The sequence below is a fragment of the Lathamus discolor genome, chromosome 4, assembly GCF_037157495.1.
Source record: "Lathamus discolor isolate bLatDis1 chromosome 4, bLatDis1.hap1, whole genome shotgun sequence".
Taxonomy (NCBI): Eukaryota; Metazoa; Chordata; class Aves; order Psittaciformes; family Psittacidae; genus Lathamus; species Lathamus discolor.
The window spans coordinates 14,092,645-14,164,733 of record NC_088887.1 but is presented as its reverse complement, the minus strand read 5'-3'; positions in this window follow the sequence as shown (position 1 = coordinate 14,164,733).

Genomic DNA, 72,089 nt, shown 5'->3' with positions numbered 1-72,089 from the left:
CTCGGTGGATAAAGGAGTGGCTGGATGGCCGCACACAAAGAGTTGTGGTCAATGGCTCAATGTCCGCTGGAGACCAGTAATGAGTGGTGTCCCTCAGGGATTGCTGTTGGGACAGGTCTTGTTCAACATCTTTGTCAGTGACATGGACAGTGGGATTGAGTGCGCCCTCAGTAAGTTTGCCAATGACACCAAGCTGTGTGGTTCGGTTGATACGCTGGAGGGAAGGGATGCCATCCAGAGGGACCTTGACATGCTTGTGAGGTGGACTGATGCCAAACTTAGGAAGTTTAACCATGCCAAGTGCAAGGTCGTACACCTGGATCGGCGCAATCCCAGGCACAGCTACAGGTTGGGCAGAGAAGAGATTCAGAGCAGCCCTGTGGAGAAGGACTTGGGGGTGTTGGTCAATGAGAAACTGAACATGGACCAGCAGTGTGTGCTCGCAGCCCAGAAAGCCAACCATATCCTGGGCTGCATCCAAAGGATCATGAGCAGCAGGTCGAAGAAGGTGATCCTGCCCCTCTGCTCTTGTGAGACCTCACTTGGAGAACTGTGTGCAGTTCTGGTGTCCTCAACATAAAAAGGACATGGAACAAGTCCAGAGGAGGCCGTGAGGATGATCAGGTGACTGGAGCACCTCCTGTATGAAGATGATAGGCTGAGGAAGTTGGGGCTGCTCAGCCTAGAGAAGAGAAGGCTGCGTGGAGACCTCGTAGCAACCTTTCAGTATCTGAAGGGGACCTGTAAGAATGTTGGGGAGAGCCTCCTCATTAGGGACTGTAGTGATAAGACAAGGGGTAACAGGTTAAAATTTAAACAGGAGAAGTTTAGATTGAATATAAGTAAGAAATTATTTACTGTAAAGGTGGTGAGGCACTGGAATGGGTTACCCAGGGAAGTTGTAAATGCTCCATCCCTGGCAGTGTTCAAGGCCATTCTGAACAGAGCCTTGAGTGACGTAGCTGAGTGTGAGGTGTCCCAGCCCATTGCAAGGGGGTTGGAACTTGATGATCTTAAGGTCCTTTCCATCCCTAACTATTCTATGATCCTATTCTATGATTCTGATTTCCAAATTGTACTGACATTAGCAAAGTATTTGAAAACAAGTTTTTGCAATTTCTACCTAGGTTTTTTTCTGAATGAAACATAATCTGTTGTAATTTTATGCATATCAAGCAAAACAAATTCAAGTTAAAAATTACAGTATCTACCATTTTTAAGAAATTGAATGGTTTAAAATACTTTCCTTAAAAATACTTTCAGGATTGAATTATACAAGCTGCTTTTTGACCTGCGGCAGCCTTGGCCTTGTGCCATCCATGCCTCTGTGTGTCCCACATGTCTATGTCCCCTCTGCTAGCTGAAAATTTCAGGTCCTGGGTTTCTAAGTAGCCACAGGGTGCAACAGGCAAAAGATTAGCACCCAAAGCCACCCCCAAGTGTGTTTTATTCTATTAATTGTGGATTGATAGGACATGCAGTCTTTGCAATGAGGGCAAAGCTCTCAAAGATCCTAAGCTGGAACTATGGCCTGGGAGTCATAGGTATTTATACACCGCTGGGTTCCAAAAGGAATTAAATCCTAAATAAAATTTAACACCACTTTTTTTTTTCTTTCTTCCCCCCCTTCATCCCTTAGGTATAACAGGCTTGATTCTCCTTTTCAACAGAAGTACTTGACTAACTGCTGTTTAGCCTCATCAGCCAGCTAAACCTGAACCAGGAAACATAAAGAGAATATTTTATACAAATGTTTCCCTGGTAATGGAGTTTCTTTGAAGCTATTTACATTAAATAAATCTTTTGTTTCAAGTACTGAATATAAAGAGCTGGTCTTCAACTAAGTAATATATCAGTAAAATAAAATCTGTTTTCTTGGTAGCTTCATTATTTTCAATTGAAATAAGGGTAATGACAAAATGCATAGCTTTAAGCTCACTTTAATTAATACACAATGAGAAAGAGAAATTTGTCATGTCTTTTTCTGGGGCCAGGCTACCAGTTCCGTATTTGATTCTTTTTTCCCTTTACCTGGCAAAAGATCAATCTAAGCTGGTGGGACTTTCACTATTACTGACTAAGCTGCCAAAAAGGAAGCAATGTCATTTCACATCAATAGGTCAGTAACAATTTCTGTATGGAAAACCAGATTTCCAATCCACTGAATTACCCCAGGAGAGTTCACCAACCAGATGTCACTTTTCTTCAAGTTGCCACAAATGTCAATGAACAGTCCTTAATCCAAAGCATTTAATCGATTTCAAAATCACTATTGATATTGGATTTCTCTTTTCATAATAAAGACATTTGTCATAAAAAGAGACTTATATTGCCTAGGTAACTAACTTTATTGCTATATTAGAATCTGTGTCCTTGGTGACCCCAACAGTTTGTGAAGACTTTTTTGCAAAACTCCTTTTTATTCTTTATTTTGTTAACATTGCGAATGCAGAGAAGAAGATACAGGCACATACAGTAATTATGTAGCATTTCATCCTGCTATTGATCTGTGCTCAAAACTTCCATTGATATGCAGCATCAGGCACATCTTTGCCAGATGGGATTTTTGCAGACTAACCCTTTGAAATTGCACAGCACTATGTAATGGCAACACTTACTACTTTAATCGAAAAAAGTAATAGTGAAATTTCATTGTAAGCTCAGATTTGTTGATCAAATCTTCAGCAGGACAGTCTGGGAGAGAACGATGCAGGATCCCTGTGCACCATTACACACAACACCCTCTGCCCATTCTAATGCAGCTGGGAGGATTACGGAGCAGTGTCTACCCACATGGCATTGGTCTGACTCGCCAAAACAAAAGAATATTCTATTTTGGTGCGTGTTTACTTTGTCTGCCTGTCAGGCTGTCAAACAGCAACCATCTGTGACTATAAGGAAAACCAGTTCTCTGATCAAAGCACTGAAATACAGTGAGCAGAGAAGCAGTAATATAAAAATGATGATTATGAAGGTCCCCATAATCTAACATGAACCACCTGTGAATTTCCTGGGTTGAAATGAGAGCAGGAATAGTTCAGCAGGTGCCTTTAAGGTGAGACCAGCACAGCTGAAAAAAAATAATTGGTCCCTTTGAGTTCACATGACTTCAGTCTTTTTAAGCAGTGTTGTCTTTTTCAGCAGGCCCCACTATAGGTACCAAGCTTAACCTTTTTCTATGTGGTATTGGTCTGTTGTGGTGACTGTGATCCTGTATTGCCTTTGGCACTATTTTCTATGAGATCTCAAAGCTGCCAGGACATAAGAGCATTTCACCTTCCCATGTGTTTCTGCTGTGTCCAGAACATAGTTTCTGATGAAACAAGATGTGTTTCTCACTTCTTTCAAAGTGATACCCTTTCAAGACTCCCTTTTAGAGTCCTTTGCTTCCTCAGCACCTATAATGGCAATAAAAAACCCAGTAACTTATTTCAGTACATTATAATTAGCTTAAGTATAAACAGCTTACCATAACAAAGGAAAATGTACATCCCACTGATGTTCTCGAGCTTGGTGAAGAGAGAAAGAGGCACTCCAGGGTGCAGTTCCCTTCCATATGATCCCTTTTGACTGCAATGCAGTTGTTTACATCATCTGCACAGTACGCAACAGGAAAACTGCAGACTCTGAAATCCTCCAGTGCGCTGTTCTGCCCCTAGGGAACAGCCAGGCCACAGGAAAACCAAACAATAAACAACAGTCCCAAGGCCAGGATCACCTTCTGCTTAGGCAGGACAAATGACTTGCACTTCAGAGTCTCTGGCAATCTGAGTGAATTAATTCCTCCTTCCTAGCACTTACACAATCGCATCCCTAGCATGACAACAGTTTTTGGTCTACCAATGACCTATATGGCACCACTGCATTAGTACCACGTTTATCAGAGAGTCATTTCTGTGTCCGTGTATTTAATAATAATTAAAATGCCATTTGTTTCATAATATTTTTTCAGCAGAGGACCTGCGAGTTCCTCTGGTTAACTATATTCATACCAGTATTTATACCAGTTTTGCCATACTTAAAGATATATAGTGTCTGTGCAATGGGGGAAGCACAAATAAGGCAGGTGTTCAGATCGGAGGAGACCCAAATATATTAAAACCACACAGTTCAATGAAGTCTCAGAAGCATGAATTTGGAAATAGCATGTCATACATCACCACGGAATTAGCTTTGTAACTCCTAGACTCAGCCTACCTCATACAGAAACAGTCCTGCACGTTCAGTTTTGAGGGTGGTTGAGGTTTCTCTACCACCTCTGCTTGAACACAAAATCCCCCTCTTCAGGCTAAAATAGTACCAGTGCTTTGAAAATCATGGAACAGTGTTTCAAACCCTATTTAGCATTTTTCTCAGCCATAACCAGCTGCTTTCAAGCTTGCAGGACTAAGCACAACATCACTGACACCAGCAGAATGAGATCCATTCACAGCCAGTAATGATGCTTGGTTCAATAAATAAACTGGAATCGGCTAATAAATACTATGTGACTTTATGCTTTATTTACTCCATATTGTTATATTTAATACCAGAAGCAACCAACAATTCTTTATTTTTTTTTTAATTGCATGTGTAAGCCAAACAATAACATTTCTGGTGTGAAAGTACAACCTGGCTAATGCTTTTCCCCAGACAAAATAAACAAAATGAAACAAACTCCTGCACACATTTATGACCAAAAGTAAATGTCACTCTGAAAAGAATAATATATGGAGAATAAACAAACTATGAGACATGAGGGGTTTCCTGAGCCAGAGAGCCTGGAAAAGTAACACTGGCCTCTAAACTGCAATCTTAGACCTCCTCTAGTATCATCATACCTGGTTTCTAATTTTCAGTTGCACAGGCAGAAGTGTTTTCCTGGTTTTCCCTTTTTCCTTCAAAACTGAGAGCCTATGCTACAGACAGCCCCAGGATCATGATTTTTCAGAGATTGCATTGTCTTGTGTATTTAAAAAAGTGTTCACTCTAAAGCCAAGATTAAGGTCTCACACAGGGCAGGATTCTGAGGATTCAGTAGCTGAATATTACTCTGGGCTGGTTTTGTGCTGCTGCTAAGATTTTAGTTGCCATGAAGACAGAAGGTTTTTCTAGTCAGGACACACATCTGAAAAAGGAAAAAAAGAGCATGGGGGAAACTGAACTTTTGAAATGGGATTGCTAGGTTATGAAGAAAATTGACTTGGTTCCAACCACATGATATTATGCATAGTGTATTTATTATGTTAATACATTTATTATTAGTAAATGCCTTTAAGGTTCATTTTTACAAATCTTAAAAATCTTCTTTTCATCTTTCTGAATACCTTTTTAGCCAGCACGGATCAAGTCTGCGTTCAACAGTGACATGGCAACAGAGGCTAAAAGCTTTGCAATAAGAAACAGCCTGAGTTAACAAATGGCATTAAAACTCATGCAACTGGAGAGTGCTCCCAAACTCACACCACAATACGAAAATTGAATGCTACACTTTTAAGAGCCCAAGTCATTGCCAACAGTGGCTCTGCTTTGAAGTGTAAACCTCACATGGCAAGGCAAGCACCACCCTGAAGACTCTGTAACACTGAGAGGTCAACTGGTCAGCATGATGATAAAGGACATGTAGTAACTCAGAAATACACCACAGTATTTTAGAAACAGAATTGTGCATCTTTTTCTCAATACTGTATTTTATTGTTCCACTGCTGGTAATGGAAAGGCAATTAAGACCAAAATAATCAAGGGATCACCTTAATATTATTGAGGTAACATCACTGTTTCCAGTTACTCTTCTCTGAGGAAATATGGGGGACAGAGAGAGGGGATTTGCTTGCCCAGGCTTTCCTTGCCAAACCAGTACAGTCCAATACAGTCCTGATAGGGGAGTAACTGCTTGCAAAGCATAGTACAGCCCTCCTGGCCCAGTACAGTTATGCTGGAATAGTAGATCAGCATATACAAAACTGCAGACTGAAAAAGGGCCAAGCTGACTTTCCTGATGTGCTGTCCTGCATACTCCTGCACTGCAAGCTGCAGTTACAGCCCTGTAGTCTAAATGCCAGCATGTACCAACATTGTCTTTGTTGTACCCCACTAATTAAGTTTCTCTCTTTTTTTTTCCATGTATATTTTTTCACTCCACTTTCAAGTTACACTCAGGATATTTCTCTTTGCTGAGTTTTGGGAGGGCTGTGAGGCACATACCTATGTGACACCAAGTGCTCAAGAAATTTAGAGTGGAGAGCTCAATCAAGGACCAGTACTAGAACACAGCAATAGCCTGCATGAGCCTTAAGGCCACTGCTTCCTCATTTTTCAACATCAAAGGATCCTGGGTTTTGCCATCCCAGGTAAAACGTTTTGTGGAGGAGCATTAACTGTAACTCCATCTAAATCCAAGCTGCACCCGAAAAAAGTCCCAGCAGCAACAAAAGGCATAGGACAGGATTTTGCACTAGAAGCAGAGGAAGGGTGATGAGTAGTTTCTCAGAAAGCAGATATTTAAGTTAATGTGCTATGGTTGTACACTTAACACTTTGGGGTAAGTGAGGCAAAACAGAAACAGAAGACATAATTTGAAATCAACAGATTTCTGAAGTCTAGTGAGGCAGGTTTATATCTCAGTATCACTCTCAGATTATACTGCAACATACAGAAAGAAATACTAAGATGCAATTTGTACTTGGAGTGTAAGTGCGTAGTTGTGAGAAATGTTCACTGTACTAAAATTAATAGGAAACACTAAGAGCCGTATCTCATATGGCATGCACAAAATAGGATTTACAAATAATATTGATTATAACACTTTCATCAATATTTGTACCTTTTTTTGTTGGCTCCAGCCTTTACTTCTCTAAGAACCTATCTTCTGTTACTGTCCCACTGCAGCTTTTAAGTTTTACAAACCCTTATATACTTTGGTCTTTGAACATTATTGTGCATCTGCTGTCAGATTCCTTCTATCCAGTATATGCAGGTGCAGTATTGTTCATCCTCATACAACATTGCAGCACCTCTGAAAACCATTAGTGTAATGCTACGGAGAAAAAAAAAACTGATTAAAAATACAGAAAATTTGCTTTTGCTTTTTAATTAAACAGAGTTTAGCTAGTCAGTGATTAATGTGTATAAGATGTTATTAGTTGTGTGAGAATATGTTTAGACTTACTATTTAATACGTGTGTGCTCATCCTATTCTAATTTCCAAATTACAAAGCAGAAGACTTCTGCTGCTGGTCATTGATTATTTACTAGTTAAGTGAAACACTGATTCATTAGGTTACATAGGTGCAACTTCAGTGGCCAGTTTGTCTGTGTAAATGAATTTTATGTTTTGACATTATTGCATATTTTGCCTTCATATCCACAGCTAAAAGAAAGGCAGGAAAGGGCCCCAACATCTCCTTGCTCTGGAGCATACAGACAGATTGAGAAATGTATCATCTGCACATATTACTGCAGCAGCCTTCCCTTTGTTGTCAAACTCAACTCGGATTCATTCCAAAATATCTGAGTCTAAACCTAATTTCTGGCCGGACCTGCAGGATCAAATATGTCTCCTTGGCATTCATTTGCTGTGAGAAAGCCTCAAAAGGACAATGAATGACAGCCAAACTGATTATTATCAGTCTCAGTGAGTGAAGGTCAGCAAGTGTAACATCTGCCTTACTGGTGCTTGCCTACATATTTATGTGCAACTTTCTGCTCATTCAGAGGTCACAACAACTCACAGAATGAACAAGATCCCACTGGAACCTTCTTCTTCCATAGGCACACAAGCCATGTTTTTTTACTCATTCAGTAGCATTGATTTTTTTTTAAATTTGACTGAAAGAGCTACACGGGTCAAATGACCTCGTATGATTATTATTTTGTTTAAAATTTGATGATACAAAGATAGGGAGAAGGAGAATGGCAAGCATGGTATAGGAGTATTTCTTCTAACTTTTACAGCACATACTGATTCACTGAGACAAGAAAAATTACTATCATTTCCATAGTGCCTTTCCCATGACACAAAAAAAGAGGGAGGGAAGAGGGTAAAAAATGCTGCCTCAAGCATTTTGGATCATGATGTCATATAAATTAACATAGCTCTGTCATGGACTAGCACTGAATACCTGTCCCATATGCTTATAAAAAACAAATCTTCAAAATGACAGTTATAAACTGTACACTTGAATAAGTAATTCCTACAACAAATCTTAAACAATGTTGAAAGTGCACTGCTTCCTCTGCCATGATCTAGGAGAATGATCTAGTCCCACCCTGAAGGACTTAACCAAAATTCTTTTGGACTGCAATTTTGAAAGTTTTACCGCATATTGCACTACCTGCATGAGTCCACACCCAAATTTTACAACTTGCAAATAATTTTGTGTTCAGAGATATCAAATACAAACAAGTTTCAGAACACATTTCACGGAGGTTTCACTCTTTGCTCTGGAAATTTGGAAACATAGGATGCAGTAGGCATGAAATAATTTATAACAAAAAGAAAAAGAAATTAAACTGGGAATTTTTTCAGCTAATGCACATTATGTTTTATATTTTGATTATTTTAGTTTCAAAGACTCTTTTCATAGTTTGGGACAATAATGAAGTTCACTGAAGAATATTCCCTTTAATAAACTATATGAAGTCGTCCAGTGCACTGGTACATTCAACACCTCATGTAAATTCGTTTTCATGATTCCACAGCCCAGACACAGACTTCCACAGAGCAAGCAGTGGAGCTGAAGTGGCCAAGTTAGTACAGTTTTGCATTAGGTACCTTTTCAGCTGTGTATTTCCTCAGCACCCCAACAGTGTCAAGCAGCCTTTCAACACCATGAAAGATGACTGTTGTTGAAACCAGGAAAGGCTACAGACTTATCCAGACACGCAGTCTTTCTAATAGCCTTTCTCTTTCTTGAGTTGTCACCACATGTTCTCATTCCATTGCATGCTTTCTCAATATTATTACTAAACAGCAAACTTACTTAGGGTAAAATTTTGCTCATCAGCAGAAGAGGTAAAATACTGTAGGCTCTTGAGGAAGACTCCCAAAGACGTAGCACAAAATCATGTGTTTGTTAACCAAAACTGAGCTTGTAACAGCTAGAAATTTTTAACACTGAAATTTGACATAGTGAAAAACACAGGAGTACATATAAGTGCAATTAGAGTATTATAAAAAACAGACTGAAAAACATAAGCAAAAGAATACATTAGTAGTTGTATAAGGTATCTCCAGTAGATAGTTTGGCAAAATCAAAGAGATGGGTGTATTTTAATTTGAGATGTGCCTGAGGCAAAACCAAAAAAGTTAAGCTCTCTTTCCCAGTCAAATTTTACATTCTTGCAAGAAGTTGGTATTTTCTATTTTTGCATTACATTAGCTAAACACAACAGAACCAAGATGAGACACAGCGATAAGGTCACATCTCCATTTGCTATAGACAGGGCACAAAAAGCATAGCAAGAAATATTCCATGCAGTCAGAGGGGGGAAACCAAAATGTTTTTTCTTACTTACCGAACGTAATTTCACACATATCCCATGCAGCTTGTGAGTGCTCTGGCTGAGAATTAAACTTATTCATTAAAGAGGGGTAGCCTTCCACTCACATGGTCCTTCATGCACTCCACAAAGTTTAATGAAAAGAATACTTCCCAGGGAAGATATTTTTGTTCTTCATTTATAGTAAATTACATAAATGGCATGTTCCTTTAATCTTTAGCCTTCAAATAAATTAATGAGCAGTTTTAACAAATTAGTAAATACTAAGTGCTTGTTATTAATGATTATTCTCTTGTCATTGTCCTGGATTATATCAAGCCCTTATTAGAGAAAAAAAAAAACAACAAAACTAATGAAATTCATGATTAATAGTTGTATTTATTATGGTAAATTCTAATTAGTCTATAGATAGCATGCTGCACTGTTGTAACTGCTTATATAAACAGAGCACGAGAGAAAGATGTATAACATAAATAAAGAATGCAATTGCAGGAGACATCATGGCTCCACAATTTTTCAGGAATGCTCTTTGCAGCAAGGATTACCCAGCTGGTAAAGCAACAAAAGACGAAAGAGTGAGTACATCAGAGGAAAAAAGAGGAAGAAGGAAAGCAAAATGCTTTAAAGTAGAGCTGAAGAATACGGTTGGGTGAAAGGCAGGAAGGAGAAACGATTGTAAGAAGCAGAAAAATTTTACACAAAAGAAGATAAGTACCCAAACATGTTGACTACTCTGCCTTCTACTTGACACCTGCATCTCTGTAGCTGAGTAACTACACTTCTGTCTGATGAACTCTGCTAGCTCCTATCCCAGATACTGTGGGGTTTTCGTAAAAAGTCCACATGAGACATAAGTATGCTGAAGGGAAGATCTTAAGACCACCCATTTTTTCAGTCATATCTGAAATAGGGAAAACGTAGCTTTGGCTTGATTCTCCTTCATTCACTTTCCTGTGTGCAAAAGAATATTCTAGTGTAGGTTGGCAGCTGACCTGCTAGAGCCCAAAGACAGTCTTCAGCATAATCACAGGCGCAGATAGCAGAGCTGGTCAGAGAGTTGACTGAACATCTTTACTGAAAAATTAATTATACAAAAAATGTCTTCTCCACCAATTCTTACAGTGAAAAAAAAAATCATTTCCAACATGCCTTTTAAAAGATAATGATTTTATTTAAGTGATAATCCATTGGAAAAAAAAGCAGTTTATCCATTTTCACATAAATCTTCATCTTTCAGTACTGCTGAAATGTGTGACTTCCGAGTAACGAGTAAAGGAGTGGAAGATACGCTCTTGAGCAATGGTCCATTGAAAAATTGAAAAGTAGATGAGTTCACTACTCTGCTAAATGAGAAAGCACTCTCCCTGACTGCCCAAGAGAAATTGGAAGAGTCATAATCATTTGCCAACTTTCAAAAAACAGTTCACTTCCGTTATTTGAAATTAAATTATTAAGTACTTCTTTCCAGGATCATAACTTCAGGGACCAATCTCTATATACGTGTTAGCACTGCATAAAGCCTCTTTTCCTTTAAAACAAGCAAGCTAAGCATATTTATTTGGCCATGCATTCCTAGGACTGGAAACTTCATCTCAAAATTCTTTTATGATTTTTTTTATATACTTTTTATACTCCAGACATTATCTTCTGTCACTGAAATTCGTGGGGAGCACAACCTGCTGCCTGGTGTAGGCAGTCAGATAGGAAGTCTTGTTCTTTCAAATCTTTTGGACCAGGTATGTCTGTCCACATGATGTTTGCCAAGTGAAACACTGGGTCTTACTTAAGTGCAATTTTTGTTCTAATCCACAAGACCCTCACATGCTTAAGCTTAAACATTTCAGAGGAGCTGGGGAGGTTACTGGAAGTATATGTTTACCTGTTTAGTCATGACCAGCATAGGAGATGGTTTGGGGATGGGGACACATATCAGATATAAATGTATGGTGTATGCTTTTAGAAAATGTGCTTGGTTTTCAGGTTCATTTCAGAAATACAGTCTGACTTTGCTCTTAAGTTAACGTGGGAAAAAATAGACTTTTACTTTCAGCTAAATAATATATAAGAAAAAATTCTCTAAGCTAAGCAATATAAAATCTTTAGTTGAGTCATTTACATGTAATGCATGAGATCAAATGATTTACTTTTTTTATGGTTAATTACAACTTTTGAAGGAAACAAAAAAGCCTTCATATTGTGTGTCTGCTAATAATTACCAGTAATGTGATTAAATTCATGTTTAATGCTTATCTAAATTAGCTCATTAGCTTGTATGGATGTTTGAAAACCTCCAAAGACTGAAAAATATTCATCTTTCATTATAGTCCTGACACTGATCTCTCAGACTGTGGCTACCATATTCATTACTTTCTGTATAGATAGAACTGTACGGAATATCACTTGTTTCAAACCAGTTATTATGCAGATCCCAAAATCTTCTTGCTTACCACTCCCCAGTTACAATGAAATCTTGTTTGGCTTAAATAATCATTTTGGAGCCATTTACATTGTGAATGAATATTACAGATTTTGTATAGTAAGGAACTATATTTTTTTTACTCATCAGAGTAACATGAAATAATAAGCATCAATCAGAAGAATAATTTCAGTTTCCCTGCAACTAAATTCCTGTGCCTCAATACTTCTTTCTGGAGTATATGTTACTAGACGAAAATATCAGACTAGTCCAAGTTATTCTTGTTTATGTTGCCTGTTATACTTAGAAGCTTCTTATCATGGAACTATTTCAGTGACATTAGTCAGAGAGGTAAGTGCATCTGATAAAAACTACTTAACCTTGTTGCTATTCCTTCCCTTGACAGAGAGTGTATGAAAACAGTAAAAGACAAATATTTTCTGAATTAATAGGTATTTAAAAATTAATGTAAAAACCAGCTTATATCTTTTACTACAGCAGATGCATAATTACATCTAAATATATCATAATTACCTATCAATACATTATAAAACTCTTTCTACAAAGATGTGCAATTATATATCTACATAACTTTTAAATTATTAGATATACAAAATGTATTAATTTTCTTTCATCTTTCTTTTACTATAACAATATTTTTTTACTCTGCATGACTCTTCGAAGATAATCTGAATTCTATTCTCAACTTTCAGGAGACCAAAATTTAATCTGTATATGAAATCCAGCCTTTAGACCAAAAACTCCTTAAGTTTCCTTAAAGCACTTGTTTAAATCACAGCTTTATTATCATACACTATTGTCAACATATTCTAATATTCTTATTTTAAAAATAAATTTAATATCATGCATTTATAACTCCATTTCTTGAAATGTGGAGTTCTGTATTAAAAAAAAAAAAAAAAAAGGCAAGCAAATTCATGGCATTCATTAAAACCACAAATTAAGATATCATTAAGTAGATTCCTGCTGGCAAAGCATTGTGACAAATTAATAGAGGAAACCTTTTTGCTCTAACTTCTCCATAGTCAGGAGAACATTAACTGTATTAATAGTGCTACTTTAAAAATCCTAGCTGTAAAAATTTTTCATCATTCAGAACTGCTGACACATCAGCTGGTTATTAGGTAAGCCTCCAGACCTTTAGATGCATATTGTATTTGTTCATTCTTCTCTCTAGCTATTTCTAATACTCATTTCATGATCAAATTTAGTAACCAATTGTCAAATCCATGTTACTGTAAAATAGCTAAATTTCTTCCTCTTTACTACCATTACTTCCCTCATTTCAAATTTTTTTCTTCAGAATAGACAACGCAGGTTGCATTTTATTCAAGAGCATGAATCATTTCAGTCAAAAAAAGCCTGTAGTTAAGCAAAAGAGCTTCTGTTGTCTAGAAGCCATTATCCTTCCAGTCATTACAATTCAAACCTGATCCATATAACTATGAAGAAAAAAAAAGGAATAAATCAACCAATATTACTCCATCTGACTGAGGCAATTTGTCTTCAATATCTGTAGATTTCAAAGCAAGGATCATTCCCCATCTATGATAAACCTCTTTCCCAAGTGGTTATCAAAGCCAAGGCTTCCTATCCTTGCTGTGTAGGTCACTAGCGCTTCAGGTAATTGAGAATGCCTCACCTCTGGCAATCAGCAGCAGTACCTTACGCTGCTTTGAAACACTTCAATTTAGGTGCAGTGGTTATTTCAAGAATTAGTCAAATTCACACCAGTATCATCTTGCTCCCTTCCTTCAATGTAGAATTTTATAAAATAGAAGGACTAGAATCTTGTACTTTCCTGGGAAGGATAATTTCTATTTTTCTCAGTAAAACATTCTCGGGCATTATGACATTCATGGGACTTAAAACTTTCCCTGAGGATTAAAGTCCATCTGTGTTTTATTTCCAGGTTCAATTTTCATTGCAAGCAGCTAGGTTATGCCTTCTTTTTACTATTTTTACAAAGTAATCATTCATAAATTAGAATGAGTGCATATATGTTGTCCTTCAAATAAAGTATTCCAAGTCATTCCATTTGTACAGTTATGCAGCCAGGAAAAAGCATAAGTAAAAATAATGCATTCTAAACAGGATGTAAAGTATACTGCTCCAACGCAAGCTGACATTTGCATTTGAATGGAATCACAGAATCATAGAATAGTTTGGGTTGTAAGGGACTTTTAAAAATCATCATGTCCAACCCCCCTGCAATGAGCAGCGTCATCTTCCACTAGATCAGCTCTGTCTCTCTCCAGCCTGACCTTGAATGTTTCCAGGGATGAGGCACCTACCAACCCTCTGGGCAACCTGTTCCATTGTTTCACCACCCTCGTAAAAATGTCTTCCTTATATCTACTGTGTCTAAATCTACTCTCTTTTAGTTTAAAACCACTACCCCTTATTCTATGACAACAGGCCCTGCTAAAAAGTTTTTCCTCTATCTTGTTGCAAGAAACCCAGCTGATGCTGTTGTTTGCCCAGGCCCTGCTTGTGCATGGGCCTAAACACACTGCGACAGCAAGTCTCTGTGGGGATCCAGATTACCAGTTTATCCATTCACAGCAGTTGACGTCTCTGGAAACTAGAAGCTTCCCTGCCTTCTTGGCCTGCTTTCAATCTTGCCCCAAATCCCATTTCTTAGCTTGAATCTTCCCATCAGCTTCTGGGGACAGGGATTCAGGTACCAAAGAAAGCATGATGACATGTACAACTTTAGTGTTAGAAAAGTCAACAGAATGTTTTGTAGGTTGAAGAAAAATTTCAGCTACAGCCACATACCTGATTTTTCATTGATCAACCATAGCACTTTTTCGAAAGTATTGTTTGTCTTCTCATTGGCTGAAGTGTATATATTATGGTGCCAGCTAGACTTTTCCTTGGTCTATGTGAGGAGAGAAAACTGGCCATTACATATATTTGGAAGCCTACTTGGATTAAGCATGGCACACAGGTTCAGTGTATGTTGTGAAATACCAGGGAAATGCATGGAGGCACAGCTTAATGTTACAGTAGAAAAAAATAAATTCTTTCCATTAATTTTGGAAAGTTCATATCAAAAATAAAAAAAGATTTTAATTTGAAATGCTTTTTTTCCTAAGAACAATATACATGAAATTATAAATACAATTTGAAGAAATCTTTAAACTGTGAGAAATGTGAATCCTAATTTCTTGCTCTCTCTGAAAACAAAACACCTTTTGAAAAAAGTTTCGGTATAGACTATAATTTCACTATTCAAAGCCATCAATGATTTTTACCTTTAAACATAGCATATCTTCAAAAGTATCAATATTTTCTGTAAAAGTATTCATTTTATACACTGGTAATATGAAATTGGCTGGTTTGACTTACTTCCTTATTTATAAAATCCTATAGTTCAACTGCCTAAACAGGATTGTAAGGAAATACGTTTTAGAGGCTGACTCCTCTAGATTTCTGTCAGTGCTCATGTAAGGAACATTTGTACTGAACTGCCAGAAAATAATCAAAAGAATATTTCCTGCTGTTACCAGCAAGAATATCCATCTTACCACCAGACTGGAGCCTGGAGTTTACCTATTGAATGGAATATTCTGTTCTCATTTTTAAAGCTTAATCACCTACTATTGACTTTCACCACAAAACTAGATCTTAGGCTCATCTTTCACTAATGAATATGCAGTGATTCATATATATTGTTTTTCTCTATGTGCAGTAAGTACATACTTGTTAATAGCAGAGAAAGGTTTAAATAATTTTTAAATATTACTGAAAGTAACATTTCCATCTGGGATTTTTTTCTTAATCTGTCAGAACACCAATATGTTAAACATTAAGTTACTACTATTTTATTGCAGGATATAATTATATATTTTATACAAACAGGCAGTTTTGGGGGAAAACATGAATTTTTAATCTAACTCACAGGCAAGTAAATGCTAAGAAAAGGGTTGGATCATATATTAAAGAATATATAGAACTTGTAGGAGAACAACTTAATTTTGGATCATTACATAGGTATCATGTAAACATTTTTCTAAACTTCATATGAAAAGTTAAGGAAGATATATGTTTTTCTGGAAAATGGATTTCGGTACAACTGACAAAATCATTAAGAAAAATGTTTGCTGTATTAACTGCTTCCATTTCTGCAAAGATGGTTCTAGAAAGAAACGAGAGAATTCAGAAATGTCACACTATATCTATATAGCTACTGGCTATTTGGCTCTGATCTGGCATGCATTAACAGATCCGAAAGATGTGCAGCTATTCATTTGCAATTCAAAATGTCTGTATAACAATATTACTCTATAAGAAATACAATCTATTATAATAAACCATCGTTCAGTAGTGACTTAGATGGTTTAGGAGTGTTGATTAATGAAATCTTCTGTTTACCCCCCCTGCCCCCTCAGATTGTAATAATTAATCATTTACAGAAATTGTAAGAGATTCTGTGTGTAGATCTTCCATCCCTTCTTTAGCAGTAACAGGAATCAATGTTTGCATTTACTCGTTATCAGGGGTGGGACATGTATCAGCAATTCCAGTACCTTAGCACAATTCATTAATATATCTATAGGAGTAACATCCTGCACAACAAGCAAATGAATAATAGAGGTACCAAACAAAAAACGAAACCAGTCTGCTATGGTAGCTTTAGGAATAATCACAGTCTGCTTTGACTCTTTGGATCTCAGTACTTTGCCAATATGTGCACAGGTTTTCTTTTTGATTTGCAAAATAAGTATTGGGATGTTCAGCTGAGAAAGAGCACTTGCTTCATTGTGCTGTACACCCCAGGATATTCAAAATACACGCATGTATAAAAGCGTGCAGGCAAGCTCTGCCTAGCTATGTATCTGAAATACACACACAAGTAGGGGTTTTTTTCCATCTGTAGAAGTGCCACAATCTTACAGTGTACTTTATAGGTAATCTTGCCACAAAGAGACAACCTGCTGGGATTAATTGGAAATGCATAGGAAAGCTGCCTCAGCCTCCTAGCACTGCTGAGCCTGTTGTCCTAATGCTAGCAAACCTGAAGCTGCTACTGTCAATCCTCCACACTTAGAAAAAAGGGTACACTTTCAGTGCTCACATAGCACATTATGAAACAGAAACAAGCAATATACTTATGCCAGTTGCTTCGAACTTGTTCAGTTTTGACTTTCTTCACATGTAATACCATTTTACATAACTAAAACACGATAAATGGAATAAAAATTAAAACAAAAAATATTTACTGGTGATTTTCTTATCTGCATCTCCAAGGCATTTAAGAAATTAATATCTTAATGTAAGATAGTGTAACAGCCTCATTTGAAAAGTTGCATTTTGGTAAGTTGTTAGCAAAATGTTCCACAGTCTTTTGGGTGAGAAAGGGAAAAATGGCTGTGCATACTTAAACAAACCAAAAAAAAAAAAAAAAAAAGGGATTAGCATAGGAACTATTGGAAGAAAAAAGGGATTGGCACACAGAAGCTTGTACATTGTACACCCAGGATCTTTTTCTAGTTCCTAGGTTTTTGTGTGTAATCCAGATGCATCCCAGCCAGCCACAGGACAGAAGCAACATGCAGAACAAAACCAGTGTGTGTATGGCAGAAGCCCCAGCATGCACAAACGCATCCAGTGCAAGTCAGCACACGGATCACTGCCAAATGCACCAAGGAGAACAGTAGTCCTACCTCAGCTTCTAGGCATGGAAAACCTAACTGAATACAGCAACCTGTGCAAAATCAGTGTAGAACATTCATGAAAGGTTACATAAAAGGGAAGAAGAGAGTAAAATTTATGAATATACTTAACCACGCAATTTCCTATGAAATACATTTTAACTTTATGACGAGATTTGAAACGTGCTACCACCAGAGCATCTGCTTAAAATGCTTCAAAATGATGCTTACTGTAGCACTTGCCTGAAGCTATCAGCAAATATTTATGAAATGCAACAGCTGAGTATGTCCAAGCATACCAGTAACAGTTTGTACACAAAATGGTGAGCTACTACTGTTATTAGTTACCCTCTTAGTTCTGGTAGACCTATGAGATGTCACTTCTTCTTTTTCGTTTGCTTTCTGAATAGACCCATGAAATTGAACCTTCTCTATATAATGTAAAAAATAAAATAAAAAAAAAAAAATAGGAAATCCTAGATTCACAGCTAATCACATGTCTAATAAAACCACTACACCTCTAAGTCATATAAGTCCAATATTTTTAAGTACTACAGAAATCTGCATTAAGTTCTCCATTATTGTGCACTTAAAGAGCTGTGTGAATAGTGTACATTAAATACTAAGTGTATTTAGTAGTTACTATATTAAGTGCTCACTTACCATCATGATCCATCAATTAGGAACAGACAATAACACCCAGAGAATTTAAAGGGGAAGAAAAGGCATAAGAAATTAAAGAAAAAATAACAAAACAGGGGTGCTTAATCACATGAGTTCTTAACTAATCATAGCATGTTTTTACAAATACATTTTATGCAAATTATATATATATATTTTTTTTTTTTTGGGGTAGTCATTATATTCTTGTCTTGCTATCAGTAGTGGAAGTATTTGAAGCAAGATTCCTCCTAGAAATGAGGAATAAAAAACAGAAGACTTTGCAACTTTCTTAGGATTAGGACATTTATGGTTGGAGGATGTATTTACATATGCACACAAAGTGAGTTTTCACTGCATACTGATTGATGGGATTTCATCTTGGAATTACAGAAGGAAAATTCTAGGCATGTAATTAATTATGAGCATACTACTCTAGTGGGACCAGTCTCATGCAGGAAGTTACTCTTATGTTAATATTTTCAGGATCAGACACTAAGAAAGCAGGTGCTTCTGATTAAATTCATACTCGAATAACAAAAGAGTTAAAGCTAGCAAACACACCTGCGGCATGAAAAGTCTAACAAAGCCTCCCTGTAGTTTGGAAAGAAGAATAGTATATATCAGAACAGTATCATTCTTGTCAGCCACTCACTGTCAGTCTATTTTCATATGTGCCCCTGGTGAGAGCCAAGATCCCTCAGTTTGTATTCATGCAAAAATCCAGAAATCAGAACCTCTGACTTCTGTTGTAAGTTTCTTTCACTATTACTTGTGCTTTAGCCAAGATCACGTGTCTTTATCAAGGGAGAAAGACAGCCCCTTGTTCTCTCTCATCAGCTTGTTTGATTTTGTTCTTCAGGTGACAAACGTCTGCTTGAACAAACTTTTCTCCTCTTTGCCCACTATTTATTATAACTGAACTGGACCAGCCCTGATAATTTCTCCAGCACAACTTCCTTTATCACTGATTTTTTATATCTTCTCTTTTTTCTATGGTAGTCCAGTTTGGGTGTTTGCTTAGTGGGTTAGTCTACATAGTTATGTTGTGTGATAGGCAGAGCACTTCCTATCATGTACAACTACTTAAGAAGCACACAGGAACCCCACACTCTGCCAGAACTGTTCAGTTGCAGAGATCTATAGTCTGAATCATCACAAAGTCTAATTTAAGCAAAGCAGAAACCAAGAGTATACGGGAGCAATTAACTGTAACAGCATAATATCAGAAAGGATGACCTTCCTTTACTGCTATAACAGTTGCAGTCATAATGAATACTAAAATTAACATGGAATGAAAGAAAGCTTTTTTTTTTTTTTTTTATAATGCTAACGTACCATACTGAGATAGTCGGTTCATTCTGTTTCATTTGAAAACCAGGATTTAGATACGATTTATGTTAGATTTACCATAAAGTTATCATTAGTAGTCCAAACAAACACTTTGTTTCTTATAGTGATGTAATATCAAGCCTTTTGACATCATTGACACTTGAAAATTTTTTTCAACTTCTCTTCCATCAACTTTCTCATTTCCATCAGCTTCCATCAACTTTCACATTTTAGCCGCTTCTAATCAGTATTTGAACATTCTTCCCTTCTTATTGCAAGTCTGGGACCACCCAGGGGTGGAAAAAAATGCCCACACTTCTTTCTGATTTCAGCTACTATTAAAAAAAAAAAGTATTTCACAGAGAACAATTTGATTTTGGTCAATTTAAATCTACTTTCATCTTTGTAGCTACTGCAATGGTATGCATCAAACCAAAGATTGTATTTAACATAGGAATATTCACAGTCATTACCCACAACATTAAAAGATGTGCAAATTTGAAGAGCCGCTGCCTACAGTTTATTTATATTTTGTTTTATGGTTTTAAAAAGGTAAAGGTGTGTACAAAGCAAATGCAGATAACATGTACTCCACTCTCTGAGACTAAGCACTGCAGTCGTGAAGCCAGGTTGCCCAGTACAAGACTATGATCAAAGTCAGCTCAGTAAGTAAGGTTAGATTTTTATACTCTCCAGCCGTAGGATACTTGGGTGTTCCACTTATACAACATAACTAGGCTGGATACACCTAATGGTTCAGAGCACTGGGACAGGAGTCTGCTGTTAAGCTTTTCTCTCTAACTCCAAAGAGGATGCTCTATCAATCGGGTCAAATGGTCAAAATTCTCCTCTAAAGCTATTACTTTTTAAAGTATTTTCTCTAGGTTTCTATCCAACCACCATCATGCACAAAGGTTTTAAAATTTTCAACCTCATCTTTTAATTTTCATGAGCTTAGAGTTAATGTTTTTCAGAGAACAGGCTTCAGGAAACTGAGATTTGAGCAAATGGTAGGTGAGATTAATTTCTATCCTAGGGTGCAGAATTAAAAACCAAACTGTTTCCCTTTGCTGATCAACCTGTCTGCAAATTTTGTCTTCAGTAAGAAATTTTTGGAGGAAGAAAAAGTAAGCATTATTTAACAAAACCGTTTTCCACAGAGGAACTCTCCAATTCCTTTACCTTCTATACAATACTTCTTAATACTTGTCCTGGGTTTACCAGGAGCCGTTTTGCTCCTTCTTAGTAACTTAGCTCTGTGTTTTGACTTCCAGCCTGGGCAGAGAGCTGATAACACCGATTGTTTTTAATTGTTGCTAAGTAATGTTTATTCTGGCCAAGGACTCTGTGAGTCTCATGCTCTGCTGGGGACGGGGTGGGGCTGGGAGGAAGCAGAGACAGGACACCTGACCCAAACTAGCCAAAGAGGTATTCCATACCACAGCACGTCATGCCCGGAGAGATGGCTGGGGGTTACCCGGAAGGGCAGGCTCTCTCTCTTCGGGGGGGTCGAACTCGTTCGGCGGTGGTATCGTATTCTCTTGTTATTTTCTCTTATCAATATTATCATTGGCGGTAGCAGCAGTGATTTGTGTTATACCTTAGTTACTGGGCTGTTCTTATCTCAACCCATGGGAGTTACATTCTCCTGATTCTCCTCCTCATCCCTCCGGGAGTGGGGAGGGTCGGGGGGGGGGGGGGGGTGAGTGGACAACCTGTGTGGATTGGTTTAAACCACGACAATACTTTTAATACCGAATACTTTTTTTTTTTTTTTTAATAGTTTTAGATCAGTAAGAACAGTTTGTATACATAGAAACTTTCATGACAAAGAAAGTCATTCATCACCAGGGTTGATTCAGCTCATCTGGCTGGCTAGGCAGGAGTCCCCTTCCTCCATCACCGCTCCACGTGCATCTCTCCTGAAACTGAGCTCTCAGTCAAAGGGGACGACCTTCCCCGATACAGGTGGTACCGTTCATCAGTTCATTGGTCACGGGTGTACAGTAGCTGGGGATGGACTATTCATTAGGGACTGTAGTGACAGGACAAGGGATAATGGGTTAAAACTTAAACAGGTGAAGTTTAGATTGGATATAAGGAAGAAATTCTTTACTGTGATGGTGGTAAGGCACTGGCACAGGTTGCCCAGGGAAGTGGTAAATGCTCCATCCCTGGTGGTGTTCAAGGCCAGGTTGAACAGAGCCTTGCGTGACATAGTTTAGTGTGAGGTGTCCCTGCCCATGGCAGGGGGGTTGGAACTAGATGATTTTAAGGTCCTTTCCAACCCTAACTATTCTATGATTCTAATAAGATAATATGTCATAGTTTGCTTTTTATTATACATAAGGTTTGGGGTTTTTTTAATTGTTTTAATGACAGCCGCAGGTGCATTGTAAGGCAGCTGCTTTCTTACAAAGATGTTAATAGTCGTACTCGTAGTACTGGTTGTAAAGGTTGGTCAGTGTACTTATAAACAGGAAACTGTATCAGTGACCCAGGATATTTGCTTCCCATGTGTTTACAACAGTATCTTCACTTTACTGTGCACAAAACGTTCATTCATAAAGATTGAGATACCCAGCATAACAAGGAGGTATAACTCAGAAGATGACACACCACCAATCATTACTGTGTTAAGACCTAGATACAGTATCTTTAAAATAATATCCTTAAGAATGTGAGTAATTTAAAAGCAGCTAAATATTTAATTTTCAAAATGCTTCTCAACAGCAAAGGTTTCATTCTGTGACTATTATAATTCTCAGTCTACTTTAATATCCCAAGGCAGAGAGACCATATAATTAAATTAACTGTGACTTTGCAACTAATTTTCAGATTTTAAAAAAACATATGGTACCTTCCATGGGACATTTAGTCTATTCATTTATTAAAAACTTTGACCCCACAAGTATTTCCTCAGTTCAATTAAAAATCTGTTATAATATTAGTCCATGCATCAATATCATGCAATCATCACTACTCAACACTATCCAAACATAATGGATGAGAGCTAAGCAAACCTTAGCATTAAATTCAACAACACAGTATGAAGTCATTGTAATAAGCACTCTTTCCTCTTACTTACATTTTTTGCAAGCAGATTTAAAATATTTATCATCATTTTCATCTGTCTGAGCAAGTACCTGTTCCATAACCTGCTTCACAAGCACTAAAGCTTCGAAAGCCTGTGAGAAAATGCAAGTCAGATGCTTGGAGCTAGGAATTATGCTGGACTACAGAGGGAACATGGGTGAATGCTCCCCTATGTGTTTACATTACCAGTTTTATTTGGTCCCTTTTTTTCTCTAATCTGCCACTTTCAAACAGTCTAGAAGCTGACTATACTAAGTTTGATACTCTCTCCCTCTGTGTTTATCTTCACATCATTGCTTCATGCTTCTGTGCAAGAACACATATTCAGTGTCATGTTATAGCAAGATTAATGTGGGTTTGTGAAGCAGCCTTCTCCTTATTCACATGGCAGTATCAACAACAATACTACTGAAAAATCACTGTCCTTGGCAACTAAGATATCTGCCTGAAGTCAGCCTCAGCTCACAGAATTTGTCTTGGATCAGTTTTCAAGTAGGTTTCATATATAAATATTATGTTAGCATGATATTGCACAGCCACTTCATTTTGAAAAGATTAAATCAGCCTGTCCAGAAACTAGACATGTCAGCCCAATTTTTGCCAATTAAGTGTGTACGTAATGGTGCCAGACCTTTGCAGATGTGGAGCAAAGAAGATTGTGTACTTGAAAAGGGGACAGAAGGAAGCTCCAGCTGAAGCTTCCAGATCAGACAAATGCATAGCACTGATGAAGGCTGTGCTTCTCAATATACTCACAAGGGACAGAAAAGAGTCTAAGGCTTATGGGACATGCACTGTGGGAGAGTAGGAAGTCTTGGCCACACCTGGCTCAGTTGCTCACTTATGATTAGTTTAGTAATAACCATTCTTCCTCTTCTTTCTCCTCACTTGTCATTACTGTTTTTTTTACACCTCCTTATTCATGCAGAGAGCAAATTTATAAGATCATTAGCACCCTGCTTCCTTTCAAAAGGAATTCCATTGCCCTGCTGCATGCATAAGTTTCAGACTTTCTTTGCCTCCATTTTATTTTCACTTCAGAGGTCAAAAACAGCTAACAAACAAACAGCCTCATAGCTTCTCTTCTCTCTATGGGCAACATCTTAAAACTCACCCAGAGAGCCACAGGTAACTTTTTGTATTATGACAGTGTCATGACTTAAGCCCAGCTGGTAACTCAGAACCACAAAGCCGCTCACTCACTCCCCCATCCTTCCTCCCCCCGCTCACAGAGGGATGGGGAGGAGAATCAAAAGAATGTAACTCCCATGGGTTGAGATAAGAACAGTCCAGTAACTAAGGTGTAACACAAATCACTGCTGCTACCACCAATAATAATGATAAGGGAAATAACAAGGGAAGAGAATACAACCGCTCACCACCTGCCGACTGATACCCAGCCCAACCCGAGCAGTGATCTAGCACTTGCGGGTAACTGCCCCCAGTTTATATAGTGGGCATGATGTGCTGTGGTATGGAATACATCTTTGGCTAGTTTGGGCCAGGTATCCTTTCTCTGCTTCCTCCCGGCTTCCCCTCCTCCCTGGCACAGCACGAGACTGAGAAAGTCCTTGATCAGAGTAATCATTACTTAACAACAACCAAAAACATCAGTGTTTTCAGTGCTGTTCCCAGGCTGAAAGTCAAAACCACAGCACTGCACCAGCTACTAAGAGGGAGAAAAATAACTGCTACTGCTGAACCCAGGGCAGACAGACTAAAACTTACAGCTTTAATGTCTCAGAATTAATCACATGCAAGTAAAACAACCTTTTAAATTTCCATGATGTATTGTAAAACTACTACCCAGATTTACATTTGGACAGTGAATGTTACTGAGGGAAAACCATGCCGTACCTGATGTCTTTAATAGCAATCTAGAAAACTTTTTATGTATGTAAATGTTTAAATCACGTGGAAAGCTATTTGAATGTGCTGTGCACTTAGGACAAAGCACTGTTTAAAATGTTTTGAGAACAATAAACAGCGATCAGCCATGGCAATTTCCAGAACTAACACTGCATTGATTTTATTATTATTTCTAAGGAATTAATATCTAATTAAAAGCAGTTTTTAGCATAGTGTTTCCTTATTGTCAGTTTGCATAAGACAGTTCTTTACTGCGATTTTCTGTTCTGTTTCCTGCAGTAAATTTCAGTGGATTAATCTGAAGTAAGATGTTTCTACTGATTTTAGAGGTAACAAGAAACATGTTTCAAAGACAAGGTTCAGCACACTGGTCTTTGTTAGTTTTTCATAATATCTATTTTATGAAGTACTGCTATGCTAGAAAGCCTAGCAGGGAAAAGAGAAAGGTCTAGTTTCACCAATTTTATGTGTGAGAACTCCATGAAGGACAGTAGAAATACAATAATTTCAAAATTGAATTGAACGGTAACAGAAAACTAATCAGAAATAACTCCTAACAATTTTGTGTCAGGTGTACTGTAAGGTGAATACCTCCTGGTGCTGCCCATGATGCAGTGGAACTGCATCATTTTGTAGCCCAGCTGAAGAGGCACTAAGGAAAACAGTGGGGTTTTTAATAAAAGCATTTTCCTAATTTTCTGTTTTCAAACAAATACGTCTGAGAGTGTACAAAAAAAGATAAGTCTAGCTAAGAAAAAAACCCCAAGCAGGTACAGGGATTACTTGTTAGAATCCACAACTCTATATAAAGCAAATGAAGAGTAATAGTTTTCTAGATTCTCTAGTTTCTAGAGTTCATAAGCTGTGTGTGTGTGTGTGTGTGTGTTATTTCTACTGTATATAAATATTTATGGAGTGACTGCTATGATAACTGGCATCAGACTGAGAAGACAATTTTACAAGAAAGACTTAAATCAATAAAAGCATAATCAAGTGAAATAATATCCCACACATAAAAAACTTTCACTCAAATTTTCTTAAATTAGTACACTGCAAAAAATCCCTCATGATTTACCAATATAATCTGCATAATACACTAACTTAATTTTTAACACAAAATTAGAACATACGTATGAAGTACAACTGCATCTTTTGTGCATTACATAGTATTTATATTTAGTACAGAAGTGCTACTGAAAGTAAAATAACCAGAAAAATCCCAAGGTTAGTCCAGTCAGCATGTAGTAACTCTTACTTCCTTTCAACAGCCCTGTAGCTTCTACCAACAGCCAAACTCCTGGCTTTTATCGATGTGGAAAAAAAAAGAATAAATCTGGTTTTAATTGTCCACTAAACTCTTTTATGCTTCTTGCTCTAATGTTAATGGCAACGTCTGGAGTCTTGAAAGATATCATAATTTCTATAAATTATATCTAATATGCCCCAAAGCACTGGTAATAAACAAATAATATATTCTAAACAATATTATTGAGATACAAAGGATATTATTTAGAGAAATAGTTGATAAACATTTCAGTCGAACTTGCTTTATGAAATGTGTCCTAATTAAATATACAGAAAGTGCATCATAAAGTCCAATTTCATGTGTTCTGATCTAGTCGAAGAATGCTTGTTTGGACCCAATAATATGCCTTAAGGAAAAAAGCGGGATGACCTTAGAGCTGCCATACAAAGGGTCAGTCAATGAAGACATGATGTCTTTGAAAGGGTAAATCAAATGCAGATGCAGAGGAAATTCCCTGGTACAAAAATTTATACCATCAAATAGGTCACTGGTAAATACTGAAAAGAAAAAAAAACAATGGATGATAATTTGAGGCCACAAGGTGGATGATTCTGAAGTATTAGAAACAAAGAAAATATTAAAATACGTAGAGCAAATTGGAAGGCAGGGAGAACAAAACCACATTTAGTTCTGGCAAGTATCTGCAGCCAGCAAGGCAACATTGCCAGCTGGCTATCAGCTGTAGATGGAAATATGTTCTAACAACTGTTCTGGGTGGTTTCATAATGAAACTATTCCTTCTTTCTTCTAAAAAGGCACATATCTAGGAAGAGCCATATGTACAAATCCGCAAAAAACCCCCACAAAAACCTATCTATTTTAGGGAAACTTATACTTTAGGAAGACTATATAAAATGAAGAAAGCATCATTAATTCAGGAAATTACAAGCAGCCAGTGAAAACTGTGTGCTTGCAGCACTTAGAGAGTTTCGCACATTTAGAGAGTTTCTGGGGATTTTCCAAAGTTTCCCACAGAATTTTACCAGATTAATATTCAACATAAGCCAATTTCTAAACCTAACGAAAGAGGAACTCTTGCACATATAATATGAACAAGGACAACTATACTGTTTTCTATGTGTTTTCCAGCTGTGATTGTGTTCAAGAAAAAAGATTACTTACCATTTTCAAACATGCTACATGCCTGGAAACATATGGGAATAAAAGTTAGTAACTAATGAAGAATACTCAATAAAAATAAGATATACAGCAGTAAGTATTTTATTATTTGTAATTCTGCAAGTAGATAACACTCAAGTAATTTTCATTGACTTTACCTTAAAATTCCATGTGGTACAGTTCATATAATGCATTTCTTTAGGTGTTTTACGTGTCTCTAAACAGGGGTATTCAGAAGCAGACTTTCAAAAGCATAGAAATACTTATAAGCATCCTATTTTCTGGAGTCCATTGGCAGCTTGTTATTTAAATCCTTCAGTGAGTGTGAAAATTTTTCCTTCATTTCAGGATTCAGATATATTAAAAAAATATATCTGACTGTGTATTAAAATGTGTCTTGACTCATTGATGAAGCATCTTTGAACAATCAGGTTTCAGTGCTATTCACCAGTGCATATTCATTTTTATAAATGACAGGCTGCCAAAAATATGTAACAAACAAACCTGAAGATTTTCAAGCCAACCACATAATTATTTCCACTTTTTAATTATTGTCAGGCCTATTCACCAGCAAAACAAAGGACTTCGATACCCTCCCATGAGATTGCCATCAACCTCACTACTATTGTTCTCTCAAGACATATTGGTGTTCAGCCTGGCGATTTACACTAAGTTCTGCTTCTTTGTAGGATTTTAAGTCATAGCGCTGTTAGCACATTAAAAGCTAAAATTGTGGGTTTTTTGAAAACTTCTGGGCTTGACTTTCAAGAGAGCTCGACTTCTGTTTCGGCTTCAGGAAAAGTGCTACTTATAAATCTAATTGGCACAGTGATTACCGAGCACTTACAAAATTTGCAAGCACTAAAATCTTGCAAACCTGCATGTGTAAATTAAAAAGAAAATCTGATTTCCTGGTATACAAGAAAAAGTCCACTGCTCCAATTAAGGAAACCAGTTTTTGTGTGATGATAAGCTGATAATGTATTCCCTGGGTCCCCTTTCTCCAACTGTAGCCTCTGAAGAAGTTCTATTTCTGTCTGCCCCTCAAATCTCCCTGCTTGTCATGTAGTTTCAGAAGCACCTCTGATATGAGCCCTGGGACAACCTTGAGCAATTGTTGTTTCTTTTCCATAGCACCTGCTCAAGACTGCCCCTGCTTACTAAATTGACAAGGGAAAGCATAAAAAAAGGGGGAATATTGCCTGCTTCCCCATCTTATTACAGGATTCCCAGAAAAGCAAAGTAAGAGTACAATGAACTTTCCCTCTGCCTACAGAAGTGCTTATAACCATCCATAAAAATGAGATTATTTAACCAAAGACAGAGCTGCAAATGAATGACCCACTTAAACTTTCTAATAATTTTCCCCAGCCTTTGATTACCCAAAGGGCTGAAGTAATGTGTTCTATTTCACAGCCATCTTTGGAAAACACAAAAAGGGGGGAAAAATGGTATATTTTCCTTCTATTTTTCAATATAACATATAGACGCAGACATATATATTTACATGTATTATATACATATATAGTGTATACACACACACACACTCTCACATACATTCCTTAGATGTATGTGGTGGACCATCACTACAAATGGACCATCCCTACAAAAGTTTGAGTTCACTCAGTCCATGAGATTGGGCTCCATTTGTCGTAACTGCCTTACAGGGCAGGAGAGATGATGTGTGTTGTTGGATTGTTGCCTCCTGAAGCCAGTTCCGATTTCATTACAGCTGTGCTTGTCCAGTTTCAAAGTTCATTCTTCCTCACTGTGATGACCAAAACTACTGAGGTTCAAGCCCCAAAGTCCAGAGTGGCAGAGATAGGCATCTAGCTGCCATAGAAGTGTTATATAGCAGTCAACAGCATATAATCGAGTTCATTGACTGTTTTACCCCAAAATTAAATCCCCTTGAGGTACACATTGGACTTCCCTATCTTCCCACATTATCCACCAATTACATCCCAGTCCCTGAGCAAAAGCAATCCCACAAGTGGGCTTGCCTTTACCTGAAGCAGGAATAACCCAGAACTGTCTTCCCCCATACAATTTTCCCAGAGGCTGGTGCATGGCAGGGGATGTGATATACCCACTCAATGCTTTGCTCTTTGGCCGAAGTGTCTATAAGGTTATTCCGGAAATGAGTCCCATTGTCTGACTCAGTTCTCTCCGGGGTGCCGTGTCGCCACAAAATCTGTTTCTCAAGGCCCAGGACAGTGTTCCAGGCAGTGGAGTGAGGCACAGCGTATGTTTCCAGCCATCCCGTGGTTGCTTCCACCATGGTAAGCACATGGCACTCACTTTGGCAGGTTGGTGGGAGAGTGATATAGTCAATCAGCCAGGCCTCCCCATATTTGTACTTCAGCTATCGTCCTCCATACCAGAGAGGATTTAACCTCTTGGCTTGCTTAATTGCAGCACGTTTCACATTCGTGAATAACCTGAGCAATAGTGCCCATTGTTAAATCTACCCCTCAGTCACGAGCCCATTAGTATGTTGTGTCTCTATCTTGGTAGCCTGAGGTGTCATGGGTCAACTGGGCTAAGAATTATTCACCCTTATGTTGCCAATCTAAATCCACCCAAGCCTCTTCAATCTTAATCACCATGAGCTACTATAAAAGGCTTTTGATAATTGCAAGATATAACTCTCCTCTAATTGTTAGAGACTGAGAGAAGCATTTTGGAGGTTGAACTTCCATGGCAGCACAGATTTCAAAGGTTTTGAAAGTAGTAGATGGTTAGAGACAAAGCTAGTAGAAATGGCTTTCTGCTGAATTTATGCTTTTAATAAGGGTGCACGTGCTTGCAAAGTCTATAAGACACACATTGCTATAAATGCCTCTGCAGAACTAATGCCTTCTGTGTGACCTCTAGGTCTGAGACACAGCTACGCTGGAATAGCCTTCCTTTTAATTTTATTTCCCTCCACCCCACCTTCTGACTGCTGACTCAGGAAGATATCATTACTTCAGTTACATGCTGGAGACGTTTTCAAGCCTCATCCCCTTCCTTCCACAGTGCTGAGAGCAAGAAAAAAAAAAAACCCACCAAACTATTAGAAATGGAAGCAAAGTTTATGATTTCTTACTCTAAGTCTAGGATTGGAGAGACATCAATTTCATAGTTGAACCACTTGGTGAATAAAGAACTGGATGGATGGCCACATGCAGAGTTGTGGTCAACAGCTCAATGTCCGGCTGGAGACCAGTAATGAGTGGTGCCCCTAAGGGACTGGTGTTGGGACCGGTCTTGTTCAACATCTTTGTTGGCAACACGGACAGTGGGATTGAGTGCGCACTCGGCAAGTTTGCCGATGACACCAGGCTGTGTGGTTCAGTTGATATGCTGGAGGGAAGGAATGCCATCCAGAGGGAAGTCAACACACTTGTGAGATGGGCTGATGCCAGCCTTACGAAGTTTAACTATGCCAAGTGCAAGGTCCTACACCTGGGTCGGAGCAATCCCAGGCACAGCTACAGGTTGGGCAGAGAAGAGATTCAGAGCAGCCCTGTGGAGAAGGACTTGGGGGTTTTGGTCGATGAGAAGCTTAACATGTGCTGGCAGTGTGTGCTCACAGCCCTGAAAGCCAACCGTATCCTGGACTGCATCAAGAGGAGCATGACCAGCAGGTCGAAGGAGGTGATCCTGACCCTGTACTCTGCTCTCGTGAGACCTCACCTGGACTATTGTGTGCACTTCTGGTGTCCTCAACATAAGAAGGACATGGAACTGTTGGAACAAGTCCAGAGGAGGGCCACGAGGATGATCAGGGGACTGGAGCACCTCCTGTATGAAGACAGGCTGAGGAAGTTGGGGCTGTTCAGCCTGGAGAAGAGAAGGCTGCATGGAGACCTCATAGCAGCCTTCCAGTATCTGAAGGGGGGCTATAGGGATGCTGGGGATGGACCATTCATTAGGGACTGTAGTGATAGGGCAAGGGGTAACGAGTTCAGACTTAAACAGGGGAAGTTTAAGTTAGCTATAAAGAGGAACTTGTTTACTGTTAGGGTGCTGAGGCACTGGAATGGATTGCCCAAGGAGGTTGTGAATGCTCCATCCCTGGCGGTGTTCAAGGCGGGCTGGACAAAGCCTTGGGTGACATGGTTTAGTGTAATGTGTCCCTGCCCATGGCAGGGGGTTGGAACTAGATGATCTTACGGTCCTTTCCAACACTAACTATTCTATGATTCTGTGTTGGCCTAAGATATACATATGTTTTAAGCCTTAGTCTGGATATGCCCTTCCCTCATCTTTCTCCTGATATATGTATTAGTCTGTTATATGCTTTGCTTGTAAGCAGGAAAGAAAATACGAGTTCTGCTACTATGATATTATCCAAGCCATATATATGTATGTATATTTTTTTCGTATACCAGTAATCCAATTTATCTCCACTTCTCAGCCCATCCAGGATGGTATCAGCACCCTCATCAATCTCCCATTTTAAGACAAAAGTCTTTCCTCCAATTTGTCTGTGGTTTTTATATTTCTTTCTTGGACCATTTCCCAGGCTCATGTATTCTCTCTGTATTGCTTCAGTTAATTACTTATATTTGATGGCTACCTCTGTGAGCCCTATTACTTATTACCACTTGTGAACTGCTATAATATAAGGTGTTTGTCACTTTACGTCAAGGTCATAGCTAGCTCTGTTGTCATTTGGTTTCATTCCCTATCTGGTAATATTGATGATGGTATAGTATGAAGCGTTTTCAGCTCACACTGACCCCACATGAACAAGAATTGTGTATTCACCTTACATTGCTTTTGCTGAGTAAGCCTTTAGTTCTCAGCAGTGCAGTGCTGCAAATGTTAACTGTAAGTCTTTGTGGTGGGCTGGGAAGCAACATAAAAATTCAGTTGCTGCAGCTTTTGTGGCTTAAAAGGTGACATTGGTCATTTCCTCCCTCCCCCCCCCAAGCCTTTGCTGCTTACTGCTAATCTTTTCTAACCATGGGGCTTTGCAAGTGGGAGTAAAAATAATGTGTCTCCTTCTTTAATGACAAATATGATACAAACTTGTTTTTTAAGCTTAGAAGGGCATTGTTCACTTTTACATTCTGGTGATTTATCTTCTGACATTGTCACGGTCCAGTACTCTACTTTGGTTTATTAATAATATTAACAGTTATATTAACAGTTCACAAACAATGGTATTGGAGACCTGACTCCAGATGAACTTATGTACTTCCACCTGCTTTCATTTTATCCCACTGCTGTGCTTTACCAAGCCCTTATTAACCTTTTGTATATCTTTTTCTTGCATCCATCTGAATTGCTTTCTGTCTCTAGTTCCCAAAGTTGATTGTGAACCTTCTCGCTTTTACCCTGAACAGTCTCTTTCTCAGGATGGATGTTAAGCCTCTAAGGTTACATATTTTCATTGTTCCTGGATATCAGCAGTAGGCTGGGTAAGATCATTAAGAATTTACCTGTGTGACTGAACAAAGACAAAAAGGAGTCAGCCTTCATTCAGGCTGCAAACGTCATTCAGCTCAATGGCATTCTGGCCAAGCCAATACCTTGTCTGCCTGTCAAGTATGACCCTTCTGTCAGTGCTGTTATACCAATAACTGACACGGCTGGTGGCAGTGGGCCAGTCACCAGGCTTCCTTATGTCTCAGTTTTCCTGTCTGTGCATGGGAAAGGTAAGGACCCTGAATTCCTACTTTGCATTTTTTCAGTCACTGCTTAGAAAAAAAAACAACACCACACCAAACCAAAAAGCCTCCCACAAACAGCTCCCATAAGTTCTGGCACATAACCTGTGTCCTTAGATGACTTCCCTTTAAGCTGTGAGAACTTTTAAACAGGAATCCATTTCAATTTATTTAGGGAACTGTCAGTTAAACCAGTACAGCTAGTCAACTGAAAGTACATAAACCCCCACACTCCTAGGAAAAAAAGTTTCAGGATATACAAGTAGAAAGATGCTCCTCTATCTTTAAGCAAGGCTATAGGAGTAGTGTCAAACCCCAAGACAGATATGAAGTCAGGGTTTTTCAAACTGCAGTCTTATCCACAGGCCAGTAGGCTATAACTTTTATCTAATAAATTATAGTCTGTTATCTACATTACAGCAGAAATTATGGTACAAAAAGTACAAAGTAAACTCAAATCAAGGGCACACAGGTTTGTTTGTTTTTTTTTTTTAAGAAGCAATATTGAAAAGATTATTGGTCTAAATGACCTAAAATGACATTTCATGTGTCTATGGTGATTCAGAAAATCCTAATGTGCCTGAATAACACTAGACACACTTTAGAAAGTACTATTAAATATTCATTACTAAAAGCCAGTTTAAAATTTAGCTGATAAAATACTGTCCCCAAAATCCAATTGTTTAATTTAATTCTCCACTTAGTTGGATTAGAAACTCAAATGCACAAGTTAACTATATTAATAATATTTGCTCATTATTTTCCTCACTACAGCGAGATATTATTGGATAATTTAATCTGTAGTAGTAAAAAATATCCATTTAATTGAGAAATATGCCTGTCATTTAGACTACAGCGGTACAAGACAGAGAGGATTTGGGCTCCACATCAGGAGGGCAGTGTGTACCCCTGTATCTATTGAGATGAAAAGGTTAGCCTCTGCAGCTGAAATCTAAGTCAACTTTATAATTAGAAAACAGATACTTTGCAATAGATACACAGACCTGTTGCTTGTGACAGATACATAATATAGGCACATCTGTGTCACAAGAAATGGTCTTTCAGACGTTAGCCATTTTATTAGGCCAAATCTCACACTTCTAAATGACTTAGGAAATGCATATAATTCTCTACTACATAATTTCCTGCATACATAATCAAGCAGAAAAAAAGCTCAAAGTTTAGAATACAGGCTGTCAAACTACACAAAGCTCCATGTACAGCAGCATGGTACGTAGTATACTGACCAAATAATATTGTACCTAAACCAAAATGTCATGTTTGCAAACTTTATAATGGGGAAGAAAGAAAACAGTAAAGTCTGATAATGTGCCTGATTTTAAGTCCTTAACTAATACTAGTCTTATTTGCAAAAGCATTTAAATTTTAGCACCTCAAACACCTAAAATGATCACAAATATATGTTGGTGCACCTCCTGTAAAATATTACTTTCTCATTATCTGTGGTTAAAAAAAACAAAAAAAAAGAAGACGAAAAGTTCCTTTTATCAGATATTGAACAGTCTATCAGTATGGGAATATTGAGAGTGAGGAGTGGAATCATGTCAGCAAACATTCATAAAAGTTGTACATGGTTATTTGAAGGTCCCTTTGTTAATATGAGGATATTTGTATTGGCTTAGTTATCTTCATGTACTCTTAATTTCCCTCAAACTGTATTTATTTTGGAGATAAAAATGAAGGCATTTCACCAAAACTCCCATTGGCAAGTTTGAATGAATTATAACACATCCTTGAGGTTATGCTGAACTTGCCCTTTTTGTAATTTGTTTTCCTATCTTGTCAATTATGCATGCATTCTATCTGTATGTTCAACCACAGCCATGCTTGCTTAGTTATATAAAATTATTATTTAATTAACTTTCTTATGTTTGATGGTGTACTTAATGAGACACGGGGTTATGAATTTACTCCTTGTTATTTTCCTCTTACAAGATGATGTAAGCAGAATATAAGCGACCAGATTCTTCAGGAATACAAATTAGCTGTTGAATCAAAAAGAGTCTACACCAAGAATCTAACATGAAACAAATGTACCTAAAGCAAGATGACATATTTAATTAGCAATAGTACAACCATATATGTACCATCACATATAATTAAGACTATTGCTCACTTGAGTAAATGAAAAAGTTCTAGAACAGTGTTTTGCAGCGTTAGGTTTCATCCTACTCTTGATAAAGTAGGAACTCCTATCAGCTAACATGATATATAGGCTGCTTACCAAAGACGTGCATGAGTCACTGTCTGGAACTCACCCTTCTAAAGAAAATCATCAACACTTGTAGAGAAAAACCAACTCTATCAGTGTTTCCTTCCTCAAATTAAAGATAGCCAGCTTGGCAAATGCTGAGAGTTGGCTGTCAAAAGGTTTGACAGACTTAATAGAGCTACAAACTGAGTGCCAAAACAAAAATGGATTGAAAGATTACAACAATCCCACTAACAGGAGTGGGACCAAACCAGTGACATATTATAAAGATGCATTACCTAAACTAAAATTCATTTAAAACAAGTTACTGGAGGTAAAGATAAAAACAATATAAATCCCAATTAATTCTTTAAATACTTTCTAGCTCGTAATTATAGATTGAAAAAGGAACATGTCTTACAGTTTTGAACTAAATCATCAAGAAGAACCCTCTAAATTATCACACAGTGAGGTTCTAGAGCAGATTCTTCTGCACTCAGTGGGAAAGGAAGGTTGAAGGCAAATAAAACACCATGCAGGCAGAAGAGGCTATCATACGTGGCCTAAATTTCCTGAAGTGTCATCTCTCTCCTGGTGGACACCTGTCCGTGACTGCTGGATCTGCACATTAATGGCTTTCTGACTGCATGAAGGCAAGTTGTTGCCAGACTCTTCTATTCTGGCCTGTTTTGCAGCTATAGTGCATTCATTTCCTTTAATTTGTTTTTGTTGATACTGTTGTTTGTTTCCCCTACTGCCAGTAACAGAGAGGAACATGCTATTTCTGCTGCAAAATGCTGTCACCAATAGTATCTGTAATTATCTCCAGGAAAGGAAGTGCTGATGTCTGTTGCGTTTCTTCAAATGTTTCCTGTTCCTCCAGATGATCTGAGATGTTTTGTTTGTGTATTTGAACATTTCTACTGTATAAAACTTGTTAATTTAGCTTAGGGAAATAAAAAAAAAGAAATGTCACCCTATAGACTTTGTGGCCCTTATTCTCTTATTCTGCTTCTTCTGGACTACTGCTCAATTACAGTAATTATGCCCTACTGGCAGCATAAAGCCCTGACTTTGCTGTAGGGGAAACAGCTTATAACCTTTTACTACAATGATTAGAATATTCACCTTATTGGGAGATGGAGATTGTAATTGCAAGCCTGCTCTGAGGACTTACTTATGTATTTTAGTTAATACTCAATCACACAAGAAGTGTCTCACCAGCAACTCCACCTCCTCTGTTTCCGCTGCTGGGTGAAAGGTGCGTTTTGGGCTGGAGTCAGAGTTTTGCACACAGAAAAGGTGTGTGCTGGCCTATAGCAAATTTCCCTGGGTCCAAGCGTACTGACGCTAGCTCCAGAGCCTTCTCTCACTGCACCAGAGCTCTGGGCAGCCCCAGGGACTTGGGAGGTGCTCTGGGAACTGGGTCAGGCTGCTCCCTCTAGAACCACTGCCACCTCCAGCCTCCTTGTCAGCAGGTCCACAGGAGCAGCAGGCCAGCACAGTGCAAACTTTGCTTTCGCCCTTCATTTTCCCTTCTCATGTAGAGCTAGTCTGTCTCCTGGACCTTATTCATAAAATAAGGTTAAAATAATAAAATCAATATAATGCACACTACTAAAAACATTGCTCCGATGCTATACAAGTAGCTAAGTTCAGCACCCATGAAACATGCTAAACTATTCAGTTATGCCAAAGCAGTGTTGTCTTAGAGAAGCACGAAGAAAAATGTTTGATTCATAGGGATAATCACCTAATAAAATTTACATTCTTCAAGACTTCAGGGGGTAGAGAACTGGGAATTCTAAAACTCACAATACTGAAACTAAATCCCAAACTATGCCTCTGTGCAATTTCAGGCATCTGTGTCCTTTAGGACTGTATAGAAAATCTGGATTTCCTAGATGTGGATAAGCATTTGGGGTTTTACTGTATTTATTTGGCTAAGCTTAGTAAATGATGTTAAGATTTTGGCTACCTATGCAGAGTTGCAAGTTAAGAAATTTTTCCAACATGTCAATAAAATGGTTTCCTAAATTCACTCTCCTTAAAGCAAGTCTATCTAATTCTACTGAATTTTTGCTATCTTATTTAGAATGGCTTGGGTCTGTAGGTGTGCCAAAGCATGTAGCAGACAGGTTCTAGGTATAGTGTAGACATCATCAATTTCAAACACACTTTAATATCTTATTTAGGATCATGATCCATGTTAACAACAGATCCCCACCCAAACCAAGATGAGACAGACTGCCAGGTACACAAGCTTTTCAGATTTGAAACAGAAAATTTCAAAGCTGCATAGAAGCATAGGAGTTGCAAACAATTAACTGCATATGTTATTCAGACCGTCTGAAAGAAAGATGTTTCCTTCTACAGAGCAGAAAGAATTGTAAAGGACAAAATGGTTGTTATCTTTCAGAAAGAAAATCCATACTGTCCACAACCATCAAATAGTAATTAAAGGAGCAGACAAAAGAAAAGAGATAGTAATCCTGAAATGGAAAGACTACATCATTGAAGCTGTGACAGGCCAACTATAAGATTATCCACTACAACCAAGTTAAAAAGGTGTTATATCTGTCTCCTTCCTATGGTACTAGTGGTCTATACTCAAACTGTCATTTTGAAAACAGAAAAGAAAAAGCTTAGGCCGAGGAGCCCTGAGCCACCTGTAGGACTCTCTTGTCCTCTCTCAATGACAAGCTTTAGAAGAAAAGAATAAAGAGTTTGCCTGGACTAATTTTTACCTCAAAAAATCCAGCCATCTTTCCACCCAGATGAAAAGAGTTCAACACATGTCTTATGAACCAAGAATTATTACCTATTGATACTATTCCTTATACTATACTAGCCTATATCATACTACAGTATTGATACTAGTAAAAGCATCAGTAGTAGTTGCACTAATAATTATACAGTAATTTTTTTCTGTACAACAAAATAAATAATGAGACAACCTTTTAAACCCCACCATATTTTCTAAGGAGAACTGCTGTGAGCCCACTCAGCTATCTTGAAAGGATTTTTACTTGACTAAAACAGTTTTCTGGGAAAATACCTATACCCAGTCCACAACATTCCCAAAATGCAGGGCACATCATCCAAAGCAGCAAGTAAGGCTCCCCAGATTGCTTGGGTGAAACAGGAGCCTCACAGTGACCTTGCCGAGACAGTCCACAAAGGGTACAAGCAGCCAGGGAAGGGCATTTATCACAAGTCATCTGAGCCCAACCTCCTCTCCCCCACGGGAGGCTCCCCAAAAGCCTGGAAAAGATGAATTAATTCACATACGAATTGGAAACTGAAATTTATAACACAAGGGGATGCTCACAGTTATGTACTCAATAGAGGCACTGCTTTTATGGAACACTGCAATTTCCCTCAGTTAACCAACAACACCCCACATATAAAAAAAATTCACTCCCTCCCTTTCTTGTAAGTCGGGAAGAAAGGTAAAGACATGGTTAACACGTCCGTACAGATACAGATGCCAATTATCTATTATCCCATGGTCTATGTAACACAGCTAATTAAGACAGAATAGTTGTCTTCAACTGGTGTTTAGTTTTAAAGATTGCCATTTCTCTTTTGGGCAGGCTGCAGGTTTTCTCTCAGATTATGTTGGTTGGTTGAAGATGCCACTTCCAGCCAAAATATTGTAGTCCATAACACCTACAGTAGTAACAAAGTGCTACATAAATTTAAGAGACCTAATTGACCTAAAGATGTTAAACTTCAAAACATATAGCAGTAAGAGAGAGAGACATCTGTGAAAGCAATTTTAGACCAAAAGGGGAATTAAAGTAAATACAAGCCGTGAGACTCACAGCTACTATGCTACTCTGCTAACAGACTAGGAAGAATCAGATGGGGAAACACATGAGAAGGAAAAAGAAGAAAAAAGATACCTTGAAGAAGAGAAGAATACATCAGCAGAAAGTAACCTTTTCAAGTGAGGAGCTCTTACTATCAGAAGGGAGAAAAAAAACCCAACATGATAGAAAGAAATAGGAGTGAATTGAAAGATAAAATTAGAGGACACAAACACACACACAAAAGCCCATGAAACTAAAATGTATTTCACTATGCTCCTACATTATGTTTCATCTCTCTTGCAGGAAATTAAAATTAAAACTATGCATTCTAACTGCTGGAAATTACAAAATTTGTCTTCTGGGCCACAGAGATTTAAAGTCCTGGGGTTTGATAAAAGAAAATTCTAGTCGATTCTAGAAAATACATAGGTCCCCTCAAAACACTCACCAGCATTTGCTCAGATTACTTTTCTGTTGCTTAATTTCCCTTTCCAAACCATTACATATACTGGTAATGTTGTCAGTGGCAGTTCTGCAGTATTAAAAGAAAAACTCTCAGGACAGTAAATTTCCAAGCAGGACAAATTTACACTAAATGAAGACAGTTATACTCCCCTCACTCAGACCACTACTCCCATTAAGATCTCATTAGTCAGCCAATTGCCTCATCCTACTTAAGATATTAAAGAAATGAGCGGGTCATAAAACTCTCATAACCATTCATTTGTATCAGTGTATCTTTGCAGTGGTATACCTCATACTCTCTGATGAGTAACAGCTCAAACATCACTATGCCCGTTGTGGAGAACTCCATTAAAACAAGGTCATTTTGGTTTGAATTGTAACATTGGTGTCCATCAAATTGGGTTGTATTTCAGTCCTTTTTGGGTAGCTATCTGTATCCAGGGAAACAGAAGCATTTTAAAAGGACAAGAGCAAAATGTCTCTTCAAACCCCAGCAACCTATCCTTACCATAAATAAAGCTTAGAGTGGGCTCAGACCAGATCAATCTGTACTACTGACCACAGAGAGTCTTAATGAACTGACAAAAATTCCCAAAACCTCACAATTTACGAAAAATTCTACCATATCTATTTTACTTTTCTCTTTTCCTTCTTCCCTATTTCAGGAAAATTTTAAGTTTTGCAGCCAAAAAAATCAGCCTCAAGCAAATCCCACACTATGTCTTGCACTTTGAGTGCTGTTCTTTTTTTTAAAGTAAAGGTGTATATAAGTAGTGACTTGCACACTAGAGGTTACATTATAAGAAGGGCTGCATTTTACATATTTCAGATAAAGTCACTGATGAACATTAGCTCCCTGCCTGCAATTTAGACAGAGCAGAAATTCACCCATTCAGTGAATAGCCTGACCCTAGCACTAACCTACTCCAGGTGCTTCAGAGGATGAACAAAGGAGTTTTAACATATGTACAGCAAATCAGTGGAAAAGGTAAAGCAGAGGTGGGATGAAAATATAAACAGTAAGGTGAGCCACCCCAAGAAAAAATAAAAGAAAAAACAGAAATGGAGAAGTGGTTTTTAAAAGTTAAGTAACTGAAACTCCTATCCGTTCAGAGCAGCTTCCTTCTGGGAGCTTCTTTATACCTCTCTGCAAGTACTTCAGAAAGACAGCCTAGCACAGAAATATCTGTTACAGCCAAAACAAGGGAATTTTGAGACTGTTTTTTATAGAATCATAGAATAGTTAGGGTTGGAAAGGACCTCAAGATCATCCAGTTCCAACCCCCCTGCCATGGGCAGGGACACCTCACACTAAACCGTCCCACCCAAGGCTTCATCCAACCTGGCCTTGAACACTGCCAGGGATGGAGCACTCACAACCTCCCTGGGCAACCCATTCCAGTGTCTCACCACCCTAACAGGAAAGAATTTCCTCCTTATATCCAATCTAAACTTCCCCTGTTTAAGTTTTAACCCGCTACCCCTTGTCCTGTCACTACAGTCCCTGATGAAGAGTCCCTCCCCAGCATCCCTATAGGCCCCCTTCAGGTACTGGAAGGCTGCTATGAGGTCCCCACGCAGTCTTCTCTTCTCCAGGCTGAACAGCCCCAACTTCCTCAGCCTGTCTTCATACGGGAGGTGCTCCAGTCCCCTGATCATCCTCGTGGCCCTCCTCTGGACTTGTTCCAACAGTTCCATGTCCTTTTTATGTTGAGGACACCAGAACTGCACACAATGCTCCAGGTGAGGTCTCACAAGAGCAGAGTAGAGGGGCAGGATCACCTCCTTCGACCTGCTGATCACACTCCTTTTGATGCAGCCCAGGATACGGTTGGCTTTCTGGGCTGCGAGCGCACACTGAAGCTGGCTCATGTTCATTTTCTCATCAACCAGCACCCCCAAGTCCTTCTTCACAGGGCTGCTCTGAATCTCTTCTTTGACCAACCTGTAGCTGTGCCTGGGATTGCTCCGACCCAGGTGTAGGACCTTGCACTTGTCATGGTTGAACTTCATAAGGTTGGCATCAGCCCACCTCACAAGCGTGTCAAGGTCCCTCTGGATGGCATCCCTTCCCTCCAGCATATCAACCGGACCACACAGCTTGGTGTCATCGGCAAACTTGCTGAAGGCGCACTCAATACATGCTAGCACTAAACCAGCACAATTATTGATGTCCTCAAATTATTGAAGGGTATTCAGATCCTACCAAAATCCCCCACATAGATTAAAATGGCAAGAGAAAACTGTACTAACTATGAGGAAAACATTCTAGATACCAAAAAACAAGCAGATGGGGATGCTAACCAAATATCAGACATTTCAGATCACTTTTAAAAAGAGAGGGTTTTTTTGTTTTGTTTGTTAGCCTTGACTTTTTACATGCTGCAAGGTCAACATCACAGTAAGCCTGCAGGATAAAAATATTTTAAGAACTACTCTTTAACCATCTGAAAATGTCACATGTCATGGCTCAGCAGCAGAGGACATTAACACTTTCCTAAGGTGTTAGTAGTTGCTTCAGAGCATTCGAGTCACCTGCTGTACAGCAGGGCAAGAGGTTCCAGAACAGAAATAAACCCAGCTATCCCGCAGAATAGTAAGGAGCATTCACCTAGGAAGATCATGCATCACAAACTTCTCCAGGTTTTGTCCCTTTAAAAAAACCCAAACAACAAAAATAACCAAAACAACAACAACAACAAAAAAAAACCCCACAAACAAAAAAACAAAAAACCCCAACAAAAACCAACAAAAAACCCCACAAAACCAAAACCAAATTAATTTCAAAACCCCAAAACCATCACAAAAAAACCCACCAAAAAGTCCTCATCGAAATGCATATTCCTAACTTTAGAAGTAAGTATTTCAAAATCTAACTTCAAGGCCTTACATAATTTTAACTTTTAATGGAGTAAGATTGAAAAGTCAGCCTTTAACAACAGACATTGTAAAAGTTGAGAGTATTACAGAGTTAACAAAACCTGATGACTTTCAACAGACATAGATTTTTCTGTTAACAGTCTGTTATATATCTAAATTGTTTGCAAAGCCTTGGCAAATAAGTTTGAGTTTATCCTCATTCTTTTGCTCAGGCTGAACTCTTTTCTGATCAATAGCAATTTAAATGTCATCCTTCCAAGAATAAAAATGTCAGGCTTGGTTGTCTATTTATTTCATGAGATACCCAATTTTCAGTTTTAATCTGCCAAGCAATCATATTTTTCTTTCAGATTTAAGAATCACACAGAGAGCAAAAGTGTGTGCAGCGTGCTCAAGAGAAAGGAAGAAATCCTGAATTTAAACTGTGAATTGATTCGCACAGAGCAAGTCAAGCCTGCAAGTTTGATGCTAACCTGTTTAGTGTTTAACGTGATTAATAATTTAAAATATCACAAAATTAAAGGTTAAAAAAAGATGATATCAACAGACAGAGAAAGCTCATTATATTAAGCTTTCCCTACAACAATTGTTTTAACTGATGGTGAAACTGTTAGAAGACAAAAGAAGGATTTAAAGTTCTTGTAGGATACAATTTAGAGACTACCATAAGATCCTTACTAATATACTTTTCCTAGTGGACTTGTAAAGGAGGGAGTTCATAGAAATGTTAGAATTAACATTGTAATGGGAGCTGTATCTCAGAGTTTTATTGTATTTCTGATAACACTATGAGCTAGTGAATAGAGGTCAGGGTCTCATAAACATAAGCTTAATCCCTGGTTATACCTTTGATGAACTCAAAAAAATCATTTAATCACCCCTTAATTCATTTTCCCAGTGGAAGAAAATAATACACTTTGTACAAGTCTTTTGAGAATTCTGATTAAAGCTAGCTGTTATTCATTAGTACTGCACACACAAAAATTACAGTAGTTCATTAAATGAATTAGATTAGTATATTTCTCATATTTTCCCTTTCTTTACACTTGCAATTGCTTACTCTTTCCAGCTCAACATATGGGGTAACTTATTCCTGAGCTCCTTAAAGACCACTGCCAGAAATCAGCAAGATGTAAGTCTCAGAAATGTTCTAAACCACTGATGATCCCAAAACAAGTGGATGACATGAAAGCTTCTTCAAACCATGTGATTACCATACTGAAATCCTAAACCCAATCCAGGTCACTCAGTCCTAGTGCTAGCCTCCATAATCCCGGAACTCATGGTGCCAGTCATGCCTTGAGCACACAGTGTCAGAGCATGCAGAGCCTGCAGGTAAATGTGCTGCTCACTTAGACATTGTCAGCCACCAACCAGTTTTTACACCTAATCCATGACCTTCTCATATCACGGCCATCCATTTCTCTAGCCTCCTTCCTTGGCATGACAAAGAGAAGAGATCTGGATCTTGCTTCTGTTTTCTTCCTACCTTTCACTTCTTTGCACTGTCCGACTAGAAAAAGACAGAGAAAACACACACCATCCACAACACCCTCATGCAGGTGAGTGCTGCTGAGACACACACACTCCTACCACAAAAATGACAACTCTGCTCTACATTTACATTGCATCTTCCTCTCAAACACTTCACAATGTCACACAAACGTGAGAGAACTATTACTGCAGCAATGTATGGTGGCATTACAGGAATAATGCAGATTCACATCAACAATTAAGCTAACATAACAGGCAAGCAGAATGCTTTCTTAAAAATATAATTTCCTCTATTTTACAAATTGGGAAGCTGAGCCACAAAGAGATAATTCTTACCCAAATCTCACAGGGTAAAATAATGCAAACTTTTTTCAAGATCAAATCTCCTTATTTTACAGCTGGTTTATGGTCAGCTTTCTCAGTGCTATATCTTCTGTTTCAATCTTTTGGACTACATTAAAATAATTTATACACATTAGTTAAAAAATCTTGAGTCATTACTGCAGCTGACATGTAAAATATAGAGATACTTTTGGTGATCCATTAGATAATTCCATTAAAACTAAGAGTTCTAAATTCTAAAGCAGCCTAAGTATATTGAAATCCTCTTTCCCTTTTCCTTCCCAGATATTTTCATATTTATATCTTGCCTTATGAAATGGAGAAAAGGAGTTTTCCTTGGAAGTATTTTAGGGCTTCCACCTCCTCCCCCAGAACATAGATCATATCTTCTTTCTGCCTGCTTATCACAGCTTAGTAATAATAAAAAAGGAAATGTGAAATGAATGTGGAAATACATAATAATGATATTTCCAAGTACAATGAAGAAAACAATAATTAGGACTCAGCTACATCAAAATGTATCTTAAAACTCTCATATATTTTATATTAATATACTATTTTTACCAAAGTTTCTAATCAATTTTTGTTGCAAAAAGAAATTGACTGAAATCTGAAATTTCATTTTGTGTCTTTACAACATATATAGAATAAAAGGTATTACAGGAAAACAACGCAGTGAAAACACTTAAGTAATTGCGGTCAGTGTCTTACTGATTTACCTGTTGTCCAAAGGAGGACACCAAGTACTTATATACATTTTGGCTCCTACTGAACCTGTATATTTTAATGTAAATTGAAAACAAGAATTACTGAAATTTAAGAGGCTTCAGCAAGAATGGTAGAATTTAAGAACTTGCAGAGATGTCTAGATACCAAGAAATGATGTTACCAGTAGGTTTTCAGTTAAACTAGTTTCAAAATTGTATGCAACAGCAAATTCTTTTTAATATCAGCTGATAAAACCCTTTTTCTAAAAAAAAAAAATCAAATTAAAAAAAAATCACGAAATGACACATGGTCCATATTTTATTATCTTTAAAAAGAAAAGCTGATACCAAAGTCCAAAATAGTGCAGTGATTCATTGATTGCTATTGATTAAAGGAGTCTGAACACTGAAAATATTCACACATAGGCCAAAAGCTTATGCAAAGACTCCTGGCAATTTTCTAAAATAATTCAACGTTTTAATGGCCCTTTATAACAATTGCCAGAAATGTTATGCACATTCAAAACCCTGGCTCACACAGGATTTGGCAAGAATGATTTCTAGAAGGAGTTTATGTAGGTAATGCAATTCAAGTGCTCTCCTTGACAGAAGCTGACAGGGTGTCCACCAATGATTACCTGATGCTTTGGAGCTGCACTGGCATGAAGCTTTGTTCTTTGGGGCTAATTTGTCTGCCACAAAGCAGTTTATCTCAAGGAAAAGTGCTCAGCTGAGGGATTTTATACCATGGCTACATTTTACTGAAGTGTAAGTCTAGGATGTTTCATTTCTGTTTCATTGTTTGTTTCTCCCAGCTCCCGAATGCTGGCACTGATGCTGGTGATTCAAACCAAGGCAGGCATATGGCTGGAAACAGTTGTAAAAGGAAAGAAAAAAGAAATAACCTTTTTACTTTGCTTAATAGCACAGTGAACTGGAGAGGTGGAGCCAAAACTGAAACATTACTGAGGGAGAAGGTTTGAAATGGAATTCATAGCACTTCTTAACTCCAAATTTCTACAATTGCTGAAACTGCCTTTAAGTCATTCTTCAACTACACAGCACATCAATGAAGCAAGGCAGAAGAAAATATTGATATTCCAGAATATATGAAAACAAAATACCTTCTTAAAAAGGTATAGAATCTGATAACAGCCAACGGCTCCATTCTACCTCCATTTACTTCTTCAGAATTAATATTCCTGGATTATTTGTCACCTTATTCATTCTCCTCTCTCCAATGAATGCAACTGATATACCTAGTGCAAGCACTCAAATTATAGATCTGTAGAAAAATGAGGGATCCCTGTTAAGTCTGTTACATACTTCTCCAAGAATTTGGAGACACAGGACACGATATACCCAAAAATAAATTAGCATGACAGACTTATGATTTGTTCCAGCTCACCAAGCACAACATTACACTTATTCTTTCACCAGAACGATAGTTCCTATGAGATCATTGGTAGTAAAACATCTGCTGCCACAACACCTGGAAATTTTTCTACTTTGCAAACAGAAAACTGATGGAGCACACTCAATACAGTGGCTTTCAAAAGAATTAACTATACAGTAATACTCCATACTTTTGATATAGATTATTAGTTCTAACTAAATGATTAACAGCGAATGAAAATATACTTCCACTCAAAAACCTAGTTTTTGTAATTTCAATGCAACACTGTACTCTGACAAACTGCTGCAATACATGGTTCTGCTTTGATAAATAATTTCTAAAGAGCCACCCATTATTTCTTGTGAATAGCTTGTTTCAGTCTTCCCACTCTCCAAGTTTTCATAGCCATATTATGATAAGTGAAAAATATTTCATAATGGTGGAATGGATATAGCCTTATATTGTTCTTATTTTTCTTTCTTTCTTTCTGCAAGTTCATTGAAACAGATGTGGTTTTCTTTAATAATTTAACTTTTCAGATTGAAACAAACACTTTCTAATAAATTTAATAAGGTTTTTTAAGTATTGTTTTTATATTTGTCTTAAAGTAGATAGTATGCAATTCATTCCTTTAAATAAACTTATGTCGGCAATAAAAATCAAGAAAGAGAAATGTAAATGGCGGTGTCATGCCTGAGGGAATATTGAGTGCAGTTCTGAAACAATAAAATTTCTTTCGTTTGCAAGTCTGAGATCAAAGGCTTGTTGTTTGTGTACAATAGCCATGAGTAATGCATACAAGTGACATTTTTTATTGCATGAGGTTCTCCTCCTGCACATCTCATTTCTTCAAGATAATTCAGGCAATCAGCAAAACAAAGACAACAGATCACATTGTTCTTAGTGTTAAACAGATAATCAATAGTCCAAGGCAATAAAATTAAATGTTTTGAGCTTTATTAAACTTTGGAGATTGCTGGTGAGTAGCTGGAAAAATAAAACAACATTAAAAGCCAATTAGCATAACCATTATAGCAAAATACTTGCTTTTCATTTCACTATGATACTGAATTATAGAGCAAAACGTGAGCCTGTAAGCTCATTGTTACAGCCATGTGAGTTATGTATCTATTTAACACCAATAAGAATAAAAATTTATAATGTAAATGCAGACTGAAAAATCCAATAGAATTTTGGCCGTATCAATGAACTGAAGAAAGCAAAGCCCAACTCATTATGTTGCTTTGTTTCAGTTCTTTCCTGTACCAGAAATTCCTAGGTGATTAGAGGTTGGTATGTGCTATGCACTTATGGCCCACACAAGTTATTAAGGTATCTGAGTCATCTATTAATGTCTATTAATTGAAACTACTCAGTGTACACAAGCAAACTATGCAATTAAGATTTTTAATTATTTTAACCAAAAATATTTAACACTGCAGGCTTGTCTCAAAGCCTGCAGATCTCTAACTCCCATGTCACCACTTTTTGCATTTGTTTATTAGAAAAAGGTAAAAATCACTGAAGCAAGCAAATCTTACTATGTTTAAGATTGAAATTCAGTTTGGATTCAATGAATTGGTGTTAACTTTCACACCCCCCCCAAAAAAAGTAGCCAAAAAGGGTTCCACTATATGTACTTAAAAAACTATACAGAACTACCTATTAAAGTTTCATAAGTTCTGGTCTTTGCATGTCCATTTCTAGTGTCTGTAAATTCAACAGCTGAAGCCTGTGAGTGACAAACATTAATCTATTTTAGGCAAGATGAAACAGAAAGTTATTGTACTAAATATGCATCTATATTTTCTTTGTGATTCTATCTTTTCAAAGTCTGACTCTTCAAGGGATACTTTTATCCATATCCAGATATTGTGCAGTGGTACATAAATAAAAATACCTACAATCCACACTGAACCTGAAGCTGTAGAGCTGTAGAGCTCTCATGAAATGGTGGTGTAGAGGATTATATGCCTTAGCTGCCATTCAAGTCACTTTACAGCAAATCTGTTACAGCATGTTTATCATGAAGTTGCTGTTTTCTCATTCTAAAGTCATTGTTGAAAAGTGGTGCATAATATTAACCTCCCCACTCAAAGTTAAAGCCATTTTTTTTATTCCTAGATCCATTAAACATTTCCTTTTACAGAATAAAACTAAGTTTCAGACTGCAATTAGCATAACGAAAATGCATCTTTCAAAAATTTGAGAAGTGACTTTATACATTTTAGTGCTGGTCCACCAAGCAATGGAATTATCAGGACTGATAAGTGGTCTTCAGTTAGGCATCAAAATGGGACACCTGTTCTTATAAAATTCACTTAAAAACTGTGAATGCCCAACATTCCATATGGGTTCTTGCTCTTTTGCCAAGAATTTGTATTCAAAGGGAGATTTCAAATCCTTTGAGATAGTTTCAACACATATCAAGACTCAAAGTTCTATTGTGGGCCTTCGTTTAACAGTTAATTCAGGGACTTCCCAGTTGCTTTATTCATCAGACATTTCATCAGCTCCAGCAACAGACAGGTTACGTAAAGTCAATCTGAAGCTTGTAAAATAGGTAGATATGATTTTCATTAAAGCACATTTACCTCAATGCTGAAAGCACTATTAAAATTCAAATTAGAAAAGTTTTGAGATAAAGCTTTGTTAATTAAAATAGTAGAGTCTGCAGTATTCTTCCTGCTCTTTTGTCATAGTGGATATGACAATCATTTAATGTCATTTTTTTTCCCTTCTTAAAAAAGGGTATTTTAGTTTAGCTGCCAGTTCTTGCATACAGGTTTAGCTTCAAGCATAAGTGCTATTATATGAGGAGCAGTATTAGTTATATGCAATTTGTTTCAGTTGACTTGACTTTCCTGTTTTCATGCAGAGGAGGGAGGGAAGTGATCTAAAAGCAACTTCTCCAGAGTAAATAGTAAAATATTCTTTTGACATATCTATATGGGCAGAAGCTTTAGATTCAGATAGTGTATAGGGACTATATCAGCATTACTTAAACAATAAACATAAACCTCATTGAAAGAAGTATTTCTATCAACATTTTTTCTCTGAGGAGACCCTGCTAGTTCAAGTTTTCAGTCATGGTTCTCCTATGGCACAACACAGTTCTTGAAAATAACCTACTCCTCAGGCACTGTGGCGCTGTGTTTGTTCCTCATTTACAAACTGGAAATTCTGTCTCAAGACAAAAAACCATTCCTTTTTCCCTCACATACAAAATATTTACTGCAGAAGCCACCATTAGGGTTACCATTTTCATCATGTGTTGTGTCTGCGGTTTTGAACAGGAACCTTAATTGTATTTCAGATATTACCATGGCCTTCATCATGCTACATTTTCTTCCTTGCTCTGGACATTATCATTTCTTACTGTCCCAGAGATTCAGCTTGTCAGTGTTCTTCACCTTTCAGTTTTCCTGCTGCGGCCCAGAGAGATCATGTTTGACTCTCACTAGTCATTATTCATCTCTTCAATCTGTGCTCTCTCTCTGTTAGTTTGATCTCTGAGAGCAGTCAGTCCAACAGCCTGCCTGCCATAGTTCTCTTGCTGTCACAGGCTGATGCTTAACCCCCTACCTTTTAGACACTGCCTGGGACACCTTCATTTCTTTCATAAAAATCATGGGCTGCTTTTAGTGACTCTTAAAAGCATCCTTAAAATCCCTTCATACATGAGCTAGAGTTTAAGTTCTTGTCTTCCAAAAAGTGTCCTTCATCTTCCCAAATTTTAAAGTCTCTCTCCTAACACAGTGTAGCTATCTCTGGCATTACCCGCCAGTGTGAAAAGCATGCACCACTTTTTCCATGGTCTTGGGGCTTAAATAGTTTTCTTGCAAATCTTCACTGCAGAAAAGAGTTGTGTATTTGTCTGGTTCATAAATAGATAGGCTGGATTGCATCCTTACTGATGAAAGGTCTAGAGATGAGTGATACACGCTTTACAGAAACAGAGAATGGAAGATAACTTGCACAGTTACTAAATCTGTGTAGTTCTCAGACAAACTTAGCTTATGAAGTTTTCCAGAAGCCTTCTAGACAGTACATCCCTTTGACTTCGGGTCTCCTTACTATACCAGGCAACATTTTAAATGCCAAAAAGATTAAGAGTGGCAGTGTGTGAAAGACAACAGAAAATTAATCAACAATTATTCACTCAGATTCAATTGTAACTCATTCTCATGAGATTTGTCTTCTATTCCCACCAGAAGCAAAAAATGTCAGGTTCAAATTGAGCAAAATGCAGAAATGAGAAACTTATACACATTTTCTAGAGACTAACACAAGATGAAAGACAAAAAGACAACATCAGAAAAAGAGACTATCTAGACATATCATTTAGGAATAGGGGAGTTTTTTCCTCTTTTATGAAATCACTGAGGCTTGTTATTCATCTTTTGCCCACCCTCAAAACCAACCAACTAACCAACCCTAATTAGGAAGGAGTAAACAAACCAGTCATCATTCTTCTACCCAAAATCAGCTGGTAGCAATGATTTAAATTTTATCAAGCTGATCAAAACATATCTTCTGGACTCAATGAGCTATTATCTTCACATAACTGGAAAATAGGGAGGTTTAATCAGCAGTATTTAATTAACGAAAGAAGAGAAAACAGTGGTAGGAGAATAAACAGAGTAACATAGGATAATTAAACACTTCCTGAATGTTGGCTCTATTTTAAAAATTCATTGCCTAACTAACACATACAGAAAGAAAAAAGGGGCTGGCTGCTCCCCTCCTCCCACACTAACACATCCTCAAAGTGTGGGACAGAAGGAACTCTCCTACCATCATCACCAAACTGCACTGATATGTTGGGAGAGCTGACCTGCCCTTCATGTCACTCCAGGCCAAGTTCCTCTCCCCTTAGCCCTCTCTACTTCACTGCCTGCTACAATTAGATGCTCTTTGTACACTGTTTGCTCTGGATAATGGCTGCAGCTCTGCCAAGAGCTTGTGTTCACTGTCAAAAGCACATACATGAGCCTTCCAATTCCACAGATATCTCCAATGGTCTTACTGGTTCTCTTTCATGACCTGGGCATGGCACAAGTTTGCATACCACTGCCTATGATTATCTACAACTGACTACACCACCTAGTTGGTCCAGGTCAACTTACGTGGTTTTCTCCAGACAAGGAACTAAAAAACCATAAATTATTAGACCACATATATCAAAAGACAGGAAATGGAAACCAAATATTTCAACTCTGCCATTCGTATTTCTTTCTTTCCAGGTGTCAAAAGAATACCTTTTTTCCCCTCTGTAGTTTTTATCTTGCAAATATCAGGAGGTATTCATCAAGTAAACAACAAATACAGATGTTTAAGTACTCTTAAATCCTACTTGCATACACAAGTTCAGGTGTTTGTTTCTATTTGGTTACCACTGAAATAAATGTCTTTTGCTCCATGATTCTAATAATTTTCTAGAAAAATTACACAGGAAAGCTTCATTTTTTTTTAGACTTCTTCCTAAAATTGGAGGATTTTTTAGAACACGCTCTTCATCAATACCAACACGCACTTCTCCATGTAGGACAAAATGAATCTGGGCTCTCTTTCCAGAAATAGTCATTATTATCTAGTGCACCAGATACAACGCCTAATAATAATATTTAGTACTTCAGCAGCACATTTTATGATTTAAGAAGGATTTGGCTGATGCCAAACCATGCCAATATGCTTTAAGGGTGTTTCAGCGAGACATTTTGATAAAGAGGTTTTTTTCCCTTGCACAATCCTTCAGATCATCTTCAGAGAAATTTCAACTCACAAGTTTTTTTAAAAGTAAAAGAATGTGATTCTTTGCTTTGATATTACCTCATCAGTTCAGTGCAAAGAGCATTTATTTTTTTCTAGAAAAACCTTCACTTCCTCCAAGGTTCTTCAAGGGGACAAGTCAGGGCTGAAAACAAAGGAGGCATTACAAAATAAACTGGAATGCCCCTTCTAATTTCGTCACAAAAAATGTTAACTCTAAAAATCTAAGAGATCTAAGAGAGTGATGATAAAACAATATTATAGAAAAACCTAATATATTAAAAGCAAAGGGAAAAGTTCATATATTCACATATGGTATAACTTGCAAATAGTCACTTTACAAAAACTCTTTCCAAATATGTAAGTGCTCCCTGCAAAACATTTATTAAATTATTTTTGCAGAATAGTCATAAATGCTTCAAATTAAGAAACCTCTTTCAGATCCTTTTTAGTTCCTATTACATCACCTAACAGGTTCTTTGGAACTCCTTCCAGATACCATATTGTTAATTTTCATCCTTTAGAACATACTCATAGTCCAGTTGTATATCTTAATTGCTTTCTTTGTCCTTTTTCTTTCCAGCTTATAGTGTTGCCCCACACTGTTTATGTACGGCTTATATGCCTCGAACATATCTCAGATAATGATACCTATTTACCAGGTTATTGGAACTCAACATAAACTAAATTGAGCTAGTTTACTTAAGTCAACTTCACCTTCTAACCAGAACAAGCTTTTCCTCTCCTGCAAAAAGAAGCAAATGATTCACTCCTCAAAGTTTCCAGATTCAAGAAACTCGTGTACCAGAGTAACAGTAATGAAAAAAGGCTCATAAACAACCCATATTATCCATACACCTATCTGTATACATTGTTAGCTACGGCACTCCTTCCACAAACACCCTCCCACCTTCCTCAGCCCATCCCTCTTATCTCTTCCCCCTCATAGGCTTTCTTTTCTTAAGTTTTCCGAAAGAAGCAGGAAATATCTGCACACATGAGCTGTGATTTACTCATGATTTTCTATCTGTGACTCATCTCAGAAGTTTGGCTAAGAAAAGGCAGACCATTTAGTATCTTCTAGCTCTGGCTTTGTACTTCCTATGCGTCATGTGGTACAGCTGAAAGTAAATTCCAGATTTTGAAAGAAAATGTTCCTTAAACATGTTTGTCACCACACACAACCTCCCATTTGCACCTGCCTTCGCTATTGCCTATGATAATTTTTTCCTACCTGTTAAAGCATAGGGGAATACTTTGCTTTTTAAAACACACTTGCCTCCTCTCTAATGCATACAGGCCCTGAAGCTAATGAAAAAATACTTTCCATTAAAAAAAATGCTTTCTGTACACAACAAATATACAAGTCATGATGAAACTCAGCTGAGAAACCAAGACCAAAATGATGCAGAAGTATTACAGCTGTACTAGGGAGATACCAAGGTAGAACTTCTGAACTTAAGCACAGTTAAATATATTGCTTTTCTAGAGTTTGACTTTTAACTGGAAGTTAGAATTTTTCAAAAAAGAAAAAAAAGACTTTTTTCTTTCTTAGTTAAATACTAAACTCCTTCCCCAAAATATTGCCTTAACAAAACATTATTGACCAACAGCTAAATAAATTCATTGAGAAAGAATTGGCTTTTAAGCTTACCATAGTTTTAATTAAAACCTTCCTATTCTTTTGCTACTTCTGAACAACTAAGATATGAAATGAGACTGAACTTTATACCCAGCAGTAAAGCTGCTGACATAACTACTTTGTACTGGATGTACTTAGTACATTCACACAATACTCACTTCACCAACTTTTTGAAGCACTGTATTGAGTTCCTGACAAAATCTCTTTTGCTGTACACACTTAGAGGCCTTTAAAATACAGTCAAGTGTAGCTGGGATGAGTCATCCTTTACAAATCATTGATTAACAGGGTGTATGAGTGCAAAAAACACAGCCTGCTTACTCTCCATTAACTTTGCCTCAAGACTGACGTACCCAGCTAGATCCTAGCAAGTATAAAAAGAACAGAGAGAACAGCTAGAGTTGCCACCCTTTTCGTATCCCTTCCTGATCCAGAAAGAGCACAGCTTGACCTGAAGGTTGCCACTTGCTAGTAGTGGCAGCAGTTTTAGATATTTATTTATGTATTTATTAATTATTAAGGTCTGAAAAAAATCTAAGCATACAGCAAATAAAAGACAATCCAATGGTCAGGTCTCCAATTCCACAATACATTTCAAAAGATAATGCTACAGAACTACAGTAGAAAACATCCAAATAGGGAATTTCTCTTCCACACCTGCATCTGCAGGAATAATGGGACACAGGAGATCTAGTGAGGATTCATACTACTGTTTTTGCAAAAGCAGAAATTCTGCTGTTTCATTAGGACACTCCAACAGTTCCTGCATATTTACAACATACACATTTTTAATTGTGGTAACAGAGCAGCTCTGTGATATAAATATCTTTAAACTTGTATTTTTTCTAACTACTCTTGCCCTGGGAAAGGCAAAATAAGTTTGACAAATGTGTATAATACTTTGCAATAAGACAAAGCATTAAAATGTTAAAAAGAAACCCTAGATATACCTCTTTACCACTGGATGTATGCACTGCTTGCCCTTGATTTGCATTTTGATACCTAAGAATCTCATTGAAGCTCACCATGAGCCCATTTCTTCTCAAACCTTACTCAACTTTAACAGAATCTCTGTTGTTATCAATTCCACACCGAATAATCATTACAAAATGGTTGTTCCCCTACATATTCAAACTATGTTGTGTGAATATTTCCACAGATGAAATAAGTACTATATGTGACCAGACTTTGGATCAAGGGGACAAGTCTGCTCATTGCCATTGACTTTGGATCACGTTATCACAGAGTGCTCATACTATAAATAAGCCAGGTATTTGCCTTTATACATTAGATTTTATTTCATACGATCACATTTATTACCACTTACATTTCTATATAGAAATGCATGGTTTGCTGATTACTAGATATAAAAATGTGATACTGATATATGACAGTCACAGTTTGCTTTACTATCGTGCTAAAATTCCCCATGTCCACATGAACTCCAGTAAGTGGCCATTGTTTTCCCAGGGCAAGTCAGAAACCAATACGTGTCATCACATATACTGACCCTGGAAGCTGTTCCAAGGGGAAAGTATTCCAAAACAGCTTTGGCTGGTAAGTATGTAAAACAAGATTTTTTAGTCATCTAGAAAACACCAAAATGTATTATATTACCCACTAGATGCAGCATTGTGATTATGTACCATTGATACTTACTTTTATACTCCAAATGAATATCTAAACACATTATATACAGACTTATGTTATGCAATGCACTATACATATATTAGGCTTAAATGCATACACACAAGAACACATGTATACAGATATTATTATACTTCAGAGAACTTTGGTTAGCGTAATGTTTTATTTATTTGCTTGCCCTCCATCAAGCTATTAGCTGGAGTGATAATTGATCAAGCAATTGCATTTTAATTGTGGGAATAGAGGAGCTTTGTGATTTATTCCTCTTTGTTTTGTTTCACTACAAAGTAATCATCTTCACTCAGATGTTTAACCACCCACCCAATTTATCTATTAAAGCAGTTTCACAGTCATATTTCATTAATCTCTGTAGGCTCCACAATGGGTATGGCAATTTCTCTCCTTCACGGGGTAATTTCTTAATTATGATGGTGTAGGTTATTGCCTGCTTAATTTGCACTTATACTAATCTACTATTTTTGTTAATTTTGCAGATGATGCCATGATTTTGCCTTGTTTTGTTAAATACAATAGGCCTCAGCTTGTTCTCTTTTAAACTGATGTTACTCAGGAATCTCTGTAAGGTTATGATGGCAAGTGCATGGCCCATGGAAGTAATAAGCTACAAGAGGTGAAAGGTATATCCTGAGCTCTCAGGTAAGCAGAACCTGTCCTAAGTAGACCTAAAGAGAAACAAATACAAAACAGTGAAACAAAATTTGGTCTGAACTGCAAATGACTACAGTATCTTCCTTTACAACTTATATTTACTAGTGCAATAGTCACCTGTTTTCAAAGTACCGCTTTGAAATTTAACTTTCTTCTACTTGAAGGGAAAAAAAAGTGTATGTGTAACTACCATGATAATACATTCCTGGAAGAATTCTATTAACTTGTCTAGTATACCCCCTCTGACGAAATACTACTGGGTTTGGTTATGCTTTTATCTAAGGGATAAAATACTCAAACCAAAGTAGCAACAGAATTCAAAGAACAAAGAGATAGAATCTTCTTCCAAAATGATATGAGAGGTCTTAAAGACGCAAGCTGTAAGATAAGGCTGAAATGCAGTGCTAAAGACCTGATTTTGAACTCCTACTGTATTATTTTTCGCATCTAAGGCTACTGATGCAGAAAACTGTCGATTCCCTTCTGCCCTCTCTGTTGCTGTGCTCCAAGGTGTGCAGAGTACTTTATATGATTCAGCTACTACTGTTGATTCTCAGAGTGCAAGAGTAGTTTAAACACTGCTTTTTCCTTCATTGTTTGTTTTAATGTTATTTGGTCTCTTTCTAAGTAGATACTTGGTGAAATAATGGGGTAGTGGCAAGTAACCTTGTGCTGTACATATGACTTTTCAATAATATCTGTAAAATGCATTTGCCATACTGTGTTTACATTGGTAGCTCCCAACTAGAGTGTAAGACTTGTCATATTAACAATACCCTGCACACAGGACCCTTGCCATTGATTTCCATCCTTCTATGTAGGACATGTGGGCATGTTTAGACCTTCAATTGCATCATGCATGGCAATATATTGCAGTCTTTATTTATAGATAATCTTCATACACTATTTACAAGACTTCATTAAATACTTACAGTCTTAGCCTATTAGTGTTTTTTATCTAGATGTATGCTTAGTATATGATGTATGTTATCTCCAAGACAGCAATGAAACTTTTGCTGTGTGTGGTGCTCTTGCATGTATATGTAAGTGCTTACCCTGTTGTCAGTTCTCAGTTATGCTGACCTATGTCATCAACATCTCACACTGTCTCTCAGCTTAGCAGTCAGTACATAAATGCTGCATCTGTTTTCTGTTCATTTCAGTGCCTGAATTTTCAAATGGGATATTTTCTTTCAGTCCAATGACATCCAATAAGGACCATAATTTACATATTGCAAAGGGGCTGTCTTTGTATTCATTAATGGAGAAAACTGAGAATTCTTTTTTTTTTTTTTTTCTCTCTTTTAATTAGAAATAAGTTGCTTAATTGTTAAGAATGCCTGTTTACCCTCTTGGCAGAAAGGCACAGATGTGCCCTTGGAAAGCCATAACTTAAGAAAGAAAAAGCATAGGTAAGTGAAATTCGATGAATAATTGATTACTGGAGTAACTACATAATTACTGCAGAACGTGACGGATAATTTTGACAGTGCAGGGGAAAAGAAAATAAAAAGCTACAGACAAATAAAGCCCTATTCTTAAAAATCAGTCACATTTCTCATACCGGACTGCACAATAGCCATGCAAGAGCAGCTATGAAAGGGGAGACTGCATGACATCCGTTTATAATGTGCCTTTCTCCCGCTTAAACATTGCAACATGTATTACAATAGCCGAGGTAACGAATCAATTAAAAGGGACTTGGCCCCCGCGGCCGCTCCCCTGTCCCCCCCCTCCTTCCTTCTCCCTCGCTTTCCCCCTCCTCCCCTCCCGTTCCCCCAGACCGTGCCCTCCCCGGAGCCGCTCGCCGCTGCTCGGCGGCTTTGTAGTTCCCGGCGCCGTAGCAGCAGGACCCGGGGCCCCTCCGCGCCCGCCGGCTGACGCGGCCACTTGGATCTATCTGTATGCGATGCCTCCCGCTCTGCGCGCTAGCAGAAGCGATACAGATAGCGGGCCTCAAAGAATTCTCTCCTGAAGAAGGATTTTATTATTTATTTTTTTTTTTATTCCTAGGGTCCTGATACTGGGAAGAAATCCAGTTTCATCCCCCTTTTATTCAAAAGTCTCAACTGCTTGTCGTCTTACGCGCGCTTTCTCCCTCCCTCTCCCTCTCTCCGTACAAATATCTATAGATACATCCTCGCTCTATGCGAGGAAAGTTGCAAAGGACTGTCGGGATGACGGAACCGCTAGTTTTCTGAGAGCCTGCAGAGCCCGGAGGGTAAGTCCCCCAACCACCGAAGTACCGACCGGAGCGAGGCTCTCGCCCGCAGCCCCGAGGGGGGTGTGTGGGGCGGGAGGGGTGGATCCACTCCCCTCTCTGCCGCTCTCGAGCACCGGCTCCGGGCGAGGCAACAGTTTCTCGGCGGCGCCGGGAGAGGTCACAGTGGGCGAGGGGGATGCTGCAGGGACCAGTGCGCAGGGGCAGCGGAGGGAGCGGTCCAACAAGTTTCTCCGCAGGTACCTGCGGCGGCCTTATTGTCTGGGAAGTTGCCGGGGTTTCCGCGGGACGGCGGCCCCAGGTTTATTGCCGCCCTTCGGCTCGGCTGTTATTAACAAAGAAGTTTCACAGCTGAGTAGCTGGGTCCGTCCCTCGCTGTGCCCGCCGGCCCCTAGGGCGATCTCGGGTCCCCCCCAGGCTGGCAGTCTCCCGCTGCCGCGGAGCGGGAATCGGCACCGCAACTTCTGGCGGGGCGATCCCCGCATCCCGGGGACCGGAGCCAGAAGCGCCGGCTTTGTTTTCGCCGCGCTTGCCATAACCTTCTCCCTTGTCGTGGGGATGCCGCCGCCGGGAGCCGTTCCGCCGGGGAAAGCACCCTCCTCTGCCCCATCCGGTGGCGATCCCTGCGGGGCGGACACCGAAATGCAATGGGACGGTGGGGGAAATGTATGTGTGTTTGTCTATAGGTATAGAAATATCTTTAGAAATAGCGACAGCACGGGAGAGGGGGCTACGGTAGCGCACCCACCTGGGTGCTGGGGAGGGGAGCGGCTCCTCTGCGCAAGGGCTTGAAGCCGGGGGCGGGGGGGTGAGTCGCAGTCCGCTGGTGTGCGGCCTCCCGCACAATGGAGGGTCCCCGGCGCGGCAGGGGTGGAGAAGGAGCAGCAGCAGGAGGAGGAGGAGGAAGAGGGAGGTCTCCGGCTCCGCTGCAGCAGCTGCTGCTGCAGTGCCGCAAACCCGCGCAGCTCCCGCCCCGTGCGGCAGCGCCCCCGCGGAAGATGCAGCCAGGGGCAGGAACCGAGACCCGCGCAGCTCTGCGCACCAGCGGCTGCCCTCGCCGCGGGGTGGCGGGCTGCGCTGGGCGCTGCGGAGCGGGCGGGGTGTAGGGGGGGTGGGTCCCCTCCTCTCTGCTGCCTCGCTCGTCCTCTGTGCGGTTGGAGCAGACGGGAGGGTCAACCACAAGCGGCTCCGTAGGTGCGGGGTGGGCAGCAGAGGTGTTGCCGCACCTGAGTGTGAGGGTGCTGAATTAAAACAAATGGGCTACGAAGGGAGAAATGCAAACCGCATCTGCGAAAGTTAGCGCGCATTCAGGTTTCACAGGATCAGTATCCGTGTTTTTGTAAAATGCTGGGTTTTTTTTCTTTCTTCTCCATGTTCACTGGGCTGTCTTAAGGCTCAAAAAATTGATTTAGATAGGCTTGAGATGTTTTTCATTTTTAATTTCGTTTGCTCCTGTTTCACATTTCAGTTGCAGAAAGGAATTCTTTAAAATTGCTGGTCATTCTGAGGACGTTGAAGAACTTTAGAGGTTTTGGGTGAAGGTGGGGGGTATGTTTTGTGACATATCTGTGTTTCACAGATGTGTGGCTAGAAGGGACAGTTCTCTAATCCTAGACCATTGTGCATGTTGAGGTTCAACTGATAGGCAAGAACTGGCATCTGAGAAGGCTTCTTATTAAACAGAAGTGCACACTTCATTAAGGAAAAATAAGGTTTTGTTAAATGCAGTTTGTAGACAAAGCAGGTGAAGAATGTCCTGTTATGGAGAAATAAGGCTAATTTCCAACCATCATGTCTGGCTTTTTTTTTAACTATGCTTCTTTTCTTAATTCGATTTTTATATGCCTGCATGCATGTTTTCTACTTGCATCTTACACTGCTGTAAACTCCAGGGACATGACACTGGTGTAAGCAGGCTTTAAGAGTGTGGAAAGAGACTTAGCTTTTGGTGATTAGGGGCAAGAAAGGAAGGCAGAAAGCTAGTAAAGTGATTCTAGTGATTCTCAGAGGTTCATTGCTTTTCAGTCTTTCAGCAAACACGGCCAAACTTCTGCTAATTGTGTAGCAATTGTGTCCCAAGCCCCTACAATAACAGATTCCTGCAAACATTTTTGGTACCATGACTGACACTTGCCCAGAAGCTGCACTGATTTCTGTAAGAATCCTCACAAAAAAAAAGAGCACCATTGTGTCAATGTGAAACAGCTCGGTGCTTGTTGATTGACTTCTTTAGTCAGTGAGAAGAAATTTGAATTCTTACCATTTGCTTTCTTTCGTAATATTGAATCCTCAATATTGAATATCGACCAGTCGAATATTGGAGAAATGAGGACTCAACCAATTTTGAAGTGAGGGATCTGTAAGTTTCTTCACCAAGGCATAAACAAAAGGTTTATTGGATGTAGTCTCCTAATAGGTTTTTAAAGAAAACTGAATTCTTAACTTTTTAGTTCTGTTGCTTTTCTTTACTTATATTATTTCATCTATTCATGCATTTTACTTTTTTTTTTTTTTCACTTGGTGGACTTTTCATATTGACTTTTGCTGTAACTGGATTTGGACCATGACAAGCAATATAAATCCACATGGACGTTTTATATAGGAAGTACTTCCTTAGAGTAACTTTTCAAGGCATATGTGCACATCCGAACTTCAGCCTAAGAAAGAAAGGCAAGTGCATTAGCCACAGGAGACTCGGGGGGGGGGGGGGGGGGGGGGGGGGCTTTGTGGGAACAATGGAAAATTTCAGTGTACACAGATGAGCAAATGCTATACACTTTCTTCATGTGCAGAGTATTGTACAGAACTGAGAGTAGAAAAGTATTTCTTGTTCTGTCTTGGTTTCAATGACTTATTTTTTGTGACAGTGGCAGGTATAAATTCGGCAACCTTGTATAGATCATCAGAAAAGTGTGTAAAAAGGAGAAAAAAGAGGGCAAAAAAAAAAAAACTGGGAAGAGGATGGGTTTTGCATTTTCTTGCCTTTTTATGTGAGAGGAATTCTACAAGCTGTGATCCTTCTGGGATGGAGTCAGCTGTCAAGCAAAGAAGTCCTTAGATCAAAACATGAAAATGATTGGGAAACCGTGTTTTTTGTTTGCCCAGCTTTTACACTTGCTCTTTTAAGTGCATTCTGTGTCCTCAGAAACACCTAGCTATCTCATCTTGCTTTCTTTAGAGCCAGACCTGGACTCCCAGGTCTGGTGGTGGAAGTTACACGTGTAATGTGTTAATCATTAGGGGCTACAAACCTATGTTTGTGAAAAAAAAAAAAAGAGTTGAAAAGTAGGTTTAAACTTATTTTTTCCACCTGTATGTCTTCTCCAGGTAGCTTTTTCTGTGGCTTAAAGTGCAAATCATCATATTTTCTAAGCATTTATAGTATTGTGTCTTTGTATTAACGTCTCTTTATATCCTTGCTACTTTCCTAGCTACATCTTGATTAACATACAGGATCAACAACTTTGAATATTTTGATCTCTTCTGTTAAGGAGACTACTAGAATAATTTCAGATCAAGAATAAACTTTCTTGGTAATTTTATTGGTGAACACTTTATTTTTACACGTATTAGTCAGGCTCTATAGAACTGAGCACCCTGGTTCCAGGTTCAGAAGGAGCTTGTGTTCTAATGGTTTTGCCTTGTCTGTCTGCATTCCATACTAGCTTAACCAGTTTGAGTGGATTTAGACACTTATTTGTCTGCTCAGTCCATAAATCTTTCTTTCCCTACCTATCAGTTCTCTCTCACCACTGTCAGTTTCTAGTTTGTGAAACACATCAATTGTTTGCCTCAATTAACTCTCTCGGTCCTCCAAAGTTCTTCACTCATTAATCTCTCCTCCTCCATCTTGAAGTCTGAGTATGTACCTACCATCCCTCTGCCTTCCCTGGTCATCTCTGTGTATCTTCCATAAGGACATTTCTGTTTGTTTGTTTTCAGTTCTGTATCATCTGTCTTTTGTTAGCCATTTCTAGGTCTGTGCTTGAGGTCTACCAACTCATGAGAATTTCTTGTGTTTTCATATGGTATATTTATTTCTCCAGGTATCCTTTAGCTTTCTCCTCTGTCAGTAGTGAGCACATTGAGCGTATTTGTTCTTTTTCCCTGCTAAACTCAGTTGATCCTTACACCAGCAAAATCAGTGTGGCAGGAGAGGGAAAATGAGGAAACTGCAGTGTGACTTGGTAGGCTACAGGTTGTCCCCAACCTAGGGCAGGTATTGCTAATTCTGACTTCTTTATAATACAACTGGCTTCAGACAAACACTGCGCAGTTACAAAGTTAAAAATTGGTCGAAGGAGTTACCACCCAGAGCCCAGAAAGTCTTATCTTCAGCTAAGTGCTTGAGTTCCTGGGCCACAGACTGTTCTTACATGTTATTTTAGCCTGAAGGGTAGTGCCGTTCTCCTTGTAGCCTGGCACAACAGGGATGGAAGATGCTACTTGCCCATCTTCCTTGAAGCGTTCTTAAAACACAACATAAAATAATTTGCTAGAACTGAGGAGCCCTGATTTATTAGGGCTGGGAAGAGCCATGATACCTGAATTTCTGGCAAGAGGGTAGCTGGAATTGATGTCCCTTACTTCCTCGTGAAGCCATTCCTGCACAATATATCATTCCTTATTTTATCCTCAGTCTTTTGAAGTAAAGTAGCTGCCATGGTTTGTATTGTACTTCATGCTGCCTGGATCTTCACTTTGCTCAGAGCACAGGGTTTTCTTCCAACTGAGGAATGGCACTGAGTTCAAAAGCCCTTTCATCTTGATTCTGTATTGCTGTGGGGTTAATCCAAGTTCCCTAGCTGAGGAAGTTCTGCATCATCCCCATCTGTCTGGAGAAATTTTCAAGCTGAAGAGAGAAGCATCTTAAGTAACAATTAGAATGTGGCTTTTTCTACATCACTTTCTTGAATTTAGGGGAAATGATTTTGCATAAAATCTATTGCATGATCTGACTTTCCCTCTGCTAAGTAGAAGAAACAGTTGTGTGGGGGGAGCAAAGAATGAACTTAAGTTTGTATCTTTGTTACTCCCCATAACAATAAGTCTACTCCACTCCTAAAAATAGCGTAAGGAAGAATTTGTCTCATCTGGTAACCAGGATTCAGTTGCCAACAATGGCAACTTTTCACTCTAAGAAGTTTGTTATAACAATGACTACATATTAAAAAAGTAGCATCTTTTTGTAATATCTGATCTAATATATCACACTTGGATGCTTCTAGTATTTCCTGTGCCTGTTTTACCTCAGACATGATAGCCAACTTTTTTGTTCTCCTAGGTCTTTTCTTTCAAAAAGGGAATTATAGAAAGGTAATGGAAAAAACTTTGTTAATGCAAGAGGTTGGCTGTGAGCATACATGTTCTAAGTTGCTGTAATCACACTTTTTTATGTCCTGCAATACATTCTAGAAAAAAACCAAGACTTAAGGAACTTCATTACAGTCTTCATTAAGTCTTCCACACTCAAAATAATTTAATGTTAGAAAGCACCAAAATACTAAACATGAAGGGTAAAGTGATCCTCCAAAACATTATACATCTAAGAACAGATCACCTAACTACAGGAGATCCACTGCACATGGTGCTGCTCTTGGCAAATATGGAAATCTAAACAAATGGCAGTACTGTTTGTAACTTGCCCTTGTTCCAAGAACACAAAGACTGTAGAGTAGGATTTTACTAAGAACAGCTGGACAGAAGAGTTGTGAACTCATTTTGATTCCTTGTAAAACTTTCCAAATTTACTAAACTTATTCTAACTGCAAGTCCTGCCGCACCCAACCTAACATCTGAAAGCCAAATGCTTTCCTTTCACTCTCATTTATCACCACTGGTAGTTGTGACTCAGATAAATTATTCTGCAAGTTTATGCCTCAAATCCACCCCGGCTGTGTCAAGAATTTTATTAACGATGAATGCATTGAAGGACATGATTTGACTTTTGAAACCATGTTTCTGGTTTTCATAGCTGACAACCAAAAAAGAATCCTTCCTGTGTTAAAAATTAAACAGGAAAATTAAACAAATTGTCTGCAGGCAGACAGGACTGCAGGCAGTTCTAACTTAACTATTTGAATAAAATAAAGCCAACTTCAGTCCCCAGACAAGCTGCTGATGCAGCAAAGTATTTTTGGCTAATAGCACTTCTGAATGTTTTTAAAATGAAGAAAAAAGCTGTTATTGAAAACATTGCACACATAAGGTCTAAAGAAAGATAAAATGTATGACTGCTTCTTACATCATGGTACTGTAATCAAGTTTGTCTGCCTACAGCATCAAAATGAAGCACTGAAGAAACTGTTTCAAATAATTTCTTTCAGATTGGGTGTGCTATATACGGATGAAAGCAAGGCACACTTTTGAACTATCTACACTCTGTTCTGAAAAGATAGGAACACTTCCTCTGAGTGAAATAGGAGAGGAATGAGAGAATGGAAAGTATGGCAGAAGGAATTAGAGTCCAAACACTCCTCATCTCACATGGAGATTTGACACTGCAAGTTAATTTTATCTTTGCTTACTAAAATATATCTTGGAGTAACCCATAGTTTATTGCTGCCGTGCTTTAGTAAATCTCATTACAGAAAACACTTATTGTAAGGAGAAGATCAGCATAGGAAAAATATGTATTTAAATAAAGAAAACGATTAGATAGCAGGCGAAACCAAGAAGCGTTCCTCTTCTGAGGGGAAAAAAGTACATTTTCCAAAATTTTACAGTCATGGTCTACCATAGTAAAATGAAAAGTATTACATTAATAATTGAGTTGTCTCCAACACATTAGCCAAAGCAGGATTTTAATTTCCTGGCTGCTGAACGATGTGTAGAATAAGTGTTATTTATCTATCTTGAAGCATTATCTCAGTTGAAAATGTTAAAAAAATGCCCCAACAACTTTAATCAAATGAACAGAGCTCTGTCTATAATTATTTTAACTTGAGAAATACAAAACTTTCAATCTTGAAATGTATGTGAGGTATAAGGTAAAAAGTTTAGCTATGGAACATGTTTTGGGATAGTGGGGTTTTTTAATCTTAAGAGTTCTGGTGACAAAAATTAAAATGTACTAAGCATAAATGGCTAAGAGAAGGATGGGCATTTTCATGCCTTTCCATACTTAACCATCATCTACGTTCAGTCTTACTTGTTTGGAAGCAGTTTGTTGTGTTTATATTAATATTTATTTGATTAAAATATTTTTGTGTTTGCATGTAAATTGCCATGTGATTTCAATAATTCTCCCAAAATCTTTGTCAGAAGAATTTTGTAGTAGGTGGTCTGAAGGCTTTTCTCTGGGGGCCATAATTCCTCTAGAATATCATTCCTTAATGCCATGTGTGAGAGAGCCAACGTGCAACTATGCAACTGTCAATTCACATTGACAACATAGTTCACAAATGTATTTCTGTAAAAAAATGATTTTAAACACTGTTAATTTAAATACTGCAACCTGTTTTCTAGGAATGGTTATCCTAAATCTCCTAGACTACATTTCTGCTGTTATTACAATAAATCTCTTGTTTATTACCTGAGGTCAAGGATACATATTTGTATGGGAAAATACAGACTCCAAGCAGCTCCCTGATTTTTCACTGGTGGGAAAATCTTAGCAACCCCTCCTTGGTTGTTTTAGGACAAATCATAATGGGTATGTATTTGCTTCACTAAATAAACAACTGTAAGTGCAAATACAATAACTATTTTATACCTATTCCCATTGATTCTATTTTATGCAACTTGCAGCAATAAGCAGCACTTTAAAAGATGAAACCAGGTGAAACTGATCTTGATCAGTCAAGGTATGCAGAATACTGCAAGGCAAAATACATCAATTTTTGCATGATACTTTTTGTAAGTCTACGTAGTTCACAATCTGCTGTTGCTAAAGTACCCTATATGCCTGGCATCACCCAAGTCTGACTAATGAGACCACAAGTTCTGTGCTAATGAGCAGAGATCAAAAGAGGCAGTGGCCTTAACCTTGCATTGATCCAGAGAAAGCCCAGCCATGGTTGAATGATATTATTCAGAATGTTTTTACACCAAGTGTAAATCCTATACCTTTGCTCTGCTCATCTGCGTATCATCACAGATCAAGACATTCAGAAGGGGAAGTGGTATACTTCAGGAATGGTGCAATAGTCCAGATTTCTTTTCACTGAAGTCTATACGACTCTACAGTGTATTTTTAAACTCAGACTACATGTCTTCTTACCCTGATGTTAGGAATAACCTACAATAAAGGCAAACACTAACTGTTTCTTGCAGTTTGATACAAGACAGTACTGCCCTGTTCTGCTAAGATGATTGTGGATGACTGTAAAACTCTTTCTTGTCTTATTCTGACTCTAATATAACACGTTTGAGGGAATGGTTCAAACCCACACACATCTCTCGGAATGCAGGAAAATTTCAGTTGACCTCAGTTGCTCAGATCTTCATTGATTCTTGGCTGAGCTACAGTAATGAGAAGCATGAAAGCCTAAATATTTAGAAAACAGTAGGCAATATAAAATCATGCAGCACATTTCCTGCTGGGGCTGCGATAAGCATATTGACCCTACTGTCTGCATCCCATCAAGTTCAAGGTTTCTGTCTTAATATCTAGGGATTTTAATGCCTTTGGCTCAGGAAAGCCAGAAATTTTCCAAGCTTTTTATATAGTGTCTCAAATATTCTGGCCTGATGGAATGTGCTACAGGGAAAATTCATCTGTGACCTCTGTAAGAGACAGGACTTCCTAAGGGTACATGCTAAAGCACTATGAATCTGATTGCCTAAGGAGCTCAGAGCCAACACTGAACTGCACTTACTTATTCAAATACAGCACTCTGTTGGAGTCTTGTCTAGGTTCATTAGACGATACAGAGGTGGTTGGTTTGTTTTAAGACTATCAGTCATCTCGGAGAAAACTCAAAGGTCATAGCTGCTAGTCGAACCCAAAGAGAAGGCAGTAGCATGCTACTCAGCATCATACAGAAGTCACTTGCATGGATGCTACCACAAAGTGCCCCATAGGGGAGATGGTACATCAGTCTGCCCACTGTTTCAGAGGGTGGAGAGGAAAGGAATGCATACCAGGTTTCAGCTCTTCCATAAACATCCTCATTTTCAGGTATAGCTATTCTCTGGCAGGTGAGATGGATAGGTTGGACAAAAGCCATGTCTCCTTGTAGCCTTGATTGTCGACATAAGATACAGCTGTTCTCATGAGCCTGTTTCCTCTGGGCTGTGCTAACCAGTCAGGGGACTTATCCCAACCGAAGTTGCTGAAAACAGTTTCAATACTGAATAACCTTAATCTCGTCATTACAATGATTTGCCATATTGTTCTGTGCAGTGCACATATAGAAACTCTGACATGGGGGCTTTGTAGATTTTGAATTTTTTTAGGGAAAAATTGAACCTTGGCAATCTGAAGGTCTGTTCTATTTCAAATATATTTCAGTGGAACATACTGAAATTAGAAATATTAATATCTTCATACTTTACAAGGTATTAATAATCTGTAAGTTCTTAAATACACTGGTTTTCAGATGAAGATAATATCTTGTTACCAGATCTTAACAATAAGAAACAATAGGACAGAATACATGAAAAACAACATCTACATGAAACCCTTTTACAAAAGAGGAAATAAACTACACATTGCTGCTCTGTCCAGACAGTTTAATCCCTGTGTCAAAGGAAAGCATGACCTGGAACTCTAAATATAATATGAAAGACTTTATTTGTAACTAAAACCACCTCCCATTTTCAGTAAAACCAGAAACAAAATCAGAAAATCAAATGTACCTCAGGTGAGAATCTTCCTTTGTCTGATTTTTTTTTTGTTGTTAGAAAACATTTCTGCATAAATAGACCTTCATGTTCCAGTGTTGTCCTTTCAGCTGTTAGTGACAACAGACCATCCTTCACATAGGAATAAGGCTGCTATTATACATGGCACTGGAGCACTAGTTGGAAATTCAGTTCCTGAGCCTGCTCCTCCCTCTAGTGGAACAGATACTCTTCTGAGTAATTCTGGAGAAAAGTAATGGAAATAAGTACCTGTGGCACTGTATGTTTCTTCCTCTCCCTTACTTCTTGAAATGGCTCAAAAAAAAACCTGTACGGATAAGGACTGCTTCTATAGGTAGCTGAACCGACTTAAATGCTGTTCCACCTGGACCATCTGCTGGCTGGAGCCGTTGCTGGAGAGCAGGACTAAGGTGCCTGTTTTGCCCACTTTGCTTTTGAGAGTCTTTGGTGCTAGGAAGTATTCTGAGGGTATGACAGGTAATTACATGTTTGTGGCAGAGATGTGGCACCCCTTTCCAAGACTCTTCTTTAAACAGTGATAGTTTTTTAAGTGTTTTGTACTAATCATCTGAAGTAAAATGACTGTAGTTCAGAAGAGAAATGCCCATACCAATTCTCTCTGGCATGCTCTGTTTCAGATTAAGAAAGTATAAAGATTACACACGTGTCTTTGGTTCATGCATTGAATGTAATATGTATTTTAAAAACATCCACCAAGCTGGGTGTATGGTTGCATTATTACCCACCAGCAATTTTCAGTAGTTTCCATGAAAAATGTTTGAAACAATTTGAAAAGGTAAATCTGAAGGCCTATTGCTTGCCTGGCTCAGTTTGTGACACTGAAGTCAACTCTCACCACCATCATTACTGATATCAGTCCATAGCTTTCCTTAGATAATTAGGAGACTAAAGGTTATCACAGCATTAAAGGTCTGTGTTTGTTAGTGCTGTTTAATGATACACTGTATTTTACTAATATCATATGGTTTTGGAATGTGTCAGTGCCTTTCTCAGGTAGTTCCATATCAAGTTACAATTTTATATTACCTTACCTAGCAGTAACACAGTAAATAAACACCATCGTCATGGTTTCAAACTGTAACTAAAGAACTTTATTTTGCTTTCTCTAGATCAGTAAGAATATATTCACTAGAAATAGATCATCAAGAAACACCAAGGATCTAGATTCTTTGGTCAGCAAAAATTGTCCAAATAGGAGCAAAAATTTTGACTTTTCCTGAATTTTCCCCATGTCTTTAGAGTCCATTGTGAGTTTTAGATTACAAAATGTTAAGGCATGAATGCACTAGGCAAGTAAAGATAATAAATAGGAAAGATATTGCAGAGTACTTTGTAAATGTTTTCTTAAGTATTTTTTTCTTTAAGTGGTATATGATTTATAGAGTATGCCTGTGCAAATTGTACCTCCCACCAGTAGCTTCTCCACATAGAGAAAGAGCAGCTTATTGCAGCTGTCAGCTAATGAAATGACTCCTGCAGTTCAAGTAGTTGCGGCTTTGGGCTGAAAACTGTGGTTCTGACATTTTTGGCAACATATACCAGTGTCCTGTGGCAGAAGGTTTTTGTTCTGACATGATGTACAACTACTGCAGTAAGTAAAGACCATGAAGACTGGAGTATCAGAAATCATTTTATCATTAATCTGCTGTTAATTTTTTTTTGCTGAGAAGCAGAAACTCTGACAGTTTTTTGTGCAGAACATAATCTTAGAGGTTAATGCAGTTTCAGTATGTATGAATACTTGCTTAAAATGTCAAGCTTAAAGAAATAGTGAGAGAGAGCTGAGATAGCCTTTACAGAGGGTAATCACATATCCACATTGGAGCCACTCTTCAGCTTTCTGGGCACAGGAGCAAATATCGTCCATATGATATTAATACTTTCATTTGTAAGGCCTTTGGGTCATCTTGAAGGTATGCTGCACCTAGAGTCGGGGTTTTTTTAAAATTAGCAAGTTCAAATATAATGCAAATGAATGGATAAAATAGCTGGAAATAGTCTAATTCATTACTTCTCTGTTTATGGCTCTGCATGGAACTCAAAGAGAGATGACTGCAGTGCTAGCATTTATACCTGATTTCTCTCTAAGTGTAAATGCACCTATAGACTTTTTATTACAGTCTAACTGGAGGGCTGGTGAATAATCTCAGCATGGTTGAGCAGCAAATGTTGGAGGATAATTGGATCTGCAGGCTAAGATAGTATGAATGTGGAATGTCTGGTAGGGAAGATTGATAGGCAGTTATTTTTACATTGTGTTTGAAATCTACTTTTCTTGTGTAATTTTATGTGGAAGATAACTTACCTTTAAAAGTTTAAAATTCTAAGTTTTGATTCAAATGAGATTGAGGTTAATGTTCCCTAAGTAATATTTTTGTAGTCATAAGCTGATAAACAGAACATGAAGAGTCCATTCAAAAAAGCATGTAAGCCTTTAATTAAATTGTGAAGCCATCTATACAGTGCTTTAAAATAGAATCTTTGAAAGTAAACTTCAAACATTAGGTTGAAGATATTCAAGTATTATACGCCCTATAGAAACAGCATACCTGCTTAAAGGTGCTACTTTTCCTCCAAGGTGAGATTTCAATGCAATATTGTATGTCAAATGACAAACAATAAATACAGCCAAAGTACTCTGGATACATTCTGGGCTTTTTCATCTCTTTACAAAGCTGATGGAGTTTGGTTTAGATTTTGGCATTTTGTTTTGTTTTGTTTTGTTTTTTAAACAAGAGTGGCTTGGGCAAGTGCTGCTGCGGCAATCCTTTAATAATATTGCTATCCTTTAGTCCTTTGCCCATTCTGTTTCCTTTTGATAAGAAATCTGTTCTTTCATTGTTGTTTATCTGTCTTCAGACACTTAACATCTCAGGGTAGGATACATTTTGCTTGCTTCTTTGCAAAGTTATTTTATTGAATACATATTTGATAAAGCTGTAGTCTTTTAAGATAAAACTCGTTTGACAGGAGGGGAATACAATACAAATGACTCTTGGTCACACTGCTACTCATGCTAGATTTCACAGTAGGCCAACATATATGGGGTCTAGTACCTGTAATTGTGCTCTTCTCGCACGATTTAAGCAGGTAAAGAATAAAAGCTTGGTTAATTACAATGACAGTCATTGTCTGTTTATAGCTAATCTTGGAATCTTCTGTCCAACTATTCAGTTAAACTTACCAGAGAGATTGAATTTTGAAAGATACCTAAGTTCTTACAAGTAGCAGAGGAGTAGAGACCCAAATGAATGTCCACATTACCACAGCATTTATCTGTTCTGTTAATCTTGCTGAATGACTGATCAGTGTGTAATTCTTGGCTGGCTGGCTACTCCAGATCACGCCTAGATCCTTGCCTAGTTTGTCCCCCTGGCTAACTTGTCATGCACTGGCAGAGAATTGGGAAATGTGGAGTTGACCTGATGAGGTACACTGTTTTCAGCCATGACTGGAAGGAAGGGGAATGGAGTGTAACTGGGATTATTGTAATAGAACTGGAGAAGGGATTTAGGACCCAAATCTGTAAGAGGGGAAGCTTCAAACTGGCAGCACTGCAGTCGTCCACATGGTTCACCTATTACATTTTCCAGTTGAAGCTGAACTGCACAATTTTCAAAGGAAAGGGAAAATAAAATAATAAAAGAATTAAATAAGATGTACTCAACCAGCAATAGCAGTTCCCGAAAATGTGAGAACATTCCCTAGATTTACTGTCATTAAAAAAATCCTCAAGTCAGCTCTTGCTTTGTCCCTCAGAAATGGAGCTAGTAAATCCCTCTCTTCCAATAAAGAATATATGCAACAATTTTACTTTGGAAATTGATCCGGTGTGTGGGACTGAATAAAATGTGATATATTTAGCCTTTATCACTGCAAAAAAAGAGACTCAGAATGTCTTTAGCTGTTATCATTCATTGTTAGCATCTTAAGTGAGTAGTACAAACTGCATAAAGGTGATTTTTCACTTTAATAGACATATTTAATAGCTGGCTCCAAATCCTGCTTTGTAACCGCAATGAAATGGCAGAAACTTTGATGTAGAATATTGCATTTCTTCCTGCTATAGAGCCTTTTCTTTTACCAGTGTTTAAAAAGAAAAGGTAAAGTTTGTGGTGGAAATACACACTTCCACTTCTATAATTATGGTCCAAACATTTCAAACTATCTCATGACTGAAGACTTCAGTGTTGTTCCTTCCAGGCTTTAAGCTGAAATGCTCAAACTACTTCAAACTATTGAAATCGTTAATTGTGAGGAAGATTTAGAGAATACAAGAGAAGGAAAATGAGCTTCAGCCGAGTCTTTGGTTTAATTCCTGTAGCAGCTACCTTGGATGCAGTCCTTGGATTCAGTTCACACATTGCATAGCAATTG